The sequence below is a fragment of the Entelurus aequoreus genome, linkage group LG09 (assembly GCF_033978785.1).
Source record: "Entelurus aequoreus isolate RoL-2023_Sb linkage group LG09, RoL_Eaeq_v1.1, whole genome shotgun sequence".
In the NCBI taxonomy this organism is placed as follows: Eukaryota; Metazoa; Chordata; class Actinopteri; order Syngnathiformes; family Syngnathidae; genus Entelurus; species Entelurus aequoreus.
This window is the reverse complement of record NC_084739.1, coordinates 16,825,267-16,897,355: the sequence shown is the minus strand read 5'-3', so window position 1 is coordinate 16,897,355 and position 72,089 is coordinate 16,825,267. Positions and strand designations below refer to the sequence as shown.

General features: G+C 39.3%; 3 protein-coding genes and 1 non-coding gene across 11 annotated transcripts in view; 1 reads left to right on the top strand and 3 right to left on the bottom strand.

Annotated features, from left to right (window-relative positions):
- Window positions 1-4,778, bottom strand: part of zfand4 (zinc finger, AN1-type domain 4) — an 18,569-nt gene extending 13,791 nt beyond the window's left edge. Inside the window, exon 1 of the mRNA XM_062058201.1 lies at window positions 4,448-4,778. The gene's annotated coding sequence lies outside the window, so the exon portion shown is untranslated. The remainder of the gene's footprint in view (window positions 1-4,447) is intronic.
- Window positions 4,779-12,920: 8,142 nt separating this feature from the next.
- washc2c (WASH complex subunit 2C) lies at window positions 12,921-48,182 on the bottom strand. Of its 3 annotated transcripts, none has more exons than XM_062058199.1 (31): window positions 48,015-48,182; window positions 41,698-41,841; window positions 41,395-41,559; window positions 41,237-41,305; window positions 38,803-38,973; window positions 38,641-38,734; window positions 38,500-38,561; window positions 38,356-38,412; window positions 38,190-38,282; window positions 36,480-36,564; window positions 36,275-36,334; window positions 36,054-36,178; window positions 35,885-35,978; window positions 34,060-34,113; window positions 33,805-33,987; window positions 33,578-33,726; window positions 30,749-30,862; window positions 30,521-30,610; window positions 30,346-30,444; window positions 30,162-30,263; window positions 29,875-30,044; window positions 27,865-27,970; window positions 27,412-27,771; window positions 27,217-27,345; window positions 24,753-24,854; window positions 24,559-24,639; window positions 19,554-19,613; window positions 19,045-19,272; window positions 18,283-18,930; window positions 13,799-13,973; window positions 12,921-13,720 (listed from the first exon to the last, which is right to left on the bottom strand). In XM_062058199.1, exons 2-31 carry the CDS (start codon window positions 41,839-41,841, stop codon window positions 13,572-13,574), a joined length of 4,218 nt encoding a protein of 1,405 aa, XP_061914183.1. In that variant the 5' UTR covers window positions 48,015-48,182; the 3' UTR covers window positions 12,921-13,571. The 3 variants fall into 3 exon arrangements, with proteins under 3 accessions (XP_061914183.1, XP_061914181.1, XP_061914182.1); XM_062058197.1 differs by having other exon boundaries at window positions 12,922-13,720; window positions 36,054-36,181; XM_062058198.1 differs by having other exon boundaries at window positions 12,922-13,720; window positions 36,054-36,181; window positions 41,698-41,843; window positions 48,020-48,175.
- A 378-nt stretch (window positions 48,183-48,560) lies between these two features.
- On the top strand, window positions 48,561-48,632 carry trnaa-ugc (transfer RNA alanine (anticodon UGC)). The gene has a single exon. It is a non-coding gene; the product is annotated as a tRNA-Ala (tRNA).
- A 2,486-nt stretch (window positions 48,633-51,118) lies between these two features.
- slf2 (SMC5-SMC6 complex localization factor 2) lies at window positions 51,119-70,824 on the bottom strand. 6 transcript variants are annotated; one of them, XM_062058192.1, is made up of 21 exons: window positions 70,671-70,824; window positions 70,080-70,120; window positions 65,113-65,528; window positions 64,998-65,040; window positions 60,632-61,908; window positions 60,467-60,549; window positions 60,280-60,390; window positions 59,852-60,019; window positions 58,017-58,122; window positions 57,862-57,949; window positions 57,645-57,786; window positions 57,491-57,578; window positions 57,212-57,388; window positions 56,281-56,375; window positions 56,120-56,213; window positions 55,934-56,050; window positions 55,769-55,846; window positions 54,008-54,094; window positions 53,834-53,902; window positions 51,737-51,927; window positions 51,119-51,684 (listed from the first exon to the last, which is right to left on the bottom strand). In XM_062058192.1, exons 1-20 carry the CDS (start codon window positions 70,703-70,705, stop codon window positions 51,757-51,759), a joined length of 3,486 nt encoding a protein of 1,161 aa, XP_061914176.1. In that variant the 5' UTR covers window positions 70,706-70,824; the 3' UTR covers window positions 51,119-51,684; window positions 51,737-51,756. The 6 variants fall into 6 exon arrangements, with proteins under 6 accessions (XP_061914176.1, XP_061914178.1, XP_061914179.1 ...); XM_062058194.1 differs by having other exon boundaries at window positions 51,119-51,927; window positions 60,467-60,546; XM_062058195.1 differs by having other exon boundaries at window positions 51,119-51,927; window positions 60,632-61,905.
- Window positions 70,825-72,089: the final 1,265 nt, after the last annotated feature.

Sequence of the window (72,089 nt, the reverse complement as noted above, 5' to 3'; positions counted from 1 at the left end):
TTTAACATAACCACGGACAGAATCACATAATTGGCCAATAAAATCAAATCCGCAGAATATGATGGAAATACGATTGCACTCTTTCACCTCTGCTGAGAAGCTTTTCTTTAAGTTCTGGAGCATATATAGGGCGATATATATACATGCTCCAGAACTCCAGAAAAAAGCCTTCTCAGCGAAGGTGAAAAACAATCACCTCATTAAACATTTAGAGACCCATTTAAGGCCTTGGCCAAAACTCCAATATCAGGTGTGTTGCAGGAGCCAGTCCTTTTAGTCCAGACTGAAGCCAGGCTGACCACAGACTTTGGCAGATTGCCTCGTGCGTCTCGGTGATACAATGTCAGTGGAAGGCTCATGCAGTCAGACTTTTTAGATTTTAAGTGTTGTGCGTCCAGAGCTAGGGGCTTTCAAAGTGACACAGTGAGCCTCCTTTCAGAGAACATAACGCTGCCGAGGTCAAGAAAAGCTAGCAGAAAACCCAATTTTCTGCTCACTCCAAACTGTGTTCATGACATAACTGAAGGTAGCTTAGGTCTGACAGATATTTTTTCTTGACATTTTTCAAGCCTCTTTTACACTTTGTAAACCTGAGCAATCAAGTTTTAGGTGAACATAGTTTTATATTATATATATATATATATATATATATATATATATATAAAAGATTAACATGTATAAAACGCCTGCTTATCGGCACCGATATTTGTCATTTTGACGTACATTATATTGCTTTTTTAAATTAGTTTATTTTGAACAGGGACAACGCACACTAATTAACATTGCTGTGTAAGCGCAAGTTTTAGCCACAAAGTCAGGTTCCAACCGCAGTCCTTGGGCAAGATGTAGATCACCCGCAGCAAACAATATATTCAATAAAACCCACAACATTAAAAGGGGAACTGCACTTTTTGGGGAATTTTGCCTATCGTTCACAACACTTATGAGACACAAGAAGACAGAAGTTTTTTTTAATACATTCTAACATGTAAAAATCGTCTCGTTCTTGGTGACTAGCAATGCAGCTAATAGGAACAATCAGTTCTCTAAATCACATTAAAAATGCATAAAAAACCGTCAACAATTCTTAATTTACGTTCCGTAACCTGTATAATAACCAAGCTGTAGCAACATTGTTATTGTAAGAGTGAACACAGAGGAACTCTTTTTCTAGCGTAGTAATATATCTGCGTGCTTCCGTATTAGCCGTAAAAGCTAGCAACTTATGACAACATGAAACGCGTTTGTAATGCACAACACTGCGACAGGACACCAATCTGTACTGAATGAAAAACATGAACAATCATACTATTATATCTGTAAAGTATTAGCCCACATTTCATGTTTTGTTTGTACACAACTAGCCAGACAGCATATGTAATGTAATGTTAGTGCTGTTTGTATCATGATCAATATTAAAGGGTGACTCACTCGAAGGACAGTTGTGCGTTTGGTCCAGCGGGTTTATTTGGGTAAGCACTCCATTTATGTCGAAATAGCAGGGCTCCAAGTTGCACATTTATAGCGTCAACGTCACTTACACACTCGCAGCATGGGCTCATTAAAGGAGCTCCGCAACTTTCCCGTTCCATGATTGAATCAAATAATGCAACATAGATAGATGGACATTAACACGACAGAAAATATATCGCTGGGAAAAATCCAAACTTAGTGTAAATATCTTGACAAATACACTTAAGTAAAAAAGAGCAAGAAAGCATCTCACTAGTGTTGTCCTGATACCAACATACTGTTACCAGTACCAAAATGTATTTCGATACTTTTCGATAATTTTATAAATAAAATAAATTTAACAAAAAATCTTAGGGTACATTAATAACATCATGGTGCACATTGTTGATGTTATTGACTTGTTGGAGTGCTAATAAGGCGTATTTGGTCACTGCATGACTGCAAGCTAATCAATGCTAACATGCTATTTAGGCTATCTGTATGTACATATTGCATCGTTATGCCTAATGTATAGGTATAATTGAGCTCATTTGATATCCTTTACTTTTATCCTCTTTGTATATAATTTATATTTGCATGTCTCATGACACATTATCTGTATGTAATATTGGCTGCATTTCTGATAGTTGTTTGTGTGCCATGTTGTTCCAGACCACAGCAAACATTACCTAGCTTGCCAAAGATTGTAATAAATCTATTAAAAGAAGACACCCTGCAGTTTCCTTTCTTGGACATACACATCTATACCTTTGGCCATTAAAAGCCAGTCATTTCCAGGAGTTATCTCACCTTCTGAGTATTGGGACCATGAATTGTTGTTCACCGGTCCTCATATGTAAGGTACTTTTCCTTGTTGATGTCTCAAGTAGGGTAGGAATACAACGCGCGCAGACACACACACACACACTTGTATTTGTTACCTTCTTGAGACCTCCGAAAAAAGCCTACCTCTTTAGGACCACCCTTTCTAGATATATTAAAGATTTGTATTTACAACAAGGCCTTAGTGGCCACATGCATGGACAGCACCTTTTAGCTCTTATTTCCAAAATCGTGTACACTACTGAATTGGGGTCTTATGCCGCTAATGTGGATATCTATCTGGTGGTGTCAGAAGAGTATAACATACAATGGAATTTGGAAAAAAAAAGGGTAAAAATAAAAATTAGCATGTCACTACACATGAAGTACACGTTTGTGTACTTATGGACTAAGTACATCATATCAAAATATGATTTTTAGTTTTTATTCTAATTAGGGTCCAATAAGCCCAAATAGCAAAGAGAAATAAAAAAAAAGCATGTAAACAAACAGCTTGGGCCTTAAGAGGTTAAATTAATAATATATACATACTATGCAAATATAAAAAAACTTGTGTAAAATGAGTTGGAATTTCACAAGAAAAACTTTGGCAGTATTATAATAAAAGTCATAATTTTATTTAAAAAATGTCACTATTTTACAACAACAGCAAAAATATTGTGATAAGTCAGCATTTTGTATGACAAATGTCACCATTTCGCATTAAAAATTAATAATTTTACAAGAAAATATTGCAAAATTACAGAAACAAAGAATATGACAAATTGTTCCCAATTTTATAAGAAAAAAGTCGACACATTGTGAGAAAGACTGCTTTTAGTTGGGTTTTTTTGTTGAATTTTTTGTTTGTAAGTGGTTTTTATTTTTCATTATTTACTTCAAGTTATTACAGTATGTCTCTGTATACATATGTATTTATTTTTTAAATTCATTTTGGCAAAAGGGGGCGCATTTCAATTTCTTACACACACTTATTACATACCGTATTTTTCGGACTATAAGTCGCAGTTTTTTTTATAGTTTGGCCGGGGGTGCGACATATGTGTGAAATTATTAACACATTACCGTAAAATATCAAATAATATTAGTTAGCTCATTCACGTAAGAGACTAGCCGTATAAGATTTCATCGGATTTAGCGATTAGGAGTGACAGATTGTTTGGTAAACGTATAGCACGTTCTGTATGTTATAGTTATTTGAATGACTCTTACCATAATATGTTACGTTAACATACGAGGCACATTCTCAGTTGGTTATTTATGCGTCGTATAATGTACACTTATTCAGCCTGTTGTTCACTATTCTTTATTTATTTATTTTAAATTGCCTTTCAAATGTCTATACTTGGTGTTGGGTTTTATCAAATAAATGTCCCCAAAAAATGTGACTTATACTCCAGTGCGACTTATGTTTTTTTCCTTCTTTATTTGGCATTTTCGGCCGGTGCGACTTATACTCCGGAGCGACTTATACTCCGAAAAATACGGTATGTTGTCTGATGTACTAAGGTGTTAAAATGTTGTAAAAATGTGTTGAATAAATATAACATTTCAACATTTCCGAACAACGAAGATTTGCATCAGCCTGCGACCCGCAGTCAATTTGATAGTAGGCTATTATAGCTAATATAGACACTTACATCATGTGTTGCCTTATTATAAGACGTATATACTTTTCACTTAATGCAGCTCCAGACAGAATTGTTTTTTTGATTTTTGGTCCAATATGGCTCTTTCCCCTGACCTAATGTTACAAAGTGAATGGACACATACTAGCCCAATGTGTTTACATACACAAAGATACACTTGCCTTTATGTCATCATCATCCTTGAGTGAAAGGCTGGTGAACACCTCAAACCCCAATCAACGAAGATTAATTCATAAACTAAGTGAGTAAAATCAGTGCAGAAAAGATGAATTATCGAGTTTTGGCACTGGGATGCTTGGCTTGGAAAAATGTTACAGAAGGCCATTTTAATCTAAATGGGTTGGCAAAGGCGACACTTCACCTGGCAGTGAAGTCGAAAACAATAGCCTGTATAACCTTCAGGAAAATAGATAAAAAGCACACTGAGAAATTAAACTATCCCTTTTTTTTTTAAAGAGAGGATATCCCTAAGCGAATGTAAAGGGTGGTTAAAAGCTGCTTACCGTTAATACTAAGGAGGCGATGGCCGTCTTTAGCCGAGGCTGCTAACCTTTAGCCTTGGTTGCCATGTTAGCCAACAACTCAAACAATGGCGAGCGGCTCACGGCGAGCTAAATTTGAAGCTCGGCCACATCCGTGGGCTCCTTTCGCCGGCCTTGCTCCGTGTGCCGGTGTTTGTAGCTGTCGTGGGCGCCGTTACGTTCACAACACAGAGCATTGCATCACGTTAAACGCCACAAACGGAACGAAGTGGAGTGGCGTCTTCGGTCGGTCGCCATGGTCCTCTTGTTCGCCACACAATCGTACCTGTCAAGGCGGGGGGAGGCGGGCTCCATGACGCCGCCGCGGATGGGTTTTGATTGACAGTGAGAATGACCAATTGCCGCTTGGAATGCCTAGAAAAGGGGCGGGGAAATAGGCGGATCTAGTTCAAGAGGCGCTTTGACTATTCTTTAAGAGAGGTTTTTATTTTCAAGTCATTTTGGCTGTGTTTCATGCATATACATTGTAGTTTTCACATTAATACAACTGGCTTTGCTGTGTATTAAATTAGCGACATATTGCAACATAAAAAAGCCCACACGTTTCTTACTCGAGACAAAAACATTATAATTGGCACCCATGTATGTTAAACTTATACAATCCCATATCAAAGTTCCAAGTTTGAATACTGAATTGTATTTTTTTCCACACGATGGCATGCAGCAATTTTTGTAAATTTTTACGGTTTTCTGCATGCATCCATACATACATACATACATACATACATACACACATGTGTATACATACATATATATATACAGGTAAAAGCCAGTAAATTAGAATATTTTGAAAAACTTGATTTATTTCAGTAATTGCATTCAAAAGGTGTAACTTGTACATTATATTTATTCATTGCACACAGACTGATGCATTCAAATGTTTATTTCATTTAATTTTGATGATTTGAAGTGGCAACAAATGAAAATCCAAAATTCCGTGTGTCACAAAATTAGAATATTACTTAAGGCTAATACAAAAAAGGGATTTTTAGAAATGTTGGCCAACTGAAAAGTATGAAAATGGAAAATATGAGCATGTACAATACTCAATACTTGGTTGGAGCTCCTTTTGCCTCAATTACTGCGTTAATGAGGCGTGGCATGGAGTCGATGAGTTTCTGGCACTGCTCAGGTGTTATGAGAGCCCAGGTTGCTCTGATAGTGGCCTTCAACTCTTCTGCGTTTTTGGGTCTGGCATTTTGCATCTTCCTTTTCACAATACCCCACAGATTTTCTATGGGGCTAAGGTCAGGGGAGTTGGCGGGCCAATTTAGAACAGAAATACCATGGTCCGTAAACCAGGCACGGGTAGATTTTGCGCTGTGTGCAGGCGCCAAGTCCTGTTGGAACTTGAAATCTCCATCTCCATAGAGCAGGTCAGCAGCAGGAAGCATGAAGTGCTCTAAAACTTGCTGGTAGACGGCTGCGTTGACCCTGGAAAAAAGAGCTGGACTGCTGCTGAGTGGTCCAAAGTCATGTTTTCTGACAAAAGCAAATTTTGCATTTCCTTTGGAAATCGAGGTCCCAGAGTCTGGAGGAAGACAGGAGAGGCACAGGATCCACGTTGCCTGAAGTCTAGTGTAAAGTTTCCACCATCAGTGATGGTTTGGGGTGCCATGTCATCTGCTGGTGTCGGTCCACTCTGTTTCCTGAGATCCAGGGTCAACGCAGCCGTCTACCAGCAAGTTTTAGAGCACTTCATGCAGTTGTTCCTGTTGTTTTGCGAATTGTTCCTGTTGAATTCTTTGTTGTGATTCAATTTGATGTTTTTTCTCCAATGCAGCAGCCTCTGCCATGAGAGCAGCCTTTTCGGCCTGGGCTCGAATGCGAGCAGATGAGGTAGAAGAGGTTGTTGATATGGAACTGCGTGTGATTGAGACATTCGATGGTCTGTCCTGGGCTCCAATATCAGAAAGTGTAACACATAAATGTTCATCATGGGCAAGTGGGACATGCATTTCATCTTGGACTTGCGTTTCAACTGAGCCATGTGTTTCAGAGACATGCAATTGTGACTCCTCTTCAACAGGGGCAGTGTTATGTGTGGTTAGCCTTTTCACTTCTGATAACCATTCATGCACAAGTTTTATGAAACCTTCTAGTATCTTAATCTTTTCTTGAAACCAGTCATTTTTTCTATCAAGTTCCTCTTCAGGCAATGGTAAGGCAATCAATGAGGAATGATTTTCCCTTGCCTCTCCACACAAATGAATCAATTCATCCAAGTGACTTCTTACAGCATTTGCATCATTTTCATTTGAATGCATGAGTTGTTTCATTGTGTCCCTTATTTTAGCAGCTTTTTTAACACATGCTCCTATTGCTTTATGATAATTGTCAACTTTCATTTCCAAGCCTTTGGCAGTATACGTTATGGCTCTTTTTCCCTTTCCAAAATATTGTACATTTTCCTTTTCAGGATCCACATTTTCGCCACCTTGTGGCTGCACATCATATTTGCCACCAGACATAATTGGCCAAGTCTCTCCCTTGTGCTGCTTTCAGCTCCACACAACTCACCCTACAGAGCTGGCAGGTGTTTCCAATCACCCTGGCTGATGGGGAGACCGAAAGCAATGGATGTCGAGTGGGTCTGACATACTATTGTGAAAGTCCAGTCCACAGTGGATCCAACACATCAATCAATCAATAAATGTTTATTTATATAGCCCTAAATCACAAGTGTCTCAAAGGGCTGTACAAGCCACACATCAGTGAAAGTCCAGTCCATAGTGGGGCCAGCAGGAAACCGTCCCGAGCGGAGACGGGTCAGCAGCGCAGAGATGTCCCCAACCGATGCACAGTCTAGCGGTCCACCCGGGGTCCCGACTCTGGACAACCAACACTTCATCCGTGGCCACCGGACCTGTGCAACTCCCCCTCCATAAGGGAGAGGGAAGCAGAGGAGAAAAGAAAAGAAAAGAAACGGCAGATCAACTGGTCTAAAAGGGGGTCTATTTAAAGGCTAGAGTATACAAATGAGTTTTAAGATGGGACTTAAATGCTTCTACGGAGGTAGCATCTCTAACTGTTACCGGGAGGGCATTCCAGAGTACTGGAGCCCGAATAGAAAACGCTCTATAGCCCGCAGACTTTTTTTGGGCTCTGGGAATCACTAATAAGCCGGAGTTCTTTGAACGCAGATTTCTTGTCGGGACATATGGTACAATACAATCGGCGAGATAGGCTGGAGCTAAACCGTGTAGTATTTTATACGTAAGTAGTAAACCTTAAAGTCGCATCTTAAGTGCACAGGAAGCCAGTGCAGGTGAGCCAGTATAGGCGTAATATGATCAAACTTTCTTGTTTTGGTCAAAAGTCTAGCAGCCGCATTTTGTACCAACTGTAATCTTTTAATGCTAGACATAGGGAGACCCGAAAATAATACGTTACAGTAATCGAGAGGAGACGTAACGAACGCATGGATAATGATCTCAGCGTCGCTAGTGGACAAAATGGAACGAATTTTAGCGATATTACGGAGATGAAAGAAGGCCGTTTTAGTAACACTCTTAATGTGTGACTCAAACGAGAGAGTTGGGTCGAAGATAATACCCAGATTCTTTACCGAGTCGCCTTGTGTAATTGTTTGGTTGTCAAATGTTAAGGTGGTATTATTAAATAGATGTTGGTGTCTAGCAGGACCGATAATCAGCATTTCCGTTTTCTTAGCGTTGAGTTGCAAAAAGTTAGCGGACATCCATTGTTTAATTTCATTAAGACACGCCTCCAGCTGACTACAATCCGCTGTGTTGGTCAGCTTTAGGGGCATGTAGAGTTGAGTGTCATCAGCATAACAGTGAAAGCTAACACCGTATTTGCGTATGATGTCACCCAGCGGCAGCATGTAAATACTAAACAGTGCAGGGCCAAGAACCGAACCCTGGGGAACTCCGCACGTTACCTTAACATAGTCCGAGGTCACATTGTTATGGGAGACACAGTGCATCCTTTTAGTAAGATAAGAGTTAAACCAAGACAAGGCTAAGTCTGACATCCCAATACGCGTTTTGATACGCTCTAATAAAATGTTATGATCAACAGTATCGAAAGCGGCGCTAAGATCAAGAAGCAGCAACATAGATGACGCATCAGAATCCATCGTTAGCAATAGATCATTAGTCATTTTTGCGAGGGCTGTCTCACATACATATATATACATATAAATATATACACATATACATATGTGTACGTATGGGGCAGCACGGTGGAAGAGGGGTTTGTGCGTCTGCCTCACAATACGAAGGTCCTGAGTTGTCGTGAGTTCAATCCCGGCCTCGGGATCTTTCTGTGTGGAGTTTGCATGTTCTCCCCGTGACTGCGTGGGTTCCCTCCGGGTACTCCGGCTTCCTCCCACCTCCAAAGACATGCACCTGGGGATAGGTTGATTGGCAACACTAAATTGGCCCTAGTGTGTGAATGTGAATGTTGTCTATCTGTGTTGGCCCTGCGATGAGGTAGCGACTTGTCCAGGGTGTACACCGCCTCCTGCCCGATTGTAGCTGAGATAGGCTCCAGCGCCCCCCGCGACCCCGAAGGGAATAAGCGGTAGAAAATGGATGGATGGATGGATATACGTACACATATACATATACATATATATGCATATATACACATACATACATACATATATATATATACATGATATATACACATATATACATATACATGATATACATATACATGATATATATATATATATATATATATATATATATATATATATATATATATATATATATATATATATATATATATATATATATATATATATATATATATATATATATATATATATATGATGTATATGATTGATTGATTGATCTACCCACTTCTCTATAGTGGGCTGGCTCAAGGTGGAGGACAGAGTTAAACAACTTGCACTGAGCCTAGTCTATAAAATCCGCTACACCTCCCTGATACCGAAGTACATGTCAAACTACTTCCTTAACGTAAATGACCGCCATAACCACAACACCAGGGGGAGCTCCACTAACCACGTTAAACCCAGATTCCGAACTAACAAAGGTCTTAACTCATTCTCTTTCTATGCCACATCAATGTGGAATGCGCTCCCAACAGGTATAAAAGAAAGGGCATCTCTATCCTCCTTCAAAACCGCAATAAAAGTTCACCTCCAGGCAGCTACAACCCTAAACTAACACCCTCCCCGGATTGCTAACAATCAAATGTAAACAATCAAATGCAGATACTTTTTCTTATGCCTTCTGATCTCTCTCTCTCTCTCTCTCTATGTCCACTACTTGATGTCCATATCCTACCCCCCCCCCCCTCCACACCCCTGATTGTAAATAATGTAAATAATTCATTGTGATTATCTTGTGTGATGACTGTATTATGATGATAGTATATATGATAGTATATATCTGTATCATGAATCAATTTAAGTGGACCCCGACTTAAACAAGTTGAAAAACTTATTCGGGTGTTACCATTTAGTGGTCAATTGTACGGAATATGTACTTCACTGTGCAACCTACTAATAAAAGTCTCAATCAATCCTTGTGGTTATCCTGGCTGTGTGCTTCAGGTCATTGTCATGTTGGAAGACCCAGCCACGACCCATATTAAATGCTCTGACTGAGGGAAGGAGGTTTTTGGCCAAAATGTCCACAATACATGACCCAGTTCATCCTCTCCTTAATACAGTGCAGTCGTCCTGTCCCCTTTGCTGAAAAGCACCCCCAAAGCATGATGTTTCCACCCCCATGCTTCACTGTAGGGATGGTGTTCTTGGGATGATACTCATTCTTTTTCCTCCAAACCCGACGAGTGGAGTTTATACCAAAAAGTTCTATTTTGGTCTCATCTGACCACATGCCTTTCTCCCATGACTCCTTTGGATCATCCAGATGGCCATTGGCAAACTTCAGACGGGCCTGGACATGGGCTGACTTAAGCAGGGGAACCTTCCGTGCGAATCTGCGATGCATGATTTTAAACCACTACGCCGTAGTGTTCTACTGATAGTAGCCTTGGAAACAGTGGTCCAAGCTCATTCACCAGCTCCTGCCGTGTGGTTCTGGGCTGATTCCTCACTTTTCTTATCATGAGTGATGCCCCACGAGGAGAGATCTTACATGGAGCCCCAGTCCGAGGTAGATTAGCAGTCATCTTTAGCCTCTTTAATTTTCTAACAATTGCTGCAACAGTTGATCTATTCTCACTAAGCTGCTTCCCAATTGTCCCATAGCCCTTTCCAGCTTTGTGGAGCTCTACAATTTTGTCTCTGGCCTCTTTTGACAGCTCTTTGGTCTTGCCCATGGCAACAGTGGGTGGGTGATTAGTTGTGGGGTCAAGGTGGACTTTTTTAAGGTAAACTGACAGCTCTTTGAGAGTCATAATTCTTGCTGATTCTCATGTGTGCAAATACTTATGAACCCCTGTAACATACAAACAAATCATTAAAAAAATCATACAATGTGATTTCCGGATTATTCTTTTTAGATGATGTCTCTAACATTGGAAATACATCTATGATGAACATTTCACACGTCTCCCTAATTTCTAAGTGGGAGAACTTGCAAAATTGCAGGGTGTGCAAATACTTGTGGACCTCACTGTACATATACATATATATACACATATACATAAATAAACACATATATATATATATATATATATATATATATATATATATATATATATATATATATATATATATATATATATATATATATATATATATATATATATATACACTACCGTTCAAAAGTTTGGGGTCACATTGAAATGTCCTTATTTTTGAAGGAAAAGCACTGTACTTTTCAATGAAGATAACTTTAAACTAGTCTTAACTTTAAAGAAATACACTCTATACATTGCTAATGTGGTAAATGACTATTCTAGCTGCAAATGTCTGGTTTTTGGTGCAATATCTACATAGGTGTATAGAGGCCCATTTCCAGAAACTATCACTCCAGTGTTCTAATGGTATACCATACTGGCTTTTGAACTTTGCGCCTATATCCGGATGGTTCTTTTCCTCTTTGTTCCTCATCCACGACATCCACAGTTTCCAAAAACAATTTGAAATGTGGACTCGTCAGACCACAGAACACTTCTCCACTATGCATCCGTCCATCTTAGATGCGCTCGGGCCCAGCGAAGCTGGCGGCGTTTCTGGGTGTTGTTGATAAATGGCTTTTGTTTTGGACTGTAGAGTTTTAACTTGCACTTACAAATGTAGCGACCAACCGTAGTTACTGACAGTGGTTTTCTGGAGTGTTCCTGAGCCCATGTGGTGATATCCTTCACACACTGATGTCGCTTTTTGATGCAGTACCCCCTGAGGGATTTCTGAACCTTTTGATGATATCATGGACGGTAGATGGTGAAATCCCTAAATTCCTTGCAATAGCTCATTGAGAAATGTTGTTCTTAAACTGTTGGGACAATTTGCTCATGCATTTGTTCACAAAGTGGTGACCCTCGCCCCATCCTTGTTTTTGAATGACTGAGCATTTCATGGAAGCTGCTTTTATACACAATCATGGCACCCACCTGTTCCCAATTAGCCTGTTCACCTGTGGGATGTTTCAAATACACTACCGTTCAAAAGTTTGGGGTCACATTGAAATGTCTTTATTTTTGAAGGAAAAGCACTGTACTTTTTAATGAAGATAACTTTAAACTAGTCTTAACGTTAAAGAAATACACTCTATACATTGCTAATGTGGTAAATTACTATTCTAGTTGCAAATGTCTGGTTTTTGGTGCAATATCTACATAGGTCTATAGAGGCCCAATTCCAGCAACTATCACTCCAGTGTTCTAATGGTACAATGTGTTTGCTCATTGGCTCAGAAGGCTAATTGATGATTAGAAAACCCTTGTGCAATCATGTTCACACATCTGAAAACAGTTTAGCTTGTTACAGAAGCTACAAAACTACCTTCCTTTGAGCAGATTGAGTTTTTGGAGCATCACATTTGTGGGGTCAATTAAACGCTCAAAATGGCCAGAAAAAGAGAACTTTCATCTGAAACTCGACAGTCTATTCTTGTTCTTAGAAATGAAGGCTATTCCACAAACTTTTGAACGGTAGTGTAAGTGATTGATGAGCATTCCTCAACTTTCTCAGTCTTTTTTGCCACTTGTACCAGGTTTTTTGAAACATGTTGCAGGCATCAAATTCCAAATGAGCTAATATTTGCAAAAAATAACAAAGTTTACCAGTTCGAACGTTAAGTATCTTGTTTTTGCAGTCTATTCAATTGACTATAGGATTCCCCTGGAGGAACTGGACGAGGTAGCTGGGGAGAGTGAAGTCTGGGCTTCTCTGCTGAGGCTGCTGTCCCCGCAACCCGACCTCGGATAAGCGCAAGAAGATGGATATATATATATAAAAATGTGTGTGTGTGTGTAAAGATTTCAGCCTGAAGTATTTTAAATTTGACTTGTTTATTAAAGTGGAGAAAAATATAAATATGTGATATTTTTATAGCAGTTTTTGCAAAGCTGCCATTTGTTTTATCATTGTGAACTTTACACCTCGGATATTTCATTGTAATACAACCATAAAACATTCAAATAAATAAAGGCAATAGATTTTCTCATGTCAGGGACTCTTGAAAATAACCACACGTATCCCAAATAGTATAAAATATGTTTCCTTTTAGTTATTAATAAAAATGACATTTCCTTTTATCACAGCAAAAGTTAAGAAATGCTTGAGCTTCTTGTTGATAAAAACATGGTCAAAAAGCTTAAGACAGTGGAAAAAAAAAAAAACACTGATTGATATAAACATGGCATGGCACAAAACCTATAGAATCTCAACATGGCAAAGCCAAACAAACATTCAAAAACAATCTACTGTTAATTTCTCCAGGCTTTGAGGCTAAGCACATGGTTATGCTTATAAAGTGCTATCACGTATAATAACCATTAACAGTACTTAATTAATTGTTACATAATGGGGTTTGACGCAATGACATGATTTATTTGCAGTACACAAAATGATCGCATTGATATGAATATGAATAAATAGCTCCATTAACAGTTTGTCCGATCTCTACATGTTCAAAGAGTTGATTTACAATATAAAGCTCATCAAAATAGTTCAATTCCTACCGAGAGCATTCAGTGGATCATCAAATATGCTGCTTGAGTCCGCCGTTGCCGTGCTGCTCTCCTGGGAAGGGGGCGGAATTTTTAATTTCGGAGTCGCCTTTGCGGCAGGTTTGACTGTGCTTGGCGAAAAGATGTCATCTTTAACAAAAACAGAATAGCAGGTTTAAATTTAACATTCAAAACCACGCTTGCTGGGTTTGATTTGTCTTTGCTTACCCATTTCATCGTCAAATATGGACTCAGTCGCTCCCTTTGTCTTCGTCTTCTGTTTCGGTGTAAAAATGTCTGTCGGGTCGGCAAAGATGTCCACGTCGTCGTCAAACAGGCTGAAATCGACGGGCTTGTCCTTGTCCTTATTGTGGACTTTTGGCAAAGTGGTTACGTTGTCGTCCTGCAAAGGCGTGAAATTAGTTTAGGAGGCTGAGAAAACATGGAAAAACGCAGCAGAACTTTTGAAACTGAACCCACGTGGTCACTGTTCAGGCTGCTCAGCACAATATGGCTCAATAACTATAGGATTATCTAAGAAAAGTAATGCAATAGCTCATTATTAATACATTTTCACAATGACCAGTTTGACTCTGGAACTACAAACTACACCTGTTAAGTGAAAACCATTTCAGGTGACTAGCTCTTGAAGCTCATCGAGAGAATGCCAAGAGTGTGCAAAGCAGTAATCAGAGCAAAGGGTGGCTATTTTGAACAAACTAGAATATAAAACATGTTTTCAGTTATTTCACCTTTTTTTGTTAAGTACATAACTCCACATGTGTTCATTCATAGTTTTGATGCCTTCAGTGACAATCCACAATGTAAATAGTCATGAAAATAAAGAAAATGCATTAAATGAGGCGAAGGTGTGTCCAAACTTTTGGCCTGTACTGTAGATCATATTGAGACGACTGTGTGGAAACTATGTCCGTGTATTTAAAGTTCCGGGTACTCTGATTTATACATTTGTTTTAGTTACACTATAAGGCTGCATATATCAATTAAATTAGGAATCTATCGATTATTTTGTTTGATAAATAACACACTTTCTAGCCTCAATGTGTATTTTGGGGTACCGTATTTTTCGGAATATAAGTCGCAGTTTTTTTTCATAGTTTGGCCGGGGGTGCGACTTATACTCAGGAGCGACTTATGTGTGAAATTATTAACACATTACCGTAAAATATCAAATAATATAATTTAGCTCATTCACGTAAGAGACTAGACCAGGGGTCGGCAACCCGCGGCTCCGGCCACTCTGATGCGGCTCAGCAGCATACTTGCCGACCCTCCCGGTTTTCCCAGTATACTTAACGACCCCCCCGATTTTCCCAGGAGACTGCCTCTCCTAGAAATCTCCCAGGGCAAATATTATCCTATTTTCACTCTAATTACTTAATCAAGGGCGTGCCCTAATGGCACTGCATTAATTGTCCTCTATAGCATTTACAAACAGCGTGCCAGCCTGGCCACATGTTATATGTTGCTTTTACTTGCACACGTAGGCGACAGCAAGGCATACTTGTTCATCAGCCACACAGCTTACACTGACGGTGGACGTATAAAACAACTTTAACACTGTTACGTTACAAATATGCGCCCACTGTGAACCCACCAAAAAAGAATGACAAAAACATTTCTGGAGAACATCCGCACCGTAACACAACACAACAAATACCCAGAATCCCATGCAGCCCTAACTCTTCCGGTCTACATTATACACCCCCGCTACCACCAAACCCCCCCACACATCAACCCCCCCCTCTCCGTGCGTCGGTTGAGCGGAAGATTTAGGGCTGCATGGGATTCTGGGTATTTGTTGTGTTGTGTTTATGTTGTGTTACAGTGCAGATGTTTTCCAGAAATGTGTTTGTCATTCTTTTTTGGTGTGGGTTCACAGTGTGGCGCATATTTGTAACGTAACAGTGTTAAAGTTGTTTTTGTACGGCTACCGTCAGTGTAAGCTGTGTGGCTGTTGAACAAGTATGCCTTGCTGTCACTTACGTGAGCAAGCAAAAGCTGCATTCAATATGTGGCCAAGCAGGTACGCTGTTTGGGCAGGCTGTAGAGAGCGCTAAAAGCAGTGCCAGCACGTCCTGAAATTTGTGAGTCTCCCGGAAAATTGAGAGAGTTGGCAAGAAAGACGCTATCAAGCGCCATTCAATTAAAAGTCGCGGGCCGCGCTAACATTAAATTTCCTTATTAAGATGCGTGCCGGTGCGTGTGTCTGAGACCCCTGGTTAACATAGCGCAAAGCAATTTAAGCTTTGTATGCGGTGTTTTTCATTTTAAATTTTCAAATTTTTTTTGTGGCTCCCATTGTTTTCTTTAATTTGTGAAACTTTCCAAAATGGCTCTTTGAGTGGTAAAGGTTGCCGACCCCTGGAGTAGACGTATAAGATTTCATGGGATTTAGCGATTGGGAGTGACAGATTGTTTGGTAAACGTATAGCATGTTCTATATGTTATAGTTATTTGAATGACTCTTACCATAATATGTTACGTTAACATACCAGGCACGTTCTCAGTTGGTTATTTATGCCTCATATAACGTACACGTATTCAGCCTGTTGTTCACTATTCTTAATTTATTTTAAATTGCCTTTCAAATGTCTATTCTTGGTGTTGGGTTTAATCAAATAAATTTCCCCCAAAAATGCGACTTATACTCCAATGCGACTTATATATGTTTTTTTCCTTTATTATGCATTTTCGGCCGGTATGACTTATACTCCGGAGCGACTTAAACTCACAAAAATACGGTAATTGGTTTGAATAAACTACGTTGTTTCTGCTTGGCATAACCTTCATTGTCGTTTTCTAATAAATGCACATCATCAACATAGAAATAGCACTTTCAACGTGAATGCATTAATAAAAATAAAAATCCCCACATTTCGCCACACACCACCGCTCTCAAGTGCGCTCTACTTATGCAGAAACTATGTCTGCAAATTTAAAGTTCCGGGCACTTCATGGTAGAATCAGTTATGAGTTAATAAACTCATTTAAAGAGTAATCAAAGCAACTACCGTAATTTCCGGACTATAAGCCGCTACTTTTTCCCCTCGTTCTGGTCCCTGCGGCTTATACAAGGGTGCAGCTTATTTACGGCCTGTTCTTCTCCGACACCGACGAAGAGGATTTCGGTGGTTTTAGTACGCAGGAGGAAGACGATGACACAATGATTAAAGACTGACTTTTCATATACCGGTAGGCTGGTTATTTTGATAACGTACAGGCGAGCACTTTGTATTACTTTGCACCGTTGTATTATTTCTACTCTGCACGAATGCTGTTCGCCATGTCAAACATGTGAAAGTTTGATTGAATGATTGAAAGATTTATTGTTAATAAATGGGACGCTTCGCGTTCCCAAACAGTCATCTCTGTCCCGACAATCCCCTTTCGTGGTAGCAGGAACCCATATATACTACGGTAATTACACATCAAACCCTGCGGCTTATAGTCGGGTGCGGCTTATATATGGAGCAATCTGTATTTTCCCCTAAATTTAGCTGGTGCGGCTTATAGTCAGGTGCGGCTTATAGTCCGGAAATTACGGTAAATATAAATTGAGGCTTTTTTCTTATCAAATTAATTGATTTATTCAATTAACCAGCTCTTTTATTCCAAAGAAGTTGCACACAAAAGGTTGGACATTTGAAAAAATGTCAGCAAAGCTGTGTTGCATGGGCTATTTATTTTTCTTTTGGCATGCTGTTTTTGACCCCATCGAGCAGCCTGATTTGAAGTTTCACACAACGCTCAATGCAAAACACCGACTTCTACTTGAAAGTGTTGGTACGTCATTGAGGGGACTGACAAGCACTTGTCATGTCAGCAAGTGCTGCTGCCGTCAGGCAAAACATCGTCGAAGGTGCGACTTAGCAACTAATTGTCCATCGACCGTTTGTCTAGTTCAAACCTGGGCAAATTAAGGCCCCAGGGCCCGTTAAGCTTTTCAATCTGGCCTGCCGGTCATTCCCAAATATTTTTTTAAAATCTTTATGACGGAAACTGTAGCTGCCATTATTATGTGCAGTGATATTTTCAAAGTACCGTAAGTCTTGAACACTACAAAGTATTTCAATGGATGGAATATGCGCTTTTGCATGATATACTAGTTACTATGGTAATCTACATCACAGCAGCTCAGACCAGGCACCAAGCAGTGTGAGCGTTTCCACAGAGTGTTTCCAGAGCGGCCAGCCTGAAATGCAGGTGTCAGGGACAGACGCGGAAGGAGATTTTTAGAACAAAGTTCTAAAGCTTAGTGATATATCAGATATATCAGGTCGTAGGTGGGGTTTTTTTAACTCTTCGCGTTCATATTTGGCTGTGTTTGTTGCGTTTCGCTTGATTGTAATATATGTCGATCGAGAGGGGGTGTGACGTTCATATGTTGTCAATATTCAGTGTTTTATTGTTCATAGTTAATATTGTAAATCCCACATTCTTTATTTTCATGTACATTCTGGGTGTCTCATTCAGTAAAAAAATTTAAAATTCCAGTCCGTTTTTAAGGCGGTCTGTCGTAACGTTTTTAGTATTCAATCTAGTCTAGTGATTATTAAATTTGAACATAGGCTCGCATGTCTTCCAAAGACAATAGGGGCACTAAAATATCATCTACTGTTCTCGAAAAACATGGAATGGATTGTAATCAACTTTAGAGGTTCCACACTTGAACACAAAACCAAAATTACCTCAAAAATGTCCTGCTTTGAAAAACTATTGCTGCTCTTTGGGATGCTGCTACTGTAGGATGGGGGCGTTGGTGAGTTTACCCCAAAGATGTCCTCGTCGTCGTCTTGTAAAAAGGGTGAGGCCTTGACTGTCTTTGATGACGACTTAACCTTTTGGAAGAGGTCACCGCTGTTGTCATCAAAAATAGATGGAAGGTTGCTTTTATCTTTCGTCACGCTTTCGCCTGTGCCTGCCTGATGCTGGACCTCCTTGGTGGTGGGTTTGGTGGCAGGGGTGTTTGTGACAGAGACGGAGCCAAAAAGGCTGTCGGAACCAAAAAGGTCGTCCTCCTCAAGGGGAAGCGATTCCTTCCCTTGGTTGTGGTCCTTACTGGAGTCCTGCTTTGTGGCACTTGTGGACAGAGGCGGCGTCGGTACAGAGGGCTTGGTGGGTATTTCAGTGGTAGGCGGTTGAGGAGGTAGAGTGTCAGGCAAGTACGTGGTTAGTGCTGCAACCTGAGAAACAGGAGTCCGGCTCGAGTCGTCTGGAGAAGACTCAGGAATGTGTCCACCAGGGATCACTTCATGCTCCTCTACAGATCTTTCAAACGCTTGCTGCCTTGCCGCTCTAGACGGAGGTCTTCGACGTATAGAGCCTTTGACGCGACTCTGCATAAGAAAATGTACAATATATATAATCAGATATTTAATTGTGATGAACCTACAAAAACCCTGTGATTAATCTGTTGATTGTTCTTTCAATGCGTGCAATTTACGCCCCACCTTGTGTGCACTCTGCAAAGTGGAAGCCTGCTGTGGCGTGTCGAAGCTCACTCCCCCCTCAATGTTAGCCTGGCCTCCAATAGGAGTTGTAGCTGGGCTGGGGCTCAGGCTGGAGCTGGATACCCCAGAAGATGAACTGGGATCCAGACCAGGGAGTACACTCACAGCCCCAGGCATACTTGGGGCCAAACCAGGGAGCAACACAGATGGGTTGATCTTCAAACTTGCCTAAGAAGCACAACCACCGTAAGAATGGTGGAAATAATGACTCAAAAATATGTAATCAAGGGGAAGCAACTGTCAATGGATGCAGAAACTGGCACATCGGATAGAAATGAGGAGAGAAATGTTATACAAAGAGTCACAAACTGTAAAGGTGGAATGCGGAAAACAAGACAAAATAACTGTCAGTGAAGGGGAAAGAAATAAGTAGGAACAGAGAGGTCGTTCCTGAGTTGAAAAAAGAATGAAATACCAAAAATGACTTAAGAGTCAATAAAATAAATTACTTGAAGTTTGCCAATCCTTGATGATGGCTCTTTAGGTTTTGCAGAACATGGTGCAGGTTTCTGTGTAGTTGAGATTACAATACATGCAGTTTAACCAAATAAAACACATGTTTGAACACCTTACTGACAGACAAAGCCTCAATAGTACATATGCAGGGGGCTTTAAAGGGGAACTGCACTTTTTTTTGGAATGTTGACGATAATTCTCAAGAACACATACAGTACAGGCCAAAAGTTTGGACACACCTTATCATTCAATGCATTTTCTTTATGTTCATGACTATTTTCATTGTAGATTATCACTGAAGGCATCAAAACTATGAATGAACACATGTGGCGTTATGTACTTAACAAAAAAAGGTGAAATAACTGAAAACATGTTTTATAATCTTGTTTCTTCACAATAGCCACCCTTTGCTCTCATTATTGTGTTGCACACTCTTGGCATTCTCTCGATGAGCTTCAAGAGGTAGTCACTTGAAATGGTTTTCACTACGCAGTCATAGTCATAGTTTTGATGCCTTCAGTGACAATCTACAATGTAAATAGTCATGAAAATAAAGAAAACGCATTGAAATGAGAAGGTGTGTCCAAACTTTTGGCCTGTACTGTATGCCTTTTTTATGCGTTCTAACTCCTAATATAAATTAAAATATGCTTACAATGAAGCCATCAATCAATCAAACATTTATATAGCACTTAAAGGCCTACTGAAATGATTTTTATTTATTTAAACGGGGATAGCAGATCCATTCTATGTGTCATACTTGATCATTTTGCGATATTGCCATATTTTTGCTGAAAGGATTTAGCAGAGAACATCGCGATAAAGTTCCCAACTTTTGGTCGCTGATTAAAAAAGCCTTGCCTGTACCGGAAGTAGCGTGACGTCACAGGTTGAAGGGCTCCTCACATTTCCCCATTGTTTACACCAGCAGCGAGAGCGATTCAGACAAAGAAAGCGACGATTACCCCATTAATTTGAGCGAGGATGAAAGATTCGTGGATGAGGAACGTGAGACTGAAGGACTAGAGTGCAGTGCAGGACGTATCTTTTTTCGCTCTGACCGTAACTTAGGTACAAGGGCTCATTGGATTCCACACTTTCTCCTTTTTCTATTGTGGATCACGGATTTGTATTTTAAACCACCTCGGATACTATATCCTCTTGAAAATGAGAGTCGAGAACGCGAAATGGACATTCACAGTGACTTTTATCTCCACGACAATACATCGGTGAAGCACTTTAGCTACGGAGCTAACGTGATAGCATCGTGCTTAAATGCAGATAGAAACAAAAGAAATAAGCCCCTGACTGGAATGATAGACAGAAGATCAACAATACTACCAAACTCTGGACCTGTAACCACACGGTTAATGCTGTACCGCCTGACGAAGCCTAGCAATGCTGTTGCTAACGACGCCATTGAAGCTAACTTAGCTACGGGACCTCGCAGAGCTATGCTAAAAACATTAGCTATCCACCTACGCCAGCCAGCCCTCATCTGCTCATCAACACCCTTGCTCACCTGCGTTCCAACGATCGACGAAGGACTTCACCCGATCATCGATGCGGTCGGCGGCTAGTGTCGGATAGCGCGTCTGCTTTCCAAGTCAAAGTCCTCCTGGTTGTATTGCTGCAGCCAGCCGCTAATACACCGATCCCACCTACAGCTTTCTTCTTTGCAGTCTTCATTGTTCATTAAACAAATTGCAAAAGATTCACCAACACAGATGTCCAGAATACTGTGGAATTTTGCGATGAAAACAGAGCTTTTTGTATTGGATTCAATGGTGTCCGAATACTTCTGTTTCAACCATTGACGTCACGCGCATACGTCATCACACATAGACGTTTTCAACCGGAAGTTTCGCTGGAAATTTAAAATTGCACTTTATAAGTTAACCCGGCCGTATTTGCATGTGTTGCAATGTTGGGATTTCATCATTGATATATAAACTATCAGGCTGCGTGGTCGGTAGTAGTGGGTTTCAGTAGACCTTTAATCACAAATGTCTCAAAGGGCTGCACAAACCACAACAACATCCTCAGATCTGATCCCACATCAGGGCAAGAAAGAACTCAATCCATTGGGAACAATGTGAAACCAGCTCCCATGACATCATTGCTTCTATTCCGCTCATAAAACCCACTAAAAAAACATCTAAAAAGTGCCAACAATACTCCATTTACATTTTGTGACCTAAATATTGACCAAGAATGAGCAATATTGTTATTATAAGCGCTAACATTAAGCACCTACATATAGCGGTGCATTGATCAGGGAGAGATACCGATTAGCTTATGCTGCTGTACTGACAGCAGCTGGTGAGCTGCTTTGTCGTCTCTGACCTGGTGAAAGTTTGAGATTATAAATCATGCCTCTCACCTGGATATTAAAGTGATGTGGACATAAATCGAGAAGTTGGTACACTTTGACAACCAACTAAAACCCGGAAATGATGAAAGACGCTCGGTTGCACTCCCTTTTTTCCTTCGTCAGAATTATAAGTAATTCTTCATCTAAACAGGAATATATGATCATCTTAACAGTCGGCATCCCAGTGAGAGAAGGCATTCCCATAGGGGTGATGAATTGATGGTCAGCGCCTGAGAGCTGCGGCCTACCATCATGACCTCGCACTCCCTTCCCTCTGTTGCTAGATATCTCGAGATGTACGTTGTAATATGTATATGTGCTTTTGCTATGGAGGTTTTTTTCCCACTCCAGACTGGGCTCTTTTACTCATCCTCCCCCAGCGTTTTACCTTTTTCCCATCGCGTTTTACCTTTTTCCCATCTTTTACGGGGCGCCTTGTGGCGACCCATCAGCGTTCCTGTTCTGTAACTCTGTACACTGTTTGTTTTGTCTAATCTTGAACGGGTTTGTGCTGAAAACAAAGTTTTGTTGTACTTGTGCAATGACAATAAAGACCTATCTATCTATCTATCTATCTATCTATCTATCTATCTATTGTACAGTAAGTGATGTTTTATTATGTTTGTTGACTCTCATGAAGTCTACCGTGATAAATAGTAGTCAGGGTTGTTGAAGGAAAAATTGAATGTTGTGATGCGTCTGTAAAATTAATAAGCCGCCCTATGCTTAAAGTGAGCAAAATACGTAAATATACATGTTATTATGAATGTGCCAGGTACTATATTACATATATACCAACAACATGTATATAAAACGTTGATGAAGTGTTTGTTCAGTTTAGTTCATTTATTTATTTCATTAAACAAATCAAATAAAGGAATACATTTAATATAAATCAATCAACATAACACTAAAGTAAAATATGAAGGAAAAGGAGTAAAAATAAGTTACAAACGTATAATATCTGCCCCCTATTTGCACAAATACAACAATTGACTTTCAATGTTGGCGACTACAAAGCCATATTTTTATTTTACAACAATTAAACCAATAATGAAGAAATAATTCTACTCAGTCATCCTGATTTTTTACATTTCTTTTGAACAAAGAAATGGATTTACATTGTTTTATTCCACTGTCAAGTTTGTTCCATAAACAACTCTGATCGAAATACTTCTTTCCATCATCACTGTTCTAAATCTAGATTTATTAAAGATCTCCTCTGTTCCTTTCAGATTTAATTACTTTCTCTTTTTACAAATCTGTTTTGAATGTTGCATGTACATGATTTTTAGGATATTATAGTCCATACTTGCCAACCTTCCCGTTTTTAGCGGGAGAATCCCGATTTTCAGCGCCTCTCCCGACAACCTCCCAACAGAGATTTTCTCCCGACAAACTCCCGGTATTCAGCCGGAGCTGGAGGCCACGCCCCCCCAAAAAAAAGTCTGCCGCAGCTGCGATTGGACCCTTGACCAGCCTCCGGGTACAAGTACTGGAGTACCAATTGCTTGCCAGGGAAGATCTTCCCCAGGAAGCAAGGATTGACCGGTTTTGGGCCATGTTAGGGAGAGATGGAAGATTCCACACTCTCGTGCATTTGATGAAAGCACTTTTGTGCGTGCCACACAGCAATGCATCATCAGAGAGGGTGTGCAGCATGGTTAGAAAAATAGTGACAGAGAATAGAAAGAGGAAGGACAATTCAACCCTTAACAAAGCATTGTACTTTCAAGTACAACAATGAGTAGATGAGCGTTGTGTGTGTGTGTGTATATATGTAAATAAATGAACACTAAAATTCAAGTATTTCTTTTATTTATATATATATATATATATATATATATATATATATATATATATATATATATATATATATATTTATATATATATATATGAAATACTTGAGTTGGGGAATTCTAGCTGTAAATATACTCTCCTCTTAACCACGCCCCCCGCCCCAACCACGCCCCCCATCCCCGACCAAGGGCCCCCCCCCCCCACCTCCCGATATTGGAGGTCTCAAGGTTGGCAAGTATGTTATAGTCTGCCAGTTCATGAAATTGTAATAAGTGTAACTGTTTGAATATTGGGTTTGTGGGTTCCCTGTATGCATTTCCAGTAATGATTCTTACGGCTCTTTTCTGCAGAAGGAAGATTGGATTTAATATTGTTTTACAGGCACTCCCCCACACTTCAATACAGTATGTTAGATATGGAACGATCAGTAAGTTTTACAAAATATACAATGCTTTTTGATTTAGCAATTCCTTTACTTTGGATAAAATAGCAATAGTTTTAGATACTTTAACCTCTGTTTCATTTATATGTGATTTCCATGACAAATGTTCATCAATCATAACACCCAAAAACTTGATCTCTTTGAATATTTTTAAGCGCTTCACAGGCAGAATAGAGCGACTCTCATAAGCTCCATTGTAAGCGCACTTTTGATCGCATTTATTTACTATTTAGAATGCATAAAAAAGGAAAAACGTGTTTTTGTCTTACATAAGGATTGGGAATGATAGGCAAAATTCCCCAAAAAGTGCAATTCCCCTTTAAGAAACACCAGTTCTTTAATTGCTTATTAGAACGACAGTATGCATTTATATTCCACTCACCTGAATCTCTGACACTGGTTCCGGTTCTGGATGGCTTAGCGGTGCTCTGTCGTTAGACATACTAGGTTTCTCTGCTACTTTCTAAGGAAGATCCCCCCCCACAAAAAACAAACAACTGACTTCAATTATGATGTCACACAAAAAGTCAAGCCAGCTTAGAATGGAGTAGATCTGCATATTAATTCAATTAGTACCGGCGGAAGAGTTTTGGGCTTGTTGGAGCTGAAGAGGTCATCCTCCTCGTCCTCTGAGAACAGACTTGGTGTCGCCGGCTTCACCGAGCTGAGCTTGGCGCTCTGTAAAATAAACATGGTTGCGTAATGTTACCACGCAATGGAATACATCCACATGCAGACACACAAACCGACATTTCATTAAGAAAACCTGCACAGTCTGAAGTGGATATAAGGAGGAGCGGAGGACAAAACCACTAAAAATTGGTTCTAATCTGATGGAAAAAAGGGGCAGAATATAGTGTTTTCTTCATTAGTTTTATAGTCACTTGATTTCTTAGTAAACAATGGATGCATCATTAGTACAATTCATGCATTTTTTAAGCTGTGAGCACCCTTGAAGGTGTATTTAATGGTGCTTAGAAAAAATAGGCTGTTTACCTAATTGCAGATGTTTACTATTGTGGTTTACATAGTATTAGAAATAGCTCAGTTTTGCATCACTGTATACCAGTAATAGTCAACTAAATGGTTTTGGGGGCCACATTTCCAGAAAGTTAGGCATCCGGACCTTTACCTTCACTGTTAGCCTTATTTTGTATATTCCGGAGAACCAATATGATTTTGGTCTATTTATTTCGTTAGAGTTACAGGAGCGCTCTGCTGTTTTTAAGGACCCTCAGCAAAAAGTTAGTCAAAGATCATCTCAATGACAGCGCTCTACTTTTTTTAAGAATCTGCTGCAAGAATGTGAATCTGTCGAAAGTTTTTTTGAACTGAACTCGCTGATCACCAGTTGAATAGCCCAAATGATGAAAAAGAGATTACCTAAAATGGAGCCTTGAGGAGAACTACTACAAAACCCAAAACCAGTGAAGTTGGCACATTGTGTAATTCATAAATAAAACCAGAATACAATGATTTGCAAATCCTTTTCAAATTATATTCAATTGAATAAACTGCAAAGACAAGATCTTTAATGTTCGAACTGAGAAACTAATTTTTTTGGGCAAATAATTATATAGACTTACAATCTAATGGCAGCGACACTTTGCAAAAAAGTTGGCACAGGGGCATTTTTACCAGTGTGTTACTTGCACTGTGAAATGACTTTCACTTTGCATAGTTGAGTTTTAACTTGCACTTACAGATGTAGCGACCAACTGTAGTTACTGACAGTGGTTTTCTGAAGTGTTCCTGAGCCCATGTGGTGATATCCTTTACACACTGATGTCTGTTTTTGAAGGTTTTCAGCCTTGCTGCTTACGTGCTGTGATTTCTCCAGATTCTCTGAACCTTCTGATGATATTATGGGCCGTAGATGGTGAAATCCCTAAATTCCTTGCAATAGCTGGTTGAGAAATCAATTTGCTCATGCATTTGTTCACAAAGTGGTGACCCTCGCCCCATCCTTGTTTGTGAATGACTGAGCATTTCATGGAAGCTGCTTTTATACCCAATCATGGCCCCCACCTGTTCCCAATTAGACTGTTCACCTATGGGATGTTCCAAATTAGTGTTTGATGAGCATTCCTCAACTTTCTCAGTCTTTTTTGCCACTTGTGCCAGCTTTTTTGAAGCATGTTGCAGGCATGAAATTCCAAATGAGCTAATATTTGCAAAAAATAAAGTATTCTAGTTCGAACGTTAAGTATCTTATCTTTGCAGTCTATTCAATTGAATATAGGTTGAAAAGGATTTGCAAATCATTGTATTCTGTTTTTATTTACGATTTACACAACGTGCCAACTTCACTGGTTTTGGGTTTTGTAGTAGTGCTCCTCAAGGCTCCATTTTAGGTCATCTCTTTTTCATCACTTGGGCTATTCAACTGGAGATCAGCGAGTTCAGTTCAAAAAAACTTTCTAGGGATTCACATTCTTGCAGCAGATTCTTAAAAACAGTAGAGCGCTGTCATTGTATTCTGTTTTTATTTACATTTTACACAACGTTCCAACTTCACTGGTTTTGGGTTTTGTACTTTATTTAAGACTACTGGCTGCATCGGATGTAAACAAGACACCTAGTTAACAATACCTTAGTTGAATCACATTACGGAAAAAGAAGAGGACTTAAAATGAGTGCCTTGAGGAACACCTAAGTTATGTAAATCACAAGTTTAGACCCCAGTGATCTGTTTACTAGCAAGATTAAAATGTCAAGTTTGTGTTTACAGTGGTCCAGGTTCCTCTATAAAACTGGAGCATTCTAGTGTTTTTAGGAATTTTCCGCAAAAATGTTTGTCTCCCAAGTTTTGAACTGAACTCGGGGGCCCCGTATGGTGTCATTCTCGAGCTGGATTTGGCCCCCAGACCACCGACTGTACTCTACCAGTGCAATCATAACACTTTTCAGACAATATAGGATACAGTAATGAAAACAATGAACCTTCTCATTTCTATTTTTAACACCTGAGTGGTCAAGATTGACAGCACAGATGTACCTAACATTGTGGTCAGTGAGTGTACGCCATAAAAATACTGACTGTCGTTCTCTCTGAGGGGGCAAAGAGGTCAACATCTGGATCATTGTCCTTCTGCTGCGTGGAACTGAACAACAACTCCTCATCCAGGAACACACCCGTGCTTTTCGCCTGTGGTTGCTCCTCAACAGGCTGTAAAGAGTGAACACACGTTAATAGGTATGTCAATATATCTTCAACTTTCTAATGCATCCACACCTTTGGAACGTCTCTGGTTGTAGGTTTGCTGTGGGGGACAATTGGAGCAAGCTCATCCTCCTCTTCATCATCAAACAGACTTAAAGATTTGACTTTCTCCTGTGTTTTGATGTTTGGTGGCGGGCCATTGTCGTCGTAGTCGTCATCCAAAATGATCTTTGTCTGCTTGTTGGCAAAAACGTCAATGCCCCCAAACAAACTGACGGCTCCAACAGGCTTCTTTTTACTTTCACCACCCTCAAGTGATGACAGCAGTGTCTCAGTAGGCTTTACTGCTGCTTTCTCCGGCACAGGCGGCTTTTCTGGCACTGATGGCTTTTCTGGCACCTTCTTCACATCTGAAGCTTCTTGTGATTTGGGCTGAGAATCCACAAGCAAAAAAAATAAAAAGGTAAGTGTTAGAGATTACACCGCAGATATGTCTCAGAAACTAAATAGCAAAGTCACACTCACTTTTGTTGGTTTGTTTGTGTTGTCATCTGGGTTGCTGCCAAACAAGGAGCCGCTATCATCATCTTCATCCTCAAACAAGAGAGAAACCTTCTGGGGTTTCTTTTGACTGTGTGAAGAGGGACATAACCACATGATTAGATAAGAAGCCTTGGCACATTTTTCTTTGCGTACAGTGGTACCTCAACTTTACAAGTACCCTGACTTACGAGGAATTTGAGATACGAGTGGTCTCTGGGCTTTTTGTTGTGCTTTAAGTTGCAAGCATACCTTGAGTTACGAGCATTTTCACTCTTGGTTGAAGCGATATTTGTAACAGGGTTGTGTCATTTGAGCAATAGGGAGTTAATATATTGTTACACGTCGTTTTTTCTTCATTTGTGCGCGACAGTTTGACAGTTTTAACAGTTGAGTGCCGCTCAGAGTTCAACATCCTGCCCTACAACCATCAGAACTAAGAAAGTTTGTGCGAAAAAAACAAGTCCTACCTTTTATCTACCTGTTAATTTGTTTCTTGTAATATTACTTTATTCTTGGTATACAGTAGACTCTCGTTTGTCGTGAATGATTAATTCCTGACAGCAATAAACACATTTCCACTAAGTAGAAATAATTTATTATAAATCAATTATTTACATAGTAGTGTAGTGTTGCGCGATATTGACAATAATCGTTTTTAGTACTATCGTTATATTGTGATATTATATTATATTATTATATTTTGCCCTCCAGAGTGCAAAACCATTTCTAAGTCACAATCCTCGCCTCTCTGGCGGCAAATAAACTACTTTTAATGCAAGTATCATCACGAGAGGATGAGGAATAGGTAAATATGCAAGCTAGCGCTGTTGAAGTAAAGAAAGGTGGGCGGATCGATACATATAATGACAGTAACGATTAGAGATTGACCGAATATCGGCACCGATATTTGGCATTTTGATGTACTGAATATTGGTATCGGCCTCTTTTTATTGGTATCGTTTTTTGGTCGGTTTTTTTTTACAACTGCAACAAAACTACATCAGCAGATACAATATCTGCTCACACGATACTAGTATTTAATTTAATTTCAACATTTTCGATTGCCGACCCCTGGCTTAGACCGATATTTTTTTCTATTATCAAACAATCTCTAGTAAAGATACCAAGTATGTAATTAGTATATGGTCAATACTACAGTGGTTAGATCGATATTTTTTTATAATTGTTACATATTTTATCTTTTTTTAATTTTATATTGTTTCCAAACTCGTGAAATAAGTTCCTGGACACAGGATGGCTTTAAGAGCGAAAACCAAAGGATTTAAATCAGAGCCAATTGTACGAAACAATAAAAATATTAATTGACATTGTTACTGCAACCTCTGTTTCTGTTTGATTATAATTGTAATCAAATATTGAATCAATCAATGATCTTAAAAAATACAAGTATCAGCATTGGTATAACACTACTCCTGTAACTACTGGGTATTGGATGGAAACCCAAATGTGTAGTATTGTCCAAAACTAATGTTAACTGTCCAAACAATGTAAGAATAAGTGTTAATTACATTTTAACACAAGTGTAGAAAGAACCACGTTGCAACAGAAAGTAAACAGCTATAAACAATACATTTTCAAGTAGATTAATAATGGTTGACAAAATAATACAACCAGAAATCCCACCTTCTACCATCCTAGTCACGTCCGTTGTGTCCTTGGGCAAGACACTTCACCCTTGCTCCTGATGGCTGCTGATTAGCGCCTTGCATGGCAGCTCCCGCCATCAGTGTGTGAATGTGTGTGTGAATGGGTGAATGTGGAAATACTGTCAAAGCGCTTTGAGTACCTTGAAGGTAGAAAAGCGCTATACAAGTATAACCCATTTATCATTTATTTATAAATTACGCAACATGATGCCGCATACAGCAGTAGCCATATTTGTGGCGAGGGATGACTGTAGTAAAATTTTTTTGTTTTCAGCACAGCTCTAACACTTACTCAACTGCTTGTGGTTGGTGTTGATCAAAGTACCTTGATTCTTTTGCTGGAGCAAACAGGTCGTCGTCATCCTCATCAAACAGGCTGCTTTTCTGCAACGTTGTGACACTGGGGAGGCTGGAGGGGGCGCTGGCACTTGGTTTCATTCCTCCCGTCTTATTCTCTTGCTTTGTGACACTGACTTTGGGGCTTATCCACTGGTCCTGATGTGACGCATGAATTCAATTAGTAAAATCACAAAAGTTTGGAAATTCAATATTACAGGAAAACGAGTCCAAGCTTTGACTTTTTTGTTATGAAGGCTGTTTCTGCTCACATACCTCATCATCACTAAAGAGAGAGCTGGAGATAGCTTTACTGGGCTGTGGTGTGGCGATTTTAGCTGCGCTAGACTTTGATTTCGATGCCGATGCAAAGAGATCCTGCAGAAAGATAAAGAAGATAAGTAAAACCAGAAAAAAACAGTCCCTTTTAGGCATGAATGCAACAAGCTGCTGTCTCCACCTCTTCATCATCATCAAATAACGACACATGATGCTTGCTAAGTATGCGCTGGCTTGTTGTTTCAGGATTGGACTGACTCTTGGGGATAGTTGGAAATACCTGGATGGGTGAAAATACATCCAATAAATACAATAAAGTACATAAACATGATTTCATGTTAAGTTGTGAGCTTTACTTGTGTGTCTTCGTCATCAGAAAAGAGGCTACTTGTCAGGGATTTCTGGGTCTGGCCAACAGTTGTTACAACATCTGGAACCAGCCCGTTCTAGAAACAAGTGCAAAAGGCAGTTAACTACATCAAGATAGTGGCTATTAATCTGGGGCAGAAAGCACTTCTGGTAACGAGTCCTCACTAAAATAAAATCACGATGACAAATGTTGTGAGACAGACATCTATCCAAACCTTTTCCGATTTTTCAGACTCCTCACTGGGGATGGATGGCTGAAGCCTCTTCAGGCCCTCACTGAGTAAGCTTTTAGTCCCAGGACCAAACATAGAGATGGCCCCTGCAGGCATCTAAACACAACAATCAATAATACTGTAAATTGTCCAATTAATTCAAATTATAACATTGGTTGCACTGCTTAGCAATTTGTGTAAAACGCATGCATCTGTTGTTTACAATAAACTCATTAGTGGTATAAATGCTGACCAAGCAGTGTGCCCCTTGCCGCTATTACAACATTGGTTCTGTTGCTGCTGTGTTGCGCAACTTGTTTTCATTGAGGGCCACATCGCAGTCATGGCTGCCTTCAGAGGGCTGCTTTTTTAAAATTAATTAACATTATGCATGCGGGCAATAACCTGTGATTAATCACAATTCAAATTGATCTGGTTTAAAAATATATATATATTATTTGACAGCATTGATATAAAGGTGTACCATTAATCACCTCATATTATTACACCATCGCCTATGCACTCGATTATCAGATTTTTGGCATGTACAAACTAATGTTATCTTTACTAACATTTTTTTGTAGTACACTAAATAATAATGTAATATTTGGCATGATTAGATAACAATTAAAATATACAAATGTTTTCCTGTCAAAACCGAAATAATTATTTGCATTTAGTAAAAAAAAAATTAAGTATTTTATCAACAAACGTTTTCCCAGGCTTTCGTGGGCCACATACAATGATGTGGCGGGCCAGAGCTGGCTCCCGGGCCTTGAGTTTGACACCTGTGTACTAGCCCATAAACAACTATGAGCTTGATCTACTAAAGGTTTGCGTGTAAACACATGCAAACTTGGTAGCACACACAAAGCTGATCCACTGAGCTCCTGCACAGAGGATTGTACCTCAAATGAGCAAAATAGAGAGTGCAATCCATTTAGCGTGTCTGTCTTCATGTATATGCAGAATATATGCTGATTCATAGAACGCACAAAATACAGAGAGGAGGAGATGCAAATATAATCATTTAGCGGTGGCAATGGGATTTATCAAGGCTTAAACTGTTCTGCGGCCATTGTTTTGCATCTATATTTAGCAGATTTGAAATGTAGGCATAAACTGGAACAGTTACGCACAAATGGCTGTGAGAAAGGAGGCGGTTGCGCTTCAAAGACAAACGATGGCAAGAGAATCCTACGTCCTATGTGTGTGTCACTCAACATTTTGGGACTGTCCTCAATAAAAAAATATCTTAAATATTGCATCTATTTAGCAAACATTTAAAAATTGAATAGCTGACTTATGACTTTAAGGGGAATTGCACAATCATCATTCACCATATTTATGTAAGACAAGAACACGTTCTTTTTTTTTTTAATGCATTCTAACTAGTAAATGAATGCGATCGAAAGTCCACCCACAATGGAGCGTATGGGAGTCGCTCTAGTCTGCCTATAAAGCCTTAAAAGTTTTTTTCCAAACCCCTACATTAAGGTTTAATATACATGCTGTAAGTACATATGTAATGTAGTAACAGGCACATTTATAACATGTAATATTTGCGTATTTTGATCATTTTAAGCATACGGCAGCGCATTTATTTAAAAAACGCATCACAACGTTTGCTTTTTTCCTTAACTACATCACTGATTTCAACTCACTCCAGACTCCATGAGAGCCAACAAATATAAAACATCACTTACTGTACAATCTCTGCTGTCATTTGGATGCAGACTGATAAAATCTTGTTATATTCCCATTAAGATCTAGAATGACTCATATACCTCGCAAAGAAAAGGGGGGTGGAACTAAGCATCTTTTTGTGTCTAAATTGGCCGTCAAAGTGTACCAACTTGTCGGGTATGTCCTCATCCTTCTACTATCAAGGTGAGAGGCATTATTTATGATCTACAATAACATTTTCCTGACCACTAAGGCGAGGAAGCAGCTCACCAGTCGATTGATGTCAACATAGCCATACACGCTAGTGATCACGGCGCCGCTATTAATAGTGTGTCTGCGTTAGCGCTTATAATAATAATATCACTAATACTAATTAATAATTATTAATATTCAAGTCGCGAAATGTAAATGGAGTATTGTTGGCATGTTTTTGGATGGTTATTTATTGGGTTTTATGGGCGGAATAGAGGACCTAACATTGGCTTCATTGTTAGCTGACTTTTATTTACGACTTAGAATGCATTGAAAAAAAATACATCCGTTGTCATGTCTTTCATAATGATTGTGAATGATACGCAAAAGTCCAAAAAAAGTGCAGTTCCCTTTAAAGGAACTGATTAAAACAAATCCAAATGATTTGTTTTGGTGACTGCTGGTATTTTTTTGGGGCGTTTTTCATTTTGGAGAAATGTTATAAATATATATGTAAATGTATATTGTACTATATGTAAAAACTGCAAGTGTTTTCATGCATTCTTGCATTTACTACTGGATCATTCCAGAAGTACCATAACAAAACAGCACAGGTTAGACTGTTGGAGCATATGATGTCATGAATGTGGAGGAATTTAAGTTTTTTCTTGGGCACTTAAATATGGCGGTCTGCAGGACTTTTGTACTTGTTATCAGTTGTACACACAGTCTTAGTACTGTAGATCACCCACAACATACCCAATAATAGTACATGCAATTCTATAATTTGCATACGTGTAGTATATGGATCTTCGTAGATCAGTGCTACATTTTCCTTTGCATTTTCTCAGGCACTCCAAATTGTTATCAACTTATCTTTTAACTCACTTCACAATAATATTGCAAAGGAAATTCCTAAAGAACAAGACACGTTACTTTAATGTTAATGTTTACCTTCTTTTCAGGCGGCTTGACAGTCTCTTCCACCTTCTTGTTTTGAGCTGGAGTTGAGACGCTGTACTTCTCACTAAATATGTCACCATCCTCGTCGTCTTCATCAAAAAGGTCAACGGCTTTTGGGGGTTTGGGTTTTTCCTGTGCAGCTGAAGAAGATGACATGAACAACTGTGAAGTAAAGATCTCACCTCAAGAAAGTAATGATTGAAAGTGACCACACTTACCAGCTGAAGAACTTTTCAGGCTTCTACCGCCAAAGAAGTCGTCGTCATCGTCTTCATCAAACAGCCCCCCTAAACCTCCAGATGCGATGGGGCTCGGTTTGGAGGTAACGTGGGTCTTAATTGTTGGAGCTCCATTTTCTCTATTCTCCCTCAAGTCATCCACTGTATTAAAAAGGCTGCTATCTGTTTTGAGAAAAGAAGCATTTGACTCCACAGCCCTTGAGAACATTATGCTGTATGCTAGCATCTAACTACCTGGAAATATTGAGACAGCACCGGGTGGGATTTTCTTGCCAGGTTTGTCAGATTCTTTAGCGGATCGCAAAGGGAAAATAGGCAAATTAATAAAGGGGAAAATACATTTTAATGTGATTTAATGCAGGAGTTACGTAAAAAAAATGGGCTTACTTGCCTAAAACTGATAAATATTTCACATCACAAGATATCGTCCAGCTATGGTTAATAATTTACAATGTGTAGAAAACATCTTGCAATGTTATCTATTTGCATAAATGCACGACAAAAGGTGACCGGTGGGGTACATACTGATTATCTATTCAAGTTATGTTTGGTAAAGCCATTGTACTGGATCTAGATTAGACCTATACCCACATTACACATACCATACTTCCGCAGGACGTATACGCCAGGTACATTCAATTACGCAAATAAACACCTCACCTCTAGTAAATGTCTCCTTTACAAATACATCTTCTCTGAACTTTGTATCACAAATTCCAATTATCATTTTGACACAATGGTTTTCAAATATTGATTCAGTAACAAATGACACATTGGTGCAAATACAATGTATTTAATTAGAGACGTCCGATAATGGCTTTTCTGCCGATATCCGATATTCCGATATTGTCCAACTCTTAATTACCAATTCCGATATCAACCGATACCGATATATACAGTCGTGGAATTAACACATTATGATGCCTAATTTTGTTGTGATGCCCCGCTGGATGCATTAAACAATGTAACAAGGTTTTCCAAAATAAATCAACTCAAGTTATGGAAAAAAAATGCCAACATGGCACTGCCATATTTATTATTGAAGTCACAAAGTGCATTATTTTTTTTAACATGCCTCAAAACAGCAGCTTGGAATTTGGGACATGCTCTCCCTGAGAGAGCATGAGGAGATTGAGGTGGGCGGGGTTGGGGGGGCGGGTAGCGGGGGGTGTATTTGGTAGAGTCCCGGAAGAGTTAGTGCTGCAAGGGGTTCTGGGTATTTGTTCTGTTGTGTTTACGTTGTGTTACAGTGCGGATGTTCTCCCAAAATGTGTTTGTCATTCTTGTTTGGTGTAGGTTCACAGTGTGGCGCATATTTGTAACAGTGTTAAAGTTGTTTATACGGTCACCCTCAGTGTGACCTGAATGGCTGTTGACCAAGTATGCATGGCATATGTGACTGGGCCGGCATGCAAAGGCAGTGCCTTTAAGGTTTATTGGCGCTCTGTACTTCTCCCTATGTCCGTGTACACAGCGGCGTTTCAAAAGGCATACATTTTACTTTTTAAAACCGATACCAATAATTTTGAAACTGATACAGATAATTTCCGATATTACATTTTAAAGCATTTATTGGCCGATAATATCAGCAGTCCGATATTATCGGACATCTCTATATTTAATTAATGGCATTGGTATATTGTCACAACCTATTGGTATAATATAATATCAAAATACAATTGTAGTGTCCCATTGGCTCTCACAACAATATATAGAATATGTTACACAATTTGATATGTATTATGTCATTTTTATTCACCATTGGTGGGAAAACATTATATTGTACTGTATATTTAATTTTATATGATCAAACTGTTCAACTAAAGACCCCCTTCATAATTACTATATAAACTAAATTATATAAAATTCTGATTAAAACTATATTAAAATAAATCATTTACCGTAAATCAAATTGAAATCCAATTATGTTTACATTTTAATTAAGATAAAATTACATTTAAATTACGTTTTAATTTGATTAAAAATACAATAAAATAAAAATGAAACAAAATAAAAAACAAAAAACAAGGCACACAAAAACCCAAAACAAAAGCTTTACCTGCAGCGGGAGCGGTGCTTTTGGTGCTTTTATTCACAGACGTGTCTTCTTTGGACATAGGTTTAGGTTTTGGTGCTTCAGAGAACAAATCACCCTGCATGGCAATCGAGAATAAAGCACCAAATACATTTGGCAAGAGTCATAAACATAAAAAAATCCATTACCATACCTCATCGTCATCATCAAAGAGGCCTCTCCCCCCACTGAAGAGACCACTTTTCCCTCCAAACGGGGAGAAGTCGTCGTCGTCCATCTTCGGAGGTTTAAACATGTCGTCGCTGTCCTCTTCAGCTGCTGCTGCAGTGTGCATAAAGAGGAAAATTATATGAAATAATAAACTACTAAATAATGATGATAATGATGATGAATAAATTAAAAGTCCATGCGTACCATGTGAGTTTGCAGGCTTTGACTCTTTTGTGCCTTTACCTTTCTTCTTTGATGATAATGCTTTCGTTTGATAAGAATAACAACAAAAAAAAAGCTTGTGTGTGATTTAGTGTTCATGTGAAGCTACATTTTGTAAATGTCTCGCGTTCAAATGAAGATGAATGCGAAGAGAACTCAAATTAAGGTTGACAAAGTGGCAACTTACAGGCTCGATCTCCTGTTGGTTTGCTAACCAGTTCCCCTTTAATCCTGGCGGCCAGCTCGTCGGCAAAAGATGACGGGCCGGTGCTCTGAATGCCACATGAGGAAAAACAGACACATCATGCAACATGGCTCCGTTTCCAAGCAACAGCACTGAATGATATAAGGAGGCCAATGAGGAGTAACCCAGGCATTGATTAGTTTTCTGTGTGTAAAAGTTTAGACATGTTGTGGAAATAGACTACCATATTTTTCGGTCTATAAGGCGCACTTTAAATCCTTTCATTTTCTCAAAACTCGACAGTGCGCCTAATGTACGGAATCATTTTGGTTGTGCTTACGGACCTCAAAGCTATTTTATTTGGTACATGGTGAAATGATAAGCGTGACCAGTAGATGGCAGTCACACATAAGAGACTGCAATATGACTCAAGTAAACAACACCAACATTTTATATGTTCCATTGAAAATATAGAAATACACACGGCGATAAAAAATCTATCAAAATGTTTTAGTACGACTTTGGTAAACTATGATGGATTGTACTGTGCTACAACTTTCGAGTATTATTCTGGTGTGTGTATAAGGTAAGACATATTATCTGGTGTTTTGTTTCGCAATATTATGCAAAAGCAACTTTTCCTACTTTCGGGTACCTGCTGATCTGTATTTGGCATCTGCATAAGTCCTGAAAATTTGCGCGCGTCTGCCTTTGTAGTCCGTGACGACGCCGTAGTTGATAAGCTTCTTCTTTTTCTCTATCTTCTTGTTATGGGACATTCATCCTCCACTGTTGCCATTTATACTATAAAGTAGTGTAAAGTTCTTACTTATGTCTGTCAGTAAACTCGCCATGAAAGCGCTAAAACATACCGGTGTAGGGAATTTACATTATTCACCCAAGGAACTTTATTTATTAGAGAGTTTCGGTCGGACGTTTACATTATTCACCCAAGGAACTTTATTTATTAGACAGTTTCGGTCGGACGGTTTTTCACGGGACACATTTCCGGTGTTGTTATTGCACTAGTGAGCCACGGATGAGGAGATGCTGCTCCGTTATTGATTTAAGTGTGAAGTGAAGTGAATTATATTAAATAGCGCTTTTCTCTAGTGACTCAAAGCGCTTTACATTCTGTAACCCAATATCTAAGTTACATTTTTAAACCAGTGTGGGTGGCACTGGGAGCAGGTGGGTAAAGTGTCTTGCCCAAGGACACAACGGCAGTGACTAGGTTGGCAGAAGTGGGGATCGAATCTGGAACCCTCAAGTTGCTGGCACGGCCACTCTACCAACCGAGCTATACCGCCCCAAGTAAAGTTGGAATGTCATTAAAACAGTTAGCGCCATCTTTTGACACTTCTTTCACTCCCGTCCTTGCACGATACGATGACGGAGAAAAGACGATGTCGAAGATGAGCCACGTAAATAAGACCACCCACAAAACGGCGCATCCTGAAGCGACTGTCAGAAAGCGGTTTGAAGATGATCTGTAAAACATAATCTATGCAACATTTTGACCAAAGAACCACCATTACATGTTATTTAGACCACAAGGAAGTGTTTTACATTTAGAAAAAATAATAATATGACTCCTTTAATGCACGCCTTTTGTATGAAAATAGACCTGACTAGACCCGCTCATCGGCAGTTGGCTTTATAATCCGGTGCGCCCTATAGTCCGGAAAATATGGTACATACACAAAGCTTTACCTTTGCGTCATCATCATCCTTGTCTGACTCTCCGAAAATATCAGAGTCTTCATCGTCGTCTTCGTCCTCCTCATAACTCAACATAGATGACTTCTGCAAGTATAGGAGTTTTTAATGCGAAAATCCATCCATTTGTCACCAAATTGATTCCCTTTCATGTATTTACCTTATTGATACTAATGCGGCCATCATCCGCCTCCTGCATGAAGTCATCATCTGAATTCTGTTTACATTGTATGTTTTTAGCCATGTTAAAAGAGTAAAAACATTGATATTATTATGAAAAATAAGGTTAGAAGCTTTCACTTACTTCTGCATCTTTGCCATCATCACTTTCAATGACACTGTCTCTCTGGCTGTCCACTGACATATCTGTGAAAACAAATCATTACCAACACTGAACCAGACAAACACTAACATCTTAAACTTGGAGGCTGTTTTTCTTCATCACCATCACTAGACAGGTCACCAAGGCCAACGTCGTCCTGCTCCATGAAAGCCTGGGAGCCAATCAGTAAAGGAAGAGGTCTATCCACGTAAAGATCCTTATAAAACAAAAAAACACATTATATGCAGATTATTGAAGTGCAAAAAAAGTATAAATCTTCATTACCTTGGCCTCCAGTATTGCCTCGCCTCTGTCGTTAGCCTCCTCGTCCTCGGAGTCAGAGTTTCCCGCTTTGATGTCCAGGTGCTCAAAGGCAGACTCCAGCACCTTTAACCCGTAATTCACCGCTTCCTGCATCTTGGGGATCAGCTCGGCTTCTTTCTGCTCGCGTGTTTTCTTTGACAGGAAACAGTGACATAAGAAAATCGAGTTTAATTGTCATTAAACTTTAATAAAACAAAAGTGATGGTGCACAATTACAGATACAGTTGGATGGGGTGGATATCAAAAGAGTTAATGAAATAAAGGTTCTGGGGGTTACAATTGATGATCCAATTTACTGGTAATCACATATTAAATTATATACAAACCAAAGTGTCACGAAGCATCGCAGTATTGAATAAAGCCAAACACGTTCTAGATCACAAACCACTCCGCATTTTATACTGTTCCAATAGTTCTCCCATATTCTGAATCTGATTCCGATTCTGATATCTAACCTACTGTGCAGAAGTTTGGGGCAATAATTACATAAGGACACTAAAGCCACTCATCATCCTGCAGAAGAACGCAATAATGGTCATTCATAAGGCAGGATATAGGGATCACACAAATAATTATTTATTACATTCAAAACTTGAAGTGTAAAGATCTTGTGGAAATACAAACAGTACAAATTACATATAAAGCAAAAAAAAAATTCACTGCTTGGTAATGTGAAAAAGTTTTTCACTGAAAGGGAAGGGGGTTTAAATTTAGGAGGTAATTTCAATCTAAAAATGTTTAATGTATTCAAACATGTGGGGTTCAACTATGGAACAGTTTGTATGTGGAGTTAAAATAATGTCTACCCTTAATTTAGTTTTAAAAAAAACAATACAAAGACATGATTTTTAATATGTACAAGAATGAGGGTTTCTAACAATCAAAGTGTTTACATTATTATTATTCTAATTATTTGGGTAGTTATTTACTTGTTGTTGGTTGGTGTTACCATCAATTACTACTTGTATTCATGTGACTATATACAGTATGTGTATATTGTACTTATGTACTGTATTTTTGTGCAAAAGAAAAAAGTGAGTAAAGTGGGTAAAAGATTATTGATGATATATTGTATTAGGACCGGTAAATTTATCATTGTGTAAAATAATAATAATAATGATAAGAAAGCCAGTGATTTGGTTTATAAAATAAGGGGTGGGAGTAAATAAGTTTCACTTCTTCCCACTCCTTTTTGGGTATGAAAAAAACCCCATTATGTATTATTTTCATTTTTTAAGTGTTTTCATTGTTCAATATTTGTTTCTATTTCTCTACCTTACTTTAAAGTTATCAAGATTATTCCCTTTTTTCATTTGCTTTCTTGTTAACATGTCCAATATAAACTACTACTACTACAAATAAAACATTACCATCCATATTGACACTGATCATATAAAGAGACTGGGTTCATACACTTTTATTTAAAATATAACTTTTTAAAATGATTGAACTCACTTTGTCATTCAATTGTCAAAAGCTCTTGCCTCCAAAAATAAATTTTTATTAATGTTTTCTATTTTGAAAAGTTGAGATAAGTGATGTTAAAAAATATATATATATATATTTTTTTAAAAACATTTTATCTGAATCATGTTAAGAAACAAGTCCACATACACCTAAAAAAATCAACAAGTTTGAAAATAAGTGGGAGAGACTATGCAACAATAATATATATTTTTAAACGTTTTAAATAATTTAATACTAAAAATAATAATACATTTCTTCACTTTGTACTTCCTTAAATAATGGCTTCCATACTCATAGACACTACACCCCAATTATTTGCCAGATGGGCAATCCAATTGTGTAAATAAATGCCACACTCTTGGAAAACAAAAAACAGCGAATAGACGTAAACTAAACTTTTATCTGTACCAAATGCCAGAACAAAGACCAACAATGAGGCGGCATTTAGCCGCTATGGCCCCCACCTGTGGAACAACCTACCGGAGAGCCTTAGGACTGCAGAGACCGTTGATATATATAGAAAATTGTTTTAAAAAGGTACACCTTTTTAAATCAGGCTTTTTATTGGTCATTTTAAACTCTCAATTTCTTAATTTTTACTGTTATTTTCTTTTTTGTGTTTTGCTATTATTACTACTAGTATTCACTATTTTATTTATCTATATTTTAAACTGTATTTCATATTTTTTTCGATGACGTTAAATTTTAAGTATACTCCAGTGTAGACGCCTCAAAAGTGGCGTTTTTGCGCAATTCTGAGTGCCATGCCATGTCCAGTTAATGTAAATAGTGCTGTGTGGCTTTTTTTTTTGGGTGTAAAACACTTTGTCCTGCAACTTGCCTGTGCAAGAAAATTAATAAATAATCAAGTTTGATTGATAGTGAATACTACAACTATTTCAGGATAAAATGAAACCCCTGATTCTACCTGATCAGGCTGCTTCTCCACAGCATCAGCCTTCAAAACGGGCTCCTCCACCTCGTCATCGTACACTCTCTGCAACAGAAAACAAAAGTTGATGCAACACTTATGTGTTGCAAGTACAAGGAAAGTAACTCAAATCAAATAGGAAAGCGATATGTTACATTTTCGATGAACTGTGTGTTGGAGAGCATGAGGAAGTCATTGAAGACCGAGTGCAAGCTGCTGTCTGTGGCCTTGGTGTCTCGGATCAAACTGTCCAGCTGCTTTTCAATCTCATGTGTTTTGGACAACATTCTTTGAGAAAAGTCTTGGAGGAACAAGAAGAGCTGCCATGGGAGGGAGATGGGGGGAAACAAACACGGTTATGTTGACGAACCAAAGCAGAAATAATGTCAAGATCCTTGAAATGAAAGGTTTAAGTGTTACTCTCAGGACTCCAGTAACTGTTGGCTCTGCTTTCTTACCCCTGAATCAGCAGCTAACGACCAGTTGACGCTGCTCTGCCTCATTTCTTCCAGAGTCCACGGTCTCTCCCAAATCTGAGCATCTTTCTTACTGTGTTCATTCCCGTCCGGACCATTTGCCATCCCATCTGGCATCCCGTTCATCTGAAGAAACAACACGATCATTAAGAGAGAGACCAAACAGACCAATATGCTGTTTGATTTATCAATAAATGTACAGCACATAAAAATATGGCCTATTTTTGCTTCTTGAAAACAGTTTTATCTTAATTTTATTATTGCCATGTCAGGGTTTTTAACAGCAACAATTTTCAAAAGTTCCAAAAAAATACACAAGATAATTTAAATCACATCTTTAAAAATATTTAAAATAAATATAATTATATCACTATTTTAATATTATATATTTGTAAAATTTTAGTTAATTCTAAATATTTATCACTAATTTTTATCTTAATTTTCAAAAGGCATGCAGATTTCTGTATAGACACGAAAATAAGACATAATTGTTATCCTAGCAGAAAAGTCAAGTGACCTTTAATTCTGGGGTCTATAAAACAAACCAACAGGTAGTGCCACATGACTTCTCACCAAGTTAGCCCATGCCTTTCTTCTTGTCACTCACACCTGCCTGTAAAAAGTGACTCAAAGGCTGGGCATACAACAAAGGAGGACTGTATGATGCTACTCTTAAAGATAACGATGTAAGTAAAGTCATCAAACAACTGTTGCGCAGCTAAGAAATATTCCATCCACCAGTTATTTCACGGTCATAAAATATGAACAAAATTTCAAATTAGTGTTTTATTACTGTTGATTTTGTCTTTAAAGATTATATCCAAAATACATTTAGAAAAACAGGGGTTGTCTTATATTCAAGTCCATATAATACAGATTACCTTAAAAAATTTATGCTTTTCTGGCTGCGATGTATTATTAGACAAACATTTATGCATTAGTAAAATTTGATGCACAGTTGTCCTTCGTTTATTTCTGTTAATTGGTGAGTGTGAATGTTGTCTGTCTATCTGTGTTGGCCCTGCAATTGGCCCTGTGTACCCCGCCTTCCGCCCGAATGCAGCTAAGATAGGCTCCAGCACCCCCCGCAACCCCAAAAGGGACATGCGGTACAAGAAGGATGGATGGATGGATGGGTTCCGGACATGACCACGGTAAAGCAGGAATCCATTATAAATCAACTATTTTTTGGCTAAACGTGATGTAACACCCTTTAGTCACTTTTTTAATCCAATTTAGTAATGCTGCATGGGGATGAGTCAATCAGTGGCCACGATACTGAAAAGTGCGCTCTGATTGGTTTAGTCTCCTCTATTGGCCAATAGTACTGTAGTGTTGATATTCTTTGTTTATTTACCCATTTTTATGCCAGATAAAAGGCCTATCCAGGAAATCGCAAAAAGCCGCTGCCTGACCAAGGCTCAGAAAATCTGCAGAGACTCCTCCCACCCCCACCAAGGACTGTTTTCACTGCTGGACTCTAGAAAGAGGTTCCACAGCCTCCGTAGCAGAACCTCCAGGTTCTGTAACAGCTTCTTCCCTCAGGCCATAAGACTCTTGAACGCATCATAATAATCCCCTCAATTCCCCCCCAAAACGGATTAACTCGCTGGAATATAAAAGACAATATAAAATACATCCATATATGCAAAAGTGCAATATATTTCACTGTACAGTAATCTATTTATTTATACCTGCACCTTATTGCTCTTTTATTCTGCACTACAACGAGCTAATGCAACGAAATTTCGTTCTTATCTGTACTGTAAAGTTCACATTTGAATGACAATAAAAGGAAGTCTAAGTCTAAAATACTTAATTTTAGGACCAAAACATTTTGGAATATGCTTTACAATTTCAAAACCTGCGATGTGGTGACGCTGCAATATTTGAAGTGATGTGGCGAGGGATGAATGTATTGCATTTCTTGAGACAAAATTGAGTGCACTACTAGGCAACGACCAGCAGAGGCGCTATTGATTCAGTCTCAGTTAGTTTGTTGACTGTTAAAGGAGGGCTACACAGCCAAATTAAACACGTTCAACAGCTACATAAATATTGCTGCTTATGAAGTTAATACCATATTTTCTTATAATGTAGACTGTGGCATGTCTACAGCAAATACACAAAAAGCTACTGTACTGAAAGCATCCTAACACCAGTTTGACGCTAACCATCAACCATTGGTGTTGTGTCATCTGGATTATTGTTCAGTTATTTGGGCTTCTGCACTCAAGGTTGGGTTTACAAAATTACAAACAGCTCAAAATAGGGCACTTACACTTACTTAAGATTATTCCTATAGATCGAGTGTGAACCATATGCATTCTTGTCTTGGATTATCCAGCAGTTTATTGTTATTTATTCGAAACATTTTTCATAACAAGTACCCTACAGCTCTTTTTAAGCAGATTGGTTATAATGCTGATGTTCACCAGTACAGTACCAGAGCTCCAACTCAAGGTCTACTGGCATTACCACGACCAATAATTAATTCAATGAAAAGCACTGCTGTGTACAGAGGCATTTCATTATGGAATACTCTTCATTTAAATATTAGGACTATTCCCAGTAAAAAAAAAAGCATTTAAGAAACATGTAAAGTCACTTTTTAGACTTAAGATTAATCTTTCATATTATCAGTTTGAGAACTTTTTTCTTTCCCTTTTTCCTTTCTTTTATTGTAACTGGATTTGCATATGTTCTATAACTGGATCTGTGTACTGTTATTTTTTAATTATTTTGAAAATGTTATTTTTCTTTTCCTTTTTCTTTCCTTTTCTTGTAACTGGATCTGTGTATGTTCTGTAACTCAGTGTTTTTCCAACCACTGTGCCGTGACATACAGTCTGGTGTGCCGTGGGAGATTATGCAGTTTCACCAATTTGGGTTAAAAATATTTTTTGCAAACCAGTAATTATAATCAGCAAATAATGTGCCGTTGTTGAGTGTCGGTGCTGTCTAGAGCACGGCAGAGTAACCATGTAATACCATACCATACCAGTAGGTGGAAGCCGGTAGCCAATTACTTTGTAGATGTCGGGAACACGCCGTGTGAGACGACGATGGTTTGTCGTGATTACAATATGCAGGCAACATAGGGAGGCAGCGTACAGGTAAAAAGGTATCCAATGCTTAAACCAAAAATAAACAAAAAGTGAGTGCCCCTAAGAAAAGGCATTAAAGCTTAGGGATGGCTATGCAGAACGAAACTAAAACTGAACTGGCTACAAAGTAAACAAAAACAGAATGCTGGACGACAGCAAAAACTTACAGCGTGTGTAGCAGAGACGGCGTCCACAAAGTACATCTGTACATGACATGACAACAATGTCCACGCAAAAAAAGATAGCAACAACTTAAATATTCTTGATTACTAAAACAAAGCAGGTGCGGGGAATAGCGCTCAAAAGAAGACATGAAACTGCAACAGGAAAAGCCACCAAAATAGGAGCGCAAGACACAAACTAAAACACTACACACGGGAAAACCTACTTCGAGACAAGAGCTACAGTTATGCCTGGCTGGTTATGGTTTAAATTCATATCAAACAATTGCGACAACAACTTTTTATTGTCTGAGTTTAATTTTTTAATGATTTCTACAGAGCCCCTAAAGGGACATGGAGCGAAAAAAATGCTTTGCGAGATCTCGCAAAAGGTATTTTTCATGTCAGTGAACCGCAAGTAAAACAGACAAAGCAATGGAGGAGCCTACCCGTCATCCGTGGGAGAAGTTAATTGATTTCTATTTTAGTATTAGCCTAACATATAAAGACATCAAAACATATTAAGGTCCCACAACAGAGCACAGATGATGGGTAGGCTCCCGCATGCTCCCGCTCCTCCATCGCTGTGTCAGTTTCAATTCCGGTTCACCATCGCTGTGTTTGTTTTACTTCCGGTTCCCTGACATAGGAAAAATACCTTTTGCGAGATCTCGCAAAACATTTTTTCCCCTCCATGTCCCTGAGGGGCTCGGTAGAAATCATTAAAAAATGAAACTCAGACAATAAAAAGTTGTTGTCGCAATTGTTGGATATTAATTCAAACCATAACCAACCATGCATCACTATAGCTCTTGTCTCAAAGTAGGTTTTCCCATGTGTAGTGTTTTAGTTTGTGTCTTGCGCTCCTATTTTGGTGGCTTTTCCTGTTGCAGTTTCATTTCTTCCTTTGAGTGCTATTCCCCGCACCTGCTTCGTTTTAGTAATCAAGAAAATTTAAGTTGTTATCTTTTTTTGTGTACTTTGCTCCACACGCTGTACGTTTTTGCTATCGTCCAGAGCTCGCAAAAAGTATCGCGAGATCTCGCAAATATCCATGTCCCTTTAGGGGCTCCGTAGATTTCCGCCAGTGGTGTGCCTCTGGATTTTTTCAATGAAAAAAATGCGCCTTGGCTCAAAAAAGGTTGAAAAACACTGCTGTAACTGTATCTGTGTACTGTTATTTTATTTTATTATTTTGAGATGTTTCTTTTATTTGTAACTGGATTTGTGTATGTTTTGTAACTGGATCAGTGTATTATCAGGAGACTCAGGAAGTTCAAGCTAAACCACAAGATCCTCGGGAAACTTCTACTCATGCACAACAGAGAGTGTCATGACTGGAAACATCACCACCTGGTTTGGGAATAGCACCGCACACGACCGCAACAGACTGCAGAGAGTGGCCAGATCAGCCGAGCGCACCATCGGAGGTGTGCTCCCAACCATCAGCAACATCTACACCAGGCGGTGTAGATCCAAGGCCCAGAGGATAGTGAGGGACTCTAGCCACCCAAGCAACTGCCTATTCTCACTGCTGCAGTCAGGCAAGCGCTACCGGAGTCTCATGGCCAACACGGAGAGACTCAGGAGGAGCTTCTATCCCCAAGCCATCAGACTGCTCAACTGCATCGCCGATTAACACTTTTATCACAATTGCACAAAACCGCACGCACAAGAGTCATTTGACTTACCACTGTAATTACCGGACTACAATACTGTTCATTCAATGACTGTAAATAATGTAAAAACAAGAGTATAAAGAAGTCATACTGTTCTATTACCTTTGTTCATACTACTGTCACTACTCAACTGCCAAAGAACTGTAGACACCTTAATATTTGTTGCTTCCTATACTGTATATACTGTTATACTATTTGATCTTGATACTGGTACTGTATTTGACTACTGTACTACTTGTACTGATACCTCTACCATGGCTACTGTAACTCAGTGGCCTAGTGGTTAGAGTGTCCGCCCTGAGATCGGCCGAGTCATACCAAAGACTATAAAAATGGGACCCATTACCTCCCTGCTTGGCACTCTGCATCTAGGGTTTGGAATTGGGGGTTAAATCACCAAAAATGATTCCCGGGCGTGGCACCGCTGCTGCCCACTGCTCACCTCACCTCCCAGGGGGTGATTAAGGGTGATGGGTCAAATGCAGAGGACAAATTTCACCACACCTAGTGTGTGTGAGACAATTATTGGTACTTTAACTTTATTTATCGTGCAACTTATTGTCTTGTAATTAATGTACATCAGAGCTATTCAAATTGTTGTGTTTTTGGTATTTAGTGTATTAGATTCTGCAACTAGTGTTTAGATCCCACTGTACGCAATATCTGAAGAGCATGGGAAAAAAGCATTTCACTGTGGTGTACTCTGCATGTGACGAATAAAACTTGAAACTTGTTATTTTACTTTGAACTTTTTGAAAAAGCTTGGACCCCAGGAAGACTAGCTTGGCGTTTGTGCGTCGGCTAATGGGGATCCTCAATAAACAATTGTTGTTGTTTTTGAATGGTTAGCATAAAGGGCACATAAAACAACATTGATTTCTATCAACCTGGGTGCCACATACACTCAATGTGGGACCAGTGTTAACTGCTGCCCTTTTGGTCAAAGTGCAAGAAAATAAATCCCTCTATGCAAAAACAAAGCAACTTCCACAGTACACGTTACATTTTATAGTAACTTCATAATAAGTTAAATACGTTCACTGGTAGCTACTTTGCATTTTTACGACATCGAGAATGTTCTTTCAACTTGTAGCAACATGACTGCTACACTTAAGATAAACAAATGTGCCTCCGTAAATCGTAAAACAACGTGTTACATTAACGCCACGTTGCAAAAAAAATGTTTATTCGTTGTGTTGCCTTTTTTAAAGTTAAACTATTTAACTAGCGTAGTGGGAGCTGTTTGGCTAGCAGCTAGCTAGCTAGCCAACGTATACGTTAGCCTGAGTGGAGCATACGAGCGAACACAAATACAGACTAAAACACAAACGCCCAGCTTTTACCGCGCTTACCTTAATAATGCCAGGCAATGGAACGTCCACCGGCTTTCGAACGTGCGGAGAAAAGAGGCGACACAAACGATCGATTATGCTAAATTTGGCCTTTCCCTCATTGGTCTTCTGACAGGTCAGCCATGTTCTGCCTGCAGACAGTCACCTGACTTGGGTTGCCTAGCAACCACTGGTAAAAGTGGGACGGAGTGGAACGAACAAATCTCGTCCGCAATGTTTCCACGCTTCGGTGACTTGTCGGTTTGAACTTTCGATTTTGACGTCCTGAATGTAGATTGTAGCAACGCAGACACGGTTTAGGACTTGTTTTGTTGTTTGTTTCTCTTATCAAAGAGAGCTGTTGTGTTGCCGCGCAATCGTCAGTGCGCATGTGCGAATATTTCACACCACGGAAATAGCGACATACCTATCGCAAAACGATACCAATGTTAAAAAAAACGGTTAGCGTTCAAGGCAAATTGCATAAAGTTACTAAACTACGCTTACCGACAATATGAAAAGTTCGTATGTGATACAAAAACCCAACTCACCGTTCGTAGCCTGTATGGGGATGTAGCTCAGTGGTAGAGCGCATGCTTTGCATGTATGAGGCCCCGGGTTCAATCCCCGGCATCTCCACTTTTGCAGACATCTATCGTCACAAAGTGGACCACCAAAATAATCGAACATGGAAAAACTGATAAATTGCAACTCACAAAAAAGTAATCAACACTCCTATTGTGATATTTAAATTGTATGACACTAGAGATCGGCAGTGCGAAATTATCAGCGATACATGTTTTAAAATGTAATATCGGAAATTATCGGTATCGGTTTCAAAAAGTAAAATGTATGACTTTTTAAAACGCCGCTGTACGGAGTGGTACACGGACGTAGGGAGAAGTATAGAGCGTCAATAAACCTCATACTTGCCAACCTTGAGACCTCCAATATCGGGAGGTGGGGGGTAGGGGGTGGGGGGGCTTTGTCGGGGTTGGGGGGTCGGGGGCGTGGTTGGGGGCGTGGTTATTTACAGCTAGAATTCACCAACTCGAGTATTTCATATGTATTTCATATATATATATATATATATATATATATATATATATATATATATATATATATATATATATATATATATATATATATATATATATATATATTTTTTTTTTTACATTTTATTTATATAGAAAAAAAATAAAAAAATACTTGAATTTCAGTCTTCCGTTGGCTATCCATTAGATGGCAGTATTGTCCTGTTTAACTTCTCCGTTCATTGGGCAGGCAAATCCTCTATTGTGGGAACGCGGACGTGAGAACAGGCTGTCCCCACTCAGTCTCAGGTCCGCATTGAGCTGGAGGGGGCGTGGCCTCCAGCTCCGGCTGAATACCGGGAGTTTGTCGGGAGAAAATCTCTGCCGGGAGGTTGTCGGGAGAGGCGCTGAATACCGGGATTCTCCCGCTAAAAACGGGAGGGTTGGCAAGTATGATAAACCTTAAAGGCCCTGCCTTTGCGTGCCGGCCCAATCACATAATATCTGCGGCTTTTCACACACACAAGTGAACAGCCATACAGGTCACACTGAGGGTGTCCGTATAAACAACTTTAACACTGTTACAAATATGCGCCACACTGTGAACCCACACCAAACAAGGATGACAAACACATTTCGGGAGAACATCCGCACCGTAACACAACAGAACAAGTACCCAGAACCCCTTGCAGCACTAACTCTTCCGGGACGCTACAATATACACCCCCGCTACCTCCTACCCCAAACCCCACCCCCACAACCCCGCCCACCTCAACCTCCTCATGCTCTTTCAGGGAGAGCATGTCCATAATTCCAAGCTGCTGTTTGGATGCATGTTAAAAAAAATAATGCACTTTGTGACTTCAATAATAAATATGGCAGTGCCATGTTGGCATTTTTTTCCATAACTTGAGTTGATTTATTTTGGAAAACCTTGTTACATTGTTTAATGCATCCAGCAGGGCATCACAACAAAATTAGGCATAATAATGTGTTAATTCCACGACTGTATATATCGGTATCAGTTGATATCGGAATTGGTAATTAAGAGTTGGACAATATCGAAATATCGGATATTGGCAAAAAAGCCATTATCGGACATCTCTATTTGATGTCCCACCGGAAGTTTACACAATTTCAATTGTTAAACTTCCTGTTGTCTCAGTGATTTGTAGTGAGGTCTATTTTCCCATCATTTTTTTAAAACCTTACATTTTTCAATCAATCAACATAATCACAAGTGCCTCAGAGGGCTTAAAAAAGACCACACATTACTGTGTGTTAAAACAGGTTGTTCATCAAGAGTATAAGGAGACGGGGGAATAACTTACTTTAAGTAAACATATATTTAAAATTCATATGGCCATCTATAAAACAAACATTTTTGGTCCTACCAAGTTGTATACAAACTCCATGGTGTGTTGCGATCTACAGTCCACCAGTGATGACATCATGGAGCAAAGGCGTAATTTCAGCTAGTGTAGAATTTTCATAAGAAAAAGGGTTTAAATGACACAAAGGCAAGGACAGGATTCAGAAGGCACTATTTGTCACGGTTCACCTGACACATGAAACGTGACGAATTGCGGGAGTGCACTATCCACTTTAGCCGCCATTCCAACTTTGACCACAGCGTCAGTTGCTATGGAGAGTGGAGCTTTCCCTCATTTTCAGCAGACTCCATTGCAAAATGATTAACCCCTCCTCTTTCTCTCATGCGAGATCCACCCAGGAATGGGGCCATATAAATCCCTTTCCTACTGTGGCTTGTTGCATCAAATAATATTGAGTTTAGAGCTGCCATTGCATGCCTTCATGCTTTATAACGACACGTTATAGGATGTGCTCACGAAGTCAGTTAAGTCTTCTCCAGTAAAAATGTTCTGCTTTGTTGTAAAATGTCTAATGTTATGTTGGTTGCGCTTTTTATCTGTAGAAAAATGGCAGAGTCGAAAAGCAGCGGCCCTCTTACATACACACCTTCAGGTGAGCCAGAGTACTGTGCACGTACGTCCTGTTGTGATTTTTATGTTCAATATTTTACAGTCCACTTGGCAAGATTCAACACTTTACACGGACCGTAGACAACCATTATGTGTAATTGTCAATATGCGAAAAACACAGTACTTCTTTATTCCAACAAATATAAAAAAAACATGCATTTACATTTTTTACAAGTATCTTACATTAAACATAATTAAACAAACTGCCAAAACAGTAGCAAACGCCAAAACACAGCAAAAACATATTTACACCTCCAAGAATAGCATGCTTGCGTGTACTATAGAAACAAGTGTGCAATTGCAGTATTAAATAACTTCAAGCCTGAGGTGTAAAACCTTTGACAAACACCATACAAATATAGAACACTTTTTTGTCAAATACTGTATGAAATACAGGCACATCGACATGTAAACAGTAAAAGGGTGAGTTTCAAGAGATGCATATGTTGGTGCAAAAACCTACAATTTGTCCATAAAAAAAACAAAAACGTTATAGGTGAATAACTTAAGGAGCAGGTGGGAGGGATTTTACTCTATTTTTTTAAATCCTCTAACGCATGTAAAGGAAAAAATATTTGTAAATAGTAGCCAAAGATCGTCAATTTAAGGACCTGCTGCAAAAATGCAGGTGAAAGCAGTTTTAAGTTTTGGTGACAGCTTTTTCTTCCCTTGAGTGTGTGTTGTGATGATTTGCTGTGTCGCCTGAGCGTCCATCTATCCAAACTCTCAGCTGGTTGTTGTAGTGCTTTGTTGCGGTGTCTCGTTATCTTCCTCATCAGCAGAATCACCTCTACTCTCTTCCTTCAAAGCCTGCTGTCGGCCATCGCGGTCCATGTCCTCCTTAACGCATGTCAACGTTTCCACTGGCAAGGGCTTCCAATAGTCGTAAAGCTGACACTGCAATGTAAGTAGGTGACTTAAAAAAAAAAAAAGTATATACACATACATACATATACACATTTATATATACAGTCGTGGTCAAAAGTTTACATACACTCGTAAAGAACATAATGTCATGGCTGTCTCGAGTTTCCAATATTTTCTACAACTTTTATTTTTTTGTGATAGAGTGATTGGAGCACATACTTGTTGGTCACAAAAAACATTCATGAAGTTTGGTTCTTTTATGAATTTATTATGAGTCTACTGAAAATGTGACCAAATCTGCTGGATGAAAAGTATACATACAGCAACATACATGATCAATTTTGGTGATGTAGAAAAGTTACAATCAAATCAGCTTCATGGCATGGCCTCTTAACTTCATGTGAGGGGTTATGATTGACGACACCTGTTGACTTCTCTGAGCCCATTTAAATAGAGCTCATGTGATGCAGTCATTCGACTCGGTTACAAACGCGACAATGGGAAAGTCAAAGGAAGTCAGCACAGATCTGAAAAAACAAGTCAGGAAAGTCACTTGGAGCCATTTCAAAGCAGCTTATGGTCCCAAGAGCAACTGTGCAGACAATTGTTCGTAAGTATAAAGTGCATGGCACAGTTTTGTCACTGCCACGATCAGGAAGAAAACGCAAGCGATCACCTGCTGCTGAGAGAAAATTGGTCAGGATGATCAAAAGTCAACAGAGAACCACCAAAAAGCAGGTCTGCAATGATTTGGAAGCTGCTGGAACACAGGTGTCAGTGTCCACAGTCAAACGTGTTTTGCATCGCCATGGACTGAGAGGCTAACATGCAAGAAGGAAGCCCTTGCTCTAGAAGCGACACCTTGAGGCTCGTCTAAAGTTTGCTGCTGATCACATGGACAAAGATAAGACCTTCTGGAGGAAAGAACTGTGGTCAGGTGAAACAAAAATGTATCTGTTTGGCCACAATACCCAGCAATATGTTTGGAGGAAAAAAGGTGAGGCCTTTAATCCCAGGAACACCATGCCTACCGTCAAGCATGGTGGTGGTAGTATTATGCTATGGGCCTGTTTTTCTGCCAATGGAACTGGTGCTTTACAGAGAGTAAATGGGACAATGAACAAGGAGGATTACCTCCAAGTTCTTCAGGACAACCTAAAATCATCAGCCCGGATGTTGGGTCTTGGGCGCAGTTGGATGTTCCAACAGGACAATGACCCCAAACACACGTCAAAAGTGGTAAAGGCATGGCTAAATCAGGCTAGAATTAAGGTTTTAGAACGGCCTTCCCAAAGTCCTGACTTAAAACCCCATTGAGAACATGTGGACAATGCCGAAGAAACAAGTCCATGTCAGAAAACCAACAAATTTAGCTGAACTGTACCAGTTTTGTCAAGAGGAGTGGTCAAACATTCAACCAGAAGCTTGTGGATGGCTACCAAAAGCGCCTTATTGTAGTGAAATTTGCCAAGGGACATGTAACCAAATATTAACATTGCTGTATGTATACTTTTGACCCAGCAGATTTGGTCACGTTTTCAGTAGGCCCATAATAAATTCATAAAAGAACCAAACTTCATGAATGTTTTTTGTGACAAGTATGTGCTCCAATCACTCTATCACAAAAAAATAAGAGCTGTAGAAATTATTGGAAACTCAAGACAGCCATGACATTGTGTTCTTTACAAGTGTATGTAAACTTTTAAACACACACACACACACACACACACACACACACACACACACACACACACACACACACACACACACACACACACACACACACACACACACACACACACACACACACACACACACACACACACACACACACACACACACACACACACACACACACACACACACACACACACACACACACACACACACACACACACACACACACACACACACACACAATGTGTGACAACTGTACATTGAGAGGTTTGGATTGCTGGAGGAGCATCTGCCACTTGGTGTAGATCCTGGTCAGCAGGTCCTTCACCTGCAATTATATTTTGTAATAGGCGGAGTATAATTAAAATGTTTTGTCACATTTCACTTTTTATAATCTCAGGCAGTTTAAATAAGGTCTATCCAAATATTTGACCTTGCTTCTGTATAGACATTTCACACTCTCTCGGATATCACACTTGACATGTTTTTCGAGTTCAAAGCAGATCCCCAGCAGCTGGTCCTGAAGAAAGACACATAAGAGGCAAATAATGACACACATTGTGTGGTGTACAATAGCTGTGTAATGAGTCATTTTAGTGGATAGTAAATATACACTGCCATACAAGCTGTACACTGACTAGGGATGGGTACCTTTCACATTTGAACCAATATGGTACCTGGGAATCGATAATGGTACCAATTTTCGGTACTTTTGGGTGTCCACGTGGTAATAAATGTTAATAGTTTGATAATATATTTATTTTATATGTAACATTTAGCACTGCACTAATAACGATAATTGAGCTGTCAAGATGTTATATCTTGTTTTCTTGCATTTGAGTCTCATTTGCAAGTATTATATCGTAGACTTTGCATGCAGTTGCAATTCCAAGACGTTAGATGGCAGTAGTTTATAGACTATGGTGTGTTGTAGTAGGCAGGAGGTAGTCTTTTCCATTAAGTTGAATGTGGCAGTCTTGTCTTTTATTGCACCCTACAAAGTGTTTATACTCTAAGTTTGGTACTTTTTACACACCAGCTGTTTAATTGTAACATGCATCTTAGTTGTAGTTTTGATTACCAAATCGCTATGCTAAATGCTAAGCAGAAGCATTTATGCAGAATATTCAATGTAGATTAGCCTCAAACTGAAAAGATAAGTGGACCCTTACTTTTGAGCGCTTTCTATCGGGTAGGCTTGCTTTGTTGGAATGGAAAATGCAGGCATGTGAAATGTTTGCGAAAACGTTAAAACATTAATTTTCGCGTCAAAGTATCACTTCTGTGTTTATTTTAAATATATATATAAAAAAAATCCAACACAAATTTGTTGAACGCTCGCCTCAGCCGCAGGTACTCGCTGTTTTGCTTGCCTGTACGCCGCACTGAATTGTAGGAAAGGGAGACGATCAGGGGTGCCGAAAAAAGCTCGCTAGTTGGCACAGTTCGCATCTTCTAACTAGCTTACTTAATGTCACAATCCGAACACTGTTGGGTCGAAACCAGTTGTAGTTCTAGAGTATTTATTATTAGCCACTGAGAAGGTATATTATTGTAAACAGAAGCCACAACACCAGAAGTATAGAACCTGAAGCTTTGGAATAGAGTTCTCAAATGGGAAACGTTACATTACATTTTCAATTATAATAATGTTAGTAAATTATCTACAAAACACAACAACTTCTGGTACATTACACGGGACATGTAGGTGTCAAAAAGACAGCCAAAAAGTCAATAAATGACAACAAATCTAAACAATTTTTAAATATAGTGTAGAAATGCACCAAATTGCAGGAAGTCTTGATTTTCAAAATGTTCTTTCTGGGCTTCTGTGGCTGCACTTTGCGCCAATAAAAATGTTCTTCTTTTTTCCCCATCAGTTTTCCTCTTTTTTTCACAAACGGTGCTCGCATGCCTGAAAATATCAACATTACCTCGAGACAGTCCGTGACAACTACGCCCGTTTGCATTTGAGATGTGCCACCAGAATTGACGTCCCATGCAACAGAGGTATTGAAACATGCTTGATTTTACGTGAATCGGTACCCGATAGTACCGTGGCAATTTGGTCTGTCACTTTAAAAGCACTGAATTCAGTACCCATCCCTAACACTGACCACTTTAAAGTATATCCAAGTTGAGTTTCAATGGTAGTGCCTCATGAGTGAGGGGGTTACTGTAGGACCTGTCATACCTTCTGATGAGCTGGGAAGATGTGAAAATTGGAGGCTTCATTTGTCAGTGTCAGCAGGCTGTAGCAGAGGTAGTAGGCCTGCAAAACAAACATTTTCAATGACACTAAAGTTGACATTCATTGCCCCATCGTAATGCAAGGTGTGCCCGCTGACTGCACACTCACCTGCTGATCCAGAGAAGACCAGCCATCCTTTTTAGGACTACTGTTGGAGGCGTTCAAGATGTCGCGAAGGAGGGAGGAGGGTTTCATAAGGGGCACATAGGGCCTGAGATCAGAGAGCTGTACGTAGAACAGATTTACACATTACTACAGACATCCTTTTGAAAATATATTTAGAGAAACAGGAACCTGAATTTCTTCTGCTCTTGTAGGTTGGTACTGACAAGATCCATCTAAGACTTTTGAGATCATTGCGAGACTGAGATGCTGTCGCAGGCATCTACTAGAGAAAAATGTGGTTAGTGTATGGTCAATTTTCCCAATCAAACCCAACAAAGAGGCTTTCTTACCTTCCGCGAGTGCTGTCAGGTAGCAACTGAACCAGAAGGCACATGTTGTGGTGGTCGTCTGTCAGGTCAGTGAAGGCCTGGCAGATTCTGGGCAGCTGAACGACATTTCACACAAACATTAAGTAAATAGACACAAAATGACAACTGTATTTTGTAGTTTGGCTGCAAGCATCACGCCTTTCAACAACCAATCACTACAGTACAGTGGAACCTGGATTTACGAACCCTTCATTGTACAAAACTATTTGATTTACGAATCAGACCGAATGATATGGTTTGTTGTACAAATGTTTCATACAACCATTGTGCCTGCAGCGCAGTCATTTTGTTGCCCGGCAGCACATCCATTGTGGGCGGGCTGATCGCTCTCTGTTGCTCACTGCTCATTCCGTCAGCACAGGGCTGCTGTTAGCTACCGTGCTACTTTGAGTGCTTTTTAAGTGTTTTATTAGCAATTTACAGCATTTGGACAATTACAAACAATGTGTACTTTGAAACATTCGGGAAGAATCCACAGAGTTGTCGACACGGCCTTCCCCCACCTGTTGCAAGCAAAGAAGATTAAATGACAAGGTAAAGTGGATTTCTAATCATTGTAGTGACCTGAATGAATTTTCAAATAGTGAGTGCTGGCAGGGCGCAGGTTGTTTAGTCTTTGTTATGAAATAGAAAGTTGGTCCATCACTCTCCTATGTATGTTTGTTTGATATGCAGACTGTATAGCACTTGGGTTAAAAAAAAACTATTACTAAAATAGGGATTTTTGTCCAGGCTGCAACGCATTCATATTTAAAGTATTTCTTGTGGAGAAATTTGCTTCAATATATGAACTTTTCTAGTTACAAATTGTGTTTAAGAACCAAGTAAATTCGCAAATTGCGGTTCCACTGTATACAAATCTTAGGCAACTAATCTAATGCATACAACTCACCATTGCCTTCCAGTCCCTGATGTTGTTGACTATTTTAAACAGCACAGTGTAACTTTCCACACTCGGCAGGGAGATGAAGTGAGTATCCAGACTCACTCGAGCCACCATGGTCATCAGCAAGAGCAGCTCAAAGTCACTGTGCGCCTGAGGACACATGCTCATGCAGTAGGACAGGTACTGTGTACCAAGCACAAAGGAGAGAAACAAGCAGTCGGTTTACATGCTGATATCTCTTGCTAAAGTTTCTTTCTCCATGTAAATGGTGCTTTCTGTTACTACCTTAAAGATGTTATTACAGTTGAGTTCAGGAAAGGTGTTCCCATCTCTACGGCTGGAGGGATCATCACTTTGAATATAAACATCCTCCCTGTCAAAAAAAAAAATACATTCAACAACAAGAAGGACAAAGTAGTCTTATTTAAAAAACACTTACAACAAATCTCCCTCTGTAAATGTTGGCTGCAGGTTTTCCAACGGGAACAATTTCACAAACGCAACTCCCATGTTTAGCAGGACCAGCGTTACATCAGCCAAAGCAGGCACCCACACATTAAAGAGCTGGCTTCCGTTTTTCACTAACGCAGCAAAAAAAAAAAACATGACATGAGGAGATGACAACAAAATGATGGGAACAAAGTAAAGATACTCACCTTTGTTATATGCAGCTGAGCCTGCAATGTCACAGAGGGCCTGTAGCATCTTGTCAGATACCATCCCCTCAGAATGCACAGACATCATCTAAAAAATGTTTACAAATTATTGGAGTGTGTTCTACTACTAAAGTCATGCTATAGTAGGGGCCTACCTTGAATAGGAACTTAGTAACTTGAGGTGGGCATGGTGAGTTATAACCATAAGCTTCTTGGAATAATCCTATATTCAGATGCAGTCTCATCTGAGCTGGGCTGGACCTGACACAAGTAGAGCAAAAACAACACAACAAACTATTTAAAAGCACCTGGAACTGATGGGAGTAACACTAACACTACTCAGAAAAGTTAACGAACAATAAACTTAATATGTAAATACCTCACAAACTTTTTTGCTTTGCTGACTTAAAATGTATTTTCTGGGTGACAATTTATGAGGTGGCAACCTGTCCAGGGTGCAACGTTATAGGCTCCCGTGACATTGAGAGAGACAGCAGTAGAAAATGGATGGATGGATTGAGGATATATCAAGTAGTTTTTTAGTTTACTCCTATTTCCCGCAATGTAGTATTTTTGTCGATTTACCTCCGTGCTCTGCGACGTGACCGACTGGCTTGGAAACTCAACAAGAAAGTGCCGCGCTTTGCATTACAAATGCAGACTTTCTTACCTCCGCCAAAGAGGTTATATTTTTGCCGGGGTTTGGTAGCAACATAACTCAAAAAGTTAAGATAGATTTTGATAATTTTTTAATGATAACAATTCCTCTCATCTACTATGTACATACACCACATCCTGCTTACGGCGTTCCACACCCCGCCACCTAGTTAGCCCTGTGCTGTGCAGAGGATTTTGGAAGATGTATTTCGGAGCCGGCAAACGCTAAAGCATCAGAAAAAAATACACTCCCAAGTTTTTGTTTGATGAAGTCACGCGTCACTGCATTATTTTTAAGACTTTGAAACTGAAATACCGCAGTATCTACAAAACCGTTACATAGTATTGGTAAACCTTTGAAATAAGCGGTACAAAAGGATACCGACTGGTGGGATGGTTGTATCATTCAGCACTTGTCTCCTTGAGCTGATAAATTAGGAATAATTTTAACTCCTTAGATAAAAAAATGCTTCCAAGCGAAGTTGGCAGGTCTTATGCTGCATTCCATTTGTTGATAGCCATATAGTATCAAGTTGGTAGCTTGTGAATTTTCAAAGTTGACCAACTTTTCGGCTTGGTGCCACAACATTGTAGTATACAGCTGAGATGCATGATTTTTACTCTAACATTAACTTTTACTAACTCAAAGGCAATAGAGCAGCAGTAGCTCAAGCTTATTCTTCATCATTTTAGGGCGGGTCACAACCAATGTTAGCAGATACCGAGCTAGTAGCTGGCTACTCTTAGTGCGCGAAGGAGCAGTGTGAGAAATGTGATGTGTTACAACGCCAAAAAAGTAGTTAATCTGTGTTAGCTCTTACAATAACAATGTCGCTATAGCTTGGTTAATAAGCAGGTCATGCCCCTGTAACTGGGGCATTGTTGGTTGTTTTGGATGTTTTTGAGAGCGCTTTATAAGCAGACTAGATGAATCCCAATAACCTGCACATTCAACCGCCTCGTACTAGCACATTTTTTTACTTTTTAAATCGTACATAAAAAGGGAAAGACGTGTGTTTCCTGTCTTATATAAAGATTGTGGATAATGGAAAAAGAATGCAGTTCCCTTTTAAACAATGTATCTTTAAATGGACTGTACTTATCATTTAGTAGGGGTGAACATCAACATGTTATACCTAAAAAAAAAAAATAAAAGTGTGTGTGAAAAATACTAACGGCTTAAAACTGGATTGTGTTGTAATTTAACAATGGCAGCAAAACTTCCCTGTGTCAAAAATAGCCTTTTTTATACTGAAAGGTTTTTGCCTTTCTCGAACCAAACCTCTGCAAAAAGAAGTGATCTACTGTATTCTCACACACAAACAAGGCTCACCAAAGGAGTGTTTTCTGTGCTGCACTTTGCGGTTTGACCATGCATTCTCTAAGCTGAAGAGAATCCTGACTGAAAAGCTGCCCAAATTTCTCCAGGTCAAACACGACCTCGCCCGGGGGAACCTCCCTGAATGCACAGGCGGCCAATGAGAAGCGCTGCAATAATTTCCTGAAAAAGAAACAAAACAAAATGAGTGTGTGTAATAAGATAAAATGTATCCATAGCCTCAGATACAAGTCGTCATATTAGATCCTGTAATAAAGGTACCTTAGCTTTTCACACAGAACCCAGTGAAGGTGGGTTCATGTGACATACTGCAGCATCGGAGTCCGACCATTAGTTGCGTAACGTCCGTTTCTAATGTGACTGTCATTTACACGGCTTTTGTACCAGGCTCAGACTAGAATTTTAGCGTAATTGTGACTTACTGTTCTTCACTAGAGATGCCCTCCTCATGGTTGTCTTCATCCTCATTTTCCACTATTCGCAACAGCTCTTCATCACACGCAGTACGAAGCTGTGCCTCGTTCTCTTTTGCCCTGTACAAACAAAACAGGTTAGCTCAAACTTTTCTCTATTAATGTAGTAAAATCTTCCTTTTCAGTGGTCCTTTACTTTTTGTGGGTGCGGATTTCTTTCAGCATCTGGTCAAGGCTGTTCCTGTAGGAGCTGCTTCTTATTCTGGTGATTGGCTGCTGCTGCAGTAAAACACATGCATACACTCCATAGACTGGTTGGAGTTAAGAGCAACATTGTGAGGAAAAAAAAAAAGGATCTTACAACTTTTAACGGACTGTTGGTACATCTTGGTGTGCTGGGCTCTGAAGAGGCAGATTTTTCTGGTGTATTCGGAAGCTTGGGAATGTGGTTCATGATCTCCTGCAAGGAGATCAGTTGATCGTCGCTGCTGTCGGAGGTCTGGCTTGAATCCAAATCTAAAGTTAGTCCCAGACCAAAGTCTAGGTCCTCATCTAAAGGATCCACAGCTTTATTCGGCTTTTGTCTGTGAAGTCCACTTGGCAGCCTCTTGATTGGAGACTGGGAACAACTTGAAGGTTGCTTGTGATCCCCATTATTGGTCTCGCTGTTTGGGACAGATTTGTTATTCTCTTCAAATTTGTGTGTTTGTGAATGACACCCATTTAAGGGAACAGGACAGTCGGGTTTAGATTCTTTAGAGGAAATGCACACTATGTTTTCTACTTGCATCCTTGTTAATGACACAAATGGCCTAGACATGTCGGAGTGGTTTGCTGATGACATGCAGATGTTTGCAGAACAAGTAAGTTCTAAGTCTTCGTCCTTAAGAGAAGACTTTGCAGAGCTATGGACACTGGAGTTGTGTCTTTTTTCTGTGGTGGCTGACATTAAATCTAACTTGGTCTTGTGCGTCTTGTGCACAGGGCTGAGAATGGCATCCGGGGTGAACAGGTCATTTATACCTTCAGAAACAGAGATAGTTTTTCGGCGAAGGGGTTTTTTCCGTTGTATTGCCGGAACGCTCAAAGACGCCCCGTTTAACTTTGATTTATGAGTAACATTGAGAGGCTTTTTGGGCTCCTCCGTCTGCTTTAATGTGCTGGGAGTCTGGACTAAAGAAGAACTCTGATGTCTATGTTGAGATAAGGGGCTGCTTAAGTGGGGATGAAGGGAGTTGGTAGTGGGCTTTTGGGGAACTTCAGTGCTTGATCTTCGCCTTTTGTCATATTCTTCTCTTCTTTTAGGCACGGTTTCTACATTTGGCTTTGAAAAGGATTGTAAGTGTACAATGTTATTGTCTATTAATTGCATTTGGACCTGCTTTGCCCCTGATGGCGAATGTCTCGTCATAAAAGGTTTGGCTGAAGGGGAAGTGCAGGACAACTGCTTAAATGTGGATGACGAATCCACAATTGTTGACTGGCCACTGGTGGGTTTATCTGGAATTTTATCAGGGTTATTGAGCACTGGATTTGGAGGTTGGATTTGGATAGGTCGGGCTAGCCGAAGACAAAGCTTCTTGGTTCTGCTGTCATTGTCCTCGCTCTCCCTGTGCCTCTTCTGAGAGGAGCTCACTACTGAAGACAGACAAACACACATTAGACAAATGTAAGGCAGTGGTTATGGTTATAGTATTAGTTTATTTCCAACATGCATACAGTTACAATGTGGTACATCACATATTCACAGTTTCACATTTCCACATGTCCAAAAGGGAACAGGAAGTAGCAGAGCTAATTTAATCCGATTCATGGCAATTGCTAACACATTTGTTCACTTCCTGTACTCAAATCAGTAACATTAAGAACTGAATATGTAATCTATAAAGTTCGCATGAATAAATAGTTAATAGGTTGCTGAATATGTGATAGATGTTGATGCTGCTTTAAATCTTTATATTTTCGCATAAGATTTGACCCACATCAGGACATAGTCTGTATTTGTTTTGTGTGTGAGTGAGCTCAAATGTAAGACTTTAAGACCATATTGAAAATAATTTAAGACCATTTCACATCCATACAGACAAAAAAGTACAAAGACAAAGAAAAATCAAGGTCCAAAGAAATGTAAGTAAATGTAAAAATGCTTAAACTAAATATACTAGAAAACTCTATATTGTAAACTAATTGGAAAAAAATATTAGCTAACATAAAAGTAATTTTTCAGATTTGCAGTAGAACTGTTTCTTTTGAAAAGGGTGCAGTGCTATATCAATATGTCAAGTGTTTTCATGTAACAACAACAACCAGAACTTCAGCAATGGTAGAGGAAAGCACAACAATATATTGTCTGTGAAAGGGACTGTTAACCATTTAGCTTTGCTTTAGCACAGAAGCTAACTTTTGCAGTGTTTTTGCGGCTGTCAGAATTGTACTACTACTGTATCTGCACAAAGTTGTGAAAAACTGTGTGCAGACAGAGTGTCTAAAAAGAAAGGCAAATGTGGCTTGCAAGCCTCAAACATATTCTGGCGAGTTCTTAAAGGGAAAATGCCCTTTTTTTGGAATTTTTCCTATCGTTCACAATCATTATGAAAGATATGACGACGGATTAATATTTTCTAAATGCATTTTAAATTTCAAAGAAACGTACCCGGTAAATAAAAATCCGAGCAAAACCAATGGGAGCGCCACTATTTCGCCCATAAAATCAGATAAATAACCATTGTAAAAGCGCTAACAATTCTCCATTTACATTTCATAACTTGAATATTAACCAAACATTAGTGATATTGTTAAAGTTAAAAGTTAAAAAGTTAAAGTTAAAAAATAAAAGTTAAAGTTAAAGTAAAGTTAAAGTACCAATGATTGTCACACACACACTAAGTGTGGCAAAAATATTATCTGCATTTGACCCGTCACCCTTGATTACCTCCTGGGAGGTGAGGGGAGCAGTGGGCAGCAGCGGTGGCCGCGCCCGGGAATCATTTTTGGTGATTTAGCCCCCAATTCCAACCCTTGATGCTGAGTGCCAAGCAAGGAGGTAATAGGTCCCATTTTTATAGTCTTTGGTATGACTCGGCCGGGGTTTGAACTCACAACCTACCGATCTCAGGGCGAACACTCTAACCACTAGGCCACTGAGTAGGTTATCATACGCACCAACAGAGACAAATTATTTATAGCGGCGACGTGATCACTTCCTGTGTGCCGACGTTCACATCGAGTGGTCTGCCGCTTTCTCGCTTCCCTCCTTCCTGTAAGTTTATTGTCGATCATAAATTATGCCTGCAACCTGGATAGAAGGTGGCTGGTGATATAATCGGACAAGTTGGTCCACTTTAATATTTTTTATCTCATTCACGGAAGAGACGAAGCAAATGTCAGCAATCGTCACACACACGTCAACCAATAAGAATTCGGCGGGTGAGGGTCATGGCAGAAGTGCATTGTAGGTCATGGGATGCTAACTGCTATAGGCTATATGCTACTGCTGTAGCTATTAAAATGGATAATTTAAAAAAACAACTGAGAAGAGCTGAACAAAAATGGCACCGAAAAGGAAATCATATACTGCAGATTACAAGCTGGACGTAGTGAAATATGCAGCAGAAAACGAAACGACGATCGAGCAGCAGAAAGAAAGGACGCTAGCGGCGCATACCAGGAGCGACAACGAGGAAGAAGATTTCATCGGATTTAGTGATCAGGAGTGACATATTGTTTGGTAAACGTATAGCATGTTCTATATGTTATAGTTATTTGAATGACTCTTACCATAATGTTACGTTAACATACCAGGCACGTTCTCAGTTGGTTATTTATGCGTCATATAACGTACACTTATTCAGCCTGTTGTTCACTATTCTTTATTTATTTTAAATTGCCTTTCAAATGTCTATTCTTGGTGTTGGATTTTATCAAATAAATTTCCCCCAAAAATGAGACTTATACTCCAGTGCGACGTATATGTTTTTTTCCTTCTTTATTATGCATTTTCGGCCGGTGCGACGTATACTCCGGAGCGATTTATAATCCAAAAAATACGGTATATAATTACATCATGTAAATAAAACCCTAAATGAGGTATTTGGATGTTTTTTTAGGGGCTCTATAGGCAGAATTGAACAACTACTATAGGCTCCATTGTAAGCAGACTTTTGATCTAATTTAATATTTAGAATGCATTAAAAAACACATCTGTTGTCACGTCTTTCATAATGATTGTAAACAATAGGCAAAATTCCAAAAAAAGTGCCGTTCCCCTTTAAGGTTTATTGAAGCCAATACTGCAAAGTTTGTCCAAAGCACTTTGCAACAGAAAGCAGCAGTAAAACAAGCGTATTCCAGCATTTAAAACAGAAGCATTCAGCTAAGGGGGAAAAATGCTACCCTTCACAAAGGAGAAACATGACCGCCAACCAACTCCTGCTAAGAAGCAGCTTACTGTGGTGCAATCATTTACCCCCGTATGCTAAGCAAGGGGCAGGATCACTCAACCTGTAAGTTGTACTATTGTTTGAAGCTAGAGATAATGAACATTGTCATTGTGTATTTTTCATTGAGATTCATTAATGACAGAATTTATTTTTCATGTATAATAGTGCATGCAGCTTTCAATGTAAACAAGTTTGTCTGTTTGATATAATTGTCCACCTACCTAGCAGTCAAACTAAATCTATGTATATGACGATAACAGATTAGGTAGTGTAGTAAATTAATATTACCTGGAATGGATTTTTCACATGAAGGCATTTGCATACGTTGGTCCTAAAAAAGGGAAAGAAATGAAGTCTCCTTGCAACAATATATTACTACACTTGTTTTATCAAAAACTCTTACCTTGTTTGACGGTGGTCTATATTCCGTGCTACTTCTTCTTGTCATGGACTTATGATCTTTCCTAGAGTCGAAGGATGTAACGCGGACGCTTGAATCTTTCTCTGGCTGAAGTAATTTAACAAGGGAAGCATTCAGACGGCCGTGTTGAGACCCATCATGTTTGTTAGCAACATGAATTGACCCTATAGATTGACAACAATGCAGAGGAGCTGGTTTGTCCCCTGAATGCCACTTGGCCAAATTATTATGTCCTTCCTTGCGTGACCCAGATGAATTAACTTTTGCTGTAGGATGATAGGACGGCTGGCAAGGTGAATCCGTTCTGTTGCGTTGGCAATCTAGGCTAAATTGTTGCAACATTCTCCTTGGCGGCGCTACGAGGCGGTTAGCGATCTGAGAGGGTTTCATTGGAGTCTCTGAAAGAAAATATGGGAAATTGTATAGTTAGTGGTGTTAAAAAGTGCAAGATCATTCATAAAAAAACATACAATTTAGATACAGTGGAAGCTCAAAATGTGACTTAAGATAATATAATTGTACTATAAACCCTGTCTACGTAACCGTTTTATAAATAGGCCGCATTTTGGATACCTTTGAGTTACATTAAATGTGGGATCAAAAATGGAATTTTCAATGGTTTCAATTTGTTTTACACTGGGAAAACATTTGTGTAGCTTTGCTTATTTAAATAAACATATGTTTAATTTCTAATTAAAACATGTTATGTATCCCCTGACAAATTGCAAGCTTATATTTAAAAAAAATAGCGCTAGAAAATGAATGGATGGATATTTGGTGCCCAAAGATTCACAGCTCTAGAAATAGTAGTAGTAGTAGTTGTTGTTGAAGAGAATAGCGAACGTTGTAATGCGCTCTGTAAAAATAATGCTTAAAATGACCAAAATACGTAAACATAACATGTTATTATGTGTCTGTTACTACATTATATATACTTACAGCATGTATATAAAACTTTGGAGGTTTTTGGAGCACTTTATCGGCAGGATTGAATCCCCATTACCTGCATTGTTAACCACCTCTTGCTAGCATTTATTCACGAATTAGAATGCATTGAAAGAGAAAAACGTTTGTGCTTGTCTCACACAGGGATTGTGAATGATACGCAAAATAAAAAAAATTCTAAGAGTTCTGTTAGACTTCCTCCATAGTGCAATTTAAAATCAGAAAGGAATTAATTGCAAGTGAAAGTGTAATTGCATTGCAACATTCCTTTACTGCCAATTGCATTCAGGTATTGTTTCTTTATGTACAAAACAATAAAAGTAAATATATACGCTATTTTTCTGGGAGTGTTATTTTGGTTAGTGCAGTCAGGAGAGGATGTAAGACACAGCAATTTTAGTGTGAAAAGCAGAAGTGTGCACTTGGTTTTTCTGGTGCATTTGACAGTGGTCCATGTGAGAGATTAAATTGTAAACCAAAGTACCTGCCGTCCTCTCTTCAGCGGTGATCTTGTAAAACTCATTGTTATCGATTATATTTGTAACTAACAGTTTCAGTCAGATCTTCAGTGTATATGTTTCATTCATAGCTGTATGTATCATCAGCACTGCTCTTTTAATGTCTTTAATGTTTCCCTCTTACACACATGTAAAAAAGATGTGTGCTATGGCTAGGAGTACCGTAATTTCCGGACTATAAGCCGCACCTGACTATAAGCCGCACCAGCTAAATTTAGGGGAAAATACAGATTGCTCCATATATAAGCCGCACCCGACTATAAGCCGCAGGGTTTTGATGTGTAATTACCGTAGTATATAGGGATTCCTGCTACCACGGAGGGGATTGTCGGGACAGAGATGACATTAACAATTATTAACAATAAATCTTTCAATCATTCAATCAAACTTTCACATCTTTGACATGACGAACAGCATTCGTGCAGAGTACAAATAATACAACGGTGCAAAGTAATACAAAGTGCTCGCCTGTACGTTATCAAAATAACCAGCCTACCGGTATATGAAAAGTCAGTCTTTAATCATTGTGTCATCGTCTTCCTCCTGCGTACTAAAACCACCGAAATCCTCTTCGTCGGTGTCGGAGAAGAACAGGCCGTAAATAAGCCGCACCCTTGTATAAGCCGCAGGGACCAGAACGAGGGGAAAAAGTAGCGGCTTATAGTCCGGAAATTACGGTAATTTTTTCACTTGGCCTCAGTCTGGTGGAAATGCATCATTTTGCAGGGCACACCAAACAATATCTCACGGCGCACCAGTGTGCCATGGCACAGTGGTTGAAAAACACTGCTCTAACCAACACATTTTACACATAAAATAGGCTATTTAAGTAGAAGTACGTCATGCCTGTGTACAATATCATAACAAATGGCAATCATATGGTTATTGTCAGTACTATCAGAAAACAAAGACTAAAACCAACTACAACCAACTCTAGCAATGATTATACTGGTGAAAGTAAGTAGAGCATGCTTAGCAGCCTAATGTACACCCAAAACTAAACAGAAGACATTTTACCAAGGTATGCCTATAGGCTACTGTTTCAAACATTTTATTGGTTTGCAAACAATATTTTTTTGACCAGCTAGGTAGAATTGCATCATTTCCCACAGCACACCAAACAATATCTCACGGCACACCAGTGTGCCACGGCACAGTGGTTGAAAAACACTGCTCTAACCAACACATTTTACACAAAAAATAAGCTATTTTCAAGTAGAAGTACGTCATGCCTGCGTACAATATCATAACAAATGTCAATCATATGGTTATTGTCAGTACTATCAGAATTGCATAATTTCCCACGGCACACCAGTGTGCCACGGCACAATAGTTGAAAAACAATGCTATAACCAACACATTTTACACATAAAATAGGCTATTTTCAAGTAGAAGTACGTCATGTCTGCGTACAATATCATAACAAATGGCAATCATATGGTTATTGTCAGTTTTTTTGGTTTTATTTAGCCTTTATTTAACCAGGTAAAAATCCCATCGAGATCAAAGATCTCTTTTCCAAGGGAGACCTGGCCAAGAGGGCAGCAGCAAGGTTACATTAAAAACAGTAAACACACAAAACATTTAATTTACAACATTAAAACTTACTCACATGACACATGTGCATACAGACAAGGTAGACTGCAGTCCTTCCACAGAAGCTTTAAACTAATTTAATGTAACAAGGGTTTGAAGTTGAATACTCGATTGTAGGTTATTCCAAGCCTTCGGTGCTGAAAACCTAAATGCTTTCTTGCCCAGTTCAGTTCTTACTTTGGGGACGACAAATTGCAGAACATTCATTGAACGCAGATTGTGACTTCCTCGTTTCTTTGTTAAAAGACAAGACAGATAAGATGGAGTGATAACCAGAATGGTTTTGTAGATGAAAACATACCAATGATTGAGGCGTCGAGCACATAAAGATGTCCAGTTAACCATTGAGTATAACACACAATGGTGAGTAAGGGGAGCGCAGTTGGTGATGAATCTCAGTGCACCGTGGTACACACTATCCAGCTTGTGGAGACAACCAGCAGTAGCATTCATGTACAACACATCTCCATAGTCAATAACAGGTAAAAAGGTTGTTTCCACCAATTTCTGTTTCACAGTAAAAGAAAAGCAAGACTTGTTTCTATAATAAAATCCCAGTAAAAGTTTCAATTTTTTTTACAACATACTGAATGTGCTCCTTAAAACTCAAGTGGTCATCAATTAAAAATCCTAAATATTTAAAAGCAGATACTAACATAATTTGTTGCCCATTTCTTGTTAAAATGTTCTCACACAGTGCTGATCTTACAGTTTTTGATGTAGTAAAGAACATGCACTTTGTTTTCTCTGCATTTAAAACCAGTTGAAGATAGCAAAGTTGTTCTTGTACTCTGTCAAATGCATATTGCAGATATTTAAAGGCCTCAGCAAGAGTGGGTGCTGTGCAGTAGATGACAGTATCATCAGCATAGAAATGGAAAGTTGAGTTCGGAATATTCTGTCCAAGATAGTGAATAATAAGGGGCCCAACACAGAACCTTGAGGGACACCCTTTTTCACTTGCAGTATGTCCGAGGAGGAACCTTCTATCTGAACAGCCTGAGTTCTACTTGCGAGGTAATTTATCACATAATATCTACGGCTTTTCACACACACACACACAAGTGAATGCCACGCATACTTGGTCAACAGCCATACAGGTCACGCTGAGGGTAGCTGTATAAATAACTTTAACACTGTTACAAATATGCGCCACACTGTGAACCCACACCAAACAAGAATGACAAACACATTTCGGGAGAACATCCGCACCGTAACACAACATAAACACAACAGAACAAATACCCAGAACCCCTTGCAGCACTAACTCTTCCGGAACGCTACAATATAGACCCGCCGCTACCCCCCACATCAACCCAGCCCCCCAGACCCGCCCACCTCAACCTCCTCATGCTCTCTCAGGGAGAGCATGTCCCTAATTCCAAGCTGCTGTTTTGAGGCATGTCAAAAAAAATAATGCACCTTGTGACTTCAATAATAAATATGGCAGTGCCATGTTGGCATTTTTTCCCATAACTTGAGTTGATTTATTTTGGAAAACCTTGTTACATTGTTTAACGCATCCAGCGGGGCATCACAACAAAATTAGGCATAAAAATGTGTTAATTCCACGACTGTATATATCGGTATCGGTAATTAAGAGTTGGACAATATCGGCAAAAAAGCCATTATCGGACATCTCTAATTTTATTGGTTTGCAAACAATATTTTTATGACCAGTTAGGTAGAATTGCGTCATTTCACACGGCACACCAAACAATATCTCGCGGCACACACAGTGGTTGAAAAACACTGATTTAATATATTTTTCTCCTGGTCCATATTTTCCATAGGTCATAAAAAAATATCAGTAGTTATCTCGGCCATCACAGAAAAACTTATATTCTGATACAGTTTTCCGCCATATCGCTCAGCCCAACTTTGACATACCTTTAATCTTCGGGGAATAGTATGTCGTATTCTTAAGTGTCCTGCAAAAGACAATTATTAGTCAATATCAGTGTTACAACCGCGAAAGACTGAGGGAACACATGTAGCAGTGATACACTCAGCACTAATAGTAAATCTCACATAGCCGACACACCTTGAACGCTTCTAAGCTTGCAGCAGACGGCCAATGAGGTGAAGACACCTGCTCCAAGTAATGCTGACATAATGTGCAACTATTATTACACCAACATGCTGCAGAAAAATGCTTTATTTTGACATATTCTTAAAACAACAACAACACTGTAGTGTTTTAAGGAAGCACAAAGACTACGTGAATGTTCGTGCACGAAACAATCTACCCCGAAAGGGACAAGCTGTAGAAGATGAATGCATGAATGGGCGCATTTTACTTTATATTGCTATACAGCTCAAACACTGTCAAGTTAGACAAAGATAAACAACGTCAGTGACTTCATCTCCTTTTTTGCATACTGTCCTACGTAGGACCGGAAGTGCACCATTTAGCTAGCATTAGCCGTTAAACGCTTTCACAGTATTTTAGCGATGTAAAAAAAAAAAAAGGCTTCTTACCGTGTATCCCCATGATTTTCACCTCCATTTTTCATGTTGGTGCTACACAAAGTAGATGTTTATTAATGCGTGCCAACCGCCACCGCGTTCCTGCGCTCAAATGATAGCCCGCCCGATGAAGACAGCAGCTGATTGTTGGCCCGAACTGCATCATGGGTATTTGAGTCTTCTTCCGAACGTTGCCAGATGGGAAATGACACATTAGTGGACTAGAACCTTAAAATTAGCGCATTTTGGGGAAAATTATTGACCTTGTTTAGGAACATGATCAGCCATCCGAAAACTTAAAGGACTATACGTTGCACCTCATCTCCTGTTATTACTTTACCAAAGCATTGTTCAACCCATCCTGATGTACTGTTCCACATGTTTTTTCACCATGCGTTCTGTAACCAACCAAACCAAACTCACATGCATTACAAACATAGCAGCTAAAATCATCGGCCTATCCACACCCAACATTTCAGATTTAAACCACAGGTCCATCACTCGACTGGCAAACACAATAGTCCAGGATATGACTCACCCACTACACCAATCATCCCACTACCATCAGGGCGCAGGTACAGAACCATCAAATTCCGGAGGGCCCGCCCCAGGAAAAGCCTGATCCCTGCAGTTATAGCCGCCCTTAACAGCAGGCCCGGCCGACCTGTCTGACAAGCCCGTAAATGTGTTTTGTCATGTTTGATGTATTTTTGTTATTTTTGTTTTGTGATGTGTAATGTCTATTGTTGAAATGTACGGCAGTGAAAATGAATTTCCCCACGGGGACCAATGAATCTATCTAATCTAATCTAATAAAAATGTTCAGGTTTTAGTGGGCAAAATGAAACCCACATCGAGCCCTGTGGACATTGTTCCTACTCCAGGTGTAAAAGAAAGTGCATCTCTACCGTCCTTCAAACCGCACTAAAAGAACACCTCCAGGCAACTACAACCCTAGACTAACCCCCTCCCCCCACCACATCCCCCCTTTCCCGATTGTAATTAATCAAATGTAAATAATCAAATGTATATACTTGTTCTTATGCTTTCTGAGCTCACTATGTTCACTGCTCGCTGTACATATCCTACCAAGTCAGACCTACACTGTTACAATGTCCATTTCTCAGATGATATAATTGTTGATTACTGAAGTGCTGAAATCAACCAACCCCCTCCACATCCCACCCCCCCGGATTGTAAATAATGTAAATAATTCAATGTACACTACCGTTCAGAAGTTTGGGGTCACCCAAACAATTTTGTGGAATAGCCTTCATTTCTAAGAACAAGAATAGACTGTTGAGTTTCAGATAAAAGTTCTCTTTTGCTGGCCATTTTGAGCATTAAATTGACCCCACAAATGTGATGCTCCAGAAACTCCATCTGCTCAAAGGAAGGTCAGTTTTGTAGCTTCTGTAACGAGCTAAGCTG

Excerpts from the sequence above, each read along its gene's own strand:
- washc2c (XM_062058197.1), bottom strand. The coding sequence starts at position 41,841 with ATGAACGGGATGCCAGATGGGATGGCAAATGGTCCGGACGGGAATGAA. Across the intron at positions 30,863-33,577 it reads TCAAGCCGCCTGAAAAGAAG|ATGCCTGCAGGGGCCATCTC; the intron begins GTAAACATTAAC and ends TGTTGTGTTTAG. Across the intron at positions 30,611-30,748 it reads AGTCTGAAAAATCGGAAAAG|AACGGGCTGGTTCCAGATGT; the intron begins GTTTGGATAGAT and ends ACTTGTTTCTAG.
- slf2 (XM_062058192.1), bottom strand. The coding sequence starts at position 70,705 with ATGAAAAATGGAGGTGAAAATCATGGGGATACACG. Across the intron at positions 65,529-70,079 it reads CTATTCCCCGAAGATTAAAG|AGACTCCAATGAAACCCTCT; the intron begins GTATGTCAAAGT and ends ATTTTCTTTCAG. Across the intron at positions 61,909-64,997 it reads ATGTGAAAAATCCATTCCAG|TAGTGAGCTCCTCTCAGAAG; the intron begins GTAATATTAATT and ends GTCTGTCTTCAG.